This window comes from Podarcis melisellensis (assembly GCF_964234715.1).
Source record: "Podarcis melisellensis genome assembly, chromosome: 2".
Classification (NCBI taxonomy): Eukaryota; Metazoa; Chordata; class Lepidosauria; order Squamata; family Lacertidae; genus Podarcis; species Podarcis melisellensis.
In genome coordinates, this window is record NC_138529.1 from 111685565 (window position 1) to 111741904 (window position 56340).

The window sequence follows — 56340 nt, forward strand, 5'->3', positions numbered from 1 at the left end:
CATTTAAATGAATAAACCAATGTTAGTCGTGCTTATTGACTTCAATGAGTCTGTTCTGAGCAGGACTTGAAATACTGTACTACCCGCTTTTGCCAGAATAAATGTTAATGAAAATGGGATTGAAGAGAGAATTCTGGAGGCTTTTATTGAACTGCAGGGGCTTCTTGGAGAGGGGTGGCGGGAGATTTATTAAACTGTTTTCTGATGTTTGTCTCCACAACTTCTGCATGTATTCCAAGTCCTTTGGGCGAGTGAGACTCAGCCTTATCTGCCATGGCAGCCAGACAACTGAAGAACCGGGAACAGGGCCAAGGAGGGGGGTGCATAGCAGAAACATTTCTCCCACTCCTCAAATGGGGGGCGCATAGCAGAAACATTTCTGACAGAGTCCCACTCCTCAAATGGGAAGAGGAAGTGAAGGCAGATTGTTTTCTTAATCTCTTCCGAAACCCCCTAGCCTCCATCCCATGTTCTCAGGGGCTGTGGATGGGTGTCCAATGGTCCCGTGGGAATGTGCATCACAGGGGAGGGTTGGGCTCCGGCTGCGATGCTCCTTGGAGTCTGAACTTTTGTGTCCTACAGCGGGAAAGGGGCTCCGAAAGCAACAACTTCAGAGCTGAAACCTCTCCATGCAGCGGGGAGAGGGTGCACACTCCGCGTTTCCATACCCGGTCGCTAGGGGGCGGCGGTGCCTCGACGCCGCTTGGTATCCTCACCGAGGACTAGTGACTTGACCTGGAGGCAGGATCGGCCAGGGCGTGGGGCCGGGACTTTTGTGCCACGTCGCACCCTTCACTCGTGTTGACATTCGCTCCAGCCACATAAACCGTCGGCCCTGAATTCTCCCACGCCCAAAACTCCCGTGCGAAAGCGCCATTCATTCGGAAAGCAAAGGGAGCCGGGTGCCCGCGTGCAATAAATGTTGGGAAAGATGTCCAGTTTCCCTCTTGGCCTCCAGAGAACTCAGGAGTCCTGGATTCCACCCCACCCACCACGGGCACTTCCCTCCTGTCTGTTTAGAGATCAGTGTAAATTCTATTCACGCTGGACTTTCCTGCTTTTTACGCCTGGGTTGCTACTAAGGTTGGGAGGGGCTTCAGATTCAAATTCATTCACTGTCTTTCGAATGAGTGAGGCTGACATGAAGCTCATTAAAAAAACTCGCTTCCTCCACCTCTCCTTGGAAAACGGCTCCTTAAATCGGCAGCCAGGAATTATACCCTTCCATTTAAAAAATATAAATTCCCATGGCGGGAAGACTCTGTCTCCCATTTAACCCAACTCTTCGGGCAGCAGTGATCTCGAGCTATAGCACCTGAATTTCCTGGAAAGGCAACACGCCCATTTGCAGACGGAAAAGAGAGAAAAACGAAAGCATCTCTCTCTTCCTGTCGAGGCAGCAGCCATGGCTGCTTCTGGGGGTCCCGTGCAGGATCTCTGCGAGGAAGCCACTTGCCCCATCTGCCTGGAGTGTTTCAGGGATCCGGTGATCATCCCGGAGTGCGGGCACAACTTCTGCCGATCCTGCCTGATCCAGTGCTGGGGGGAATCCGAGGGAGAGGCTTCCTGCCCTCATTGCAGGGAAATCATTCAGCACAGGAACCTCATCCCCAATCGGCCGCTGGCAATGTTGTGGAAAAACTTGCACTCGGGAAACTCCGTCTTCAGGGGGAAAAGGGGACCGAAGGAAAGGGGAGGGTCTGCCAGAAGCACCGGGAGCCCCTGAAGCTCTTCTGCCAGGAGGATGAAGCCCCCATCTGTGTGGTGTGTATCGCATCGAAGGAGCACAAGAAACACGAGGCGATTCTTCTGCAAGAGGCTTTCGAGGAGTACAAGGTAAGAAATCTCTCTGGATTTCCTTTGGGTTTGATGAGGGCGAAACAGCTACAGAGAAGGGGGTTTTGCAGGACAATGTTTTAATATATTCTCCCCCTCCGGCAGACAAAGAGTCTCTTGTCAGTAAACTTCTGAAACTCTGTTCAATTTATTTTTACCGTTCTGGGGATTACAGTGCCCCCAATGTCCCCCTGCAGGAGAAACTCACCCGCAGTTCATCCTCTGGAAGCAGCTCCCTTAGGAAAGGGCTGGAGGGAGGAGCAATGGAGGAGGCAGGGAAAGAATCACAGAATGGTGGAGTTGGAAGGGACCCTGAGGGCCATCTAGTCCAGCCCCTTGCAATGCAGGAATTCTGCCCACAGCCATCCCTGGTTGGGCTCGAACCACCAACCTTCTGGTTAACAGCGAGACTCACTGACCCATTGCGCCACAGGCTCCCTGGATGACGAAGGCAAAGACCACAGTCTTTGGGGCAGGGAGCAAGCAGATGATTCAACTTTCCTGTTATTATGAATACTAAAACTCCAACAAAGAAAAACAACAACCAAAGTTCTTTTCTTTTCAGGGACAGATCAGCAGCTGCCTAGACAATGTGAAGAAGGAGAGAGAGAAAATTCTGGAATTTAAAGCGGGCACAGAAAAGGAAAGCCAAGACCTGCTTGTAAGCATTATTTTTATTTAAGGTGAAAAATGTTGTGCAGTAGTACCTCGCCTTACACAACCCTCTGGTTATATAAACTTCAGGATGCGAGCATGGCAAACACAGAGGTATTTTTCTGGGTTTCACTGTGCGCATGCGCAGAAGCGGTCTATCACGCACATGCGCAGAACAGGCACCTCCAGTTGCTGAAACTTCGAGATCCGACTGGAGCTCCGGAATGGATCCCATCCGCAACCCGGAGGTAATACTGTAGTATAATATCTGGGGGGAAATGAAGATGGAATACAGAAAGAGGTTTACAGTATTTTTGAACAGTCTGATCACACACAGGGCATGGAAGACCATTTGAAGGTGGGGGTGGGCTTGTAAATTTTTACGAAACTCTTTTCCTGCTGGAGTGATCTCTCTAAAATGGCAGACATGCCCTTCCAAGTGAATTCTAATAACTAGTCTCTTCATCCTGCAGCATTATGCCTAATATTGGCCTGGTTTTCTCCTCCTCTTTCTCTTTTTGCTGGTGCAGAAGCAAACAAAATCAAAATCTGGGAAAATAAATATGAAATACAGAAAGAGGTTTATTTTTGAATGGTCTGATCTCCCACAGAGCCTGAAAGACCATTTAAAGGAGGGTGTGGGGTTGTAAGTTTTTACGAAGCTCTTTCTCTGCTGAATATGTCAGAAGTGGCCTTCCAAGGGAATTTGGAAGACTTGACGCTTCATCCTGCAAGCGCAGACTAGATGCCTGATCTTGGCCCACTGTTTTCTTCTTTCAACCTCTTTGCTGCAGAAACAAACAGATGCAGAGAGGGAAAAGATGGTGGCTGAGTACAGGCGACTGCACCAGTTTTTGGAAGAACAAGAGAAACTTCTTCTGGCCCAGATGGCAGAAGTGGAGAAGGAGATTGCAGCCAAAAGGGAGGAGCAGCTGGCCAGACTCTCCAGGGAACTCTCCTCTCTTGACAGCCTCATCCGGGAGATGGAGGAGAAGCTTCAGGAACCAGAGAGTGAACTCCTGCAGGTGAGGCCTCATCCTGATGCGAGAGGGTGGAGTGCGCTGCTTCAGACTACAGGCATTTCTTAGTCCTTCCCCACATAAAAATACTGTTGTCAGAGGAACAAGCAGTACATGACATAGCAGCTAACTCCGAGGGGCCAAGGTCCCTTAGACTGCCCAATAAAATATTTGAGGGGGCCAGCCCCACCCCCGCCACCAATAATGGGCATTTGTTTTGAAATGGGGTGTGTGTACTGCATCTTGTGATTGATTATGTGGGGCGGAGCTTACCTGCCCACCCCCCAATATTTTTACTACATCAAACCACAGGCCCTTTCCGTCCTGCTTCCTGTTCTCGCATTGGCCAACCAGAGGTCTCTGGGAAGCCCACAAGCCAATAGAACTCTGTATTCAATTAACCTTTATTCAGAGTAGACTATTTTAGGTTCATTAATTTCAGTGTGTCTGAGTAAAAGCTAGTTGAAAACAACTGATACTGCCTCCAACACAGGCATTCCAAATTGGCACTGCAACATCTTTTCATTCAGATGCTGTCTTGGGTCCAGCCAGAGAGGGGGTGACCTATTATTATTATTATTATCATTATTATTAAAATAAGTTTGTGTACCACCCAATACCCACAAGTCTCAGGGTGGTTCATAGGATATGATTGAGTGTGAGATGTACATAACAGTGAACCAATTACTTGCATGTGAACACGGAACCAGCATGCGCTGCAGGGCAAAATGGCAGATCAGGGAGGTGGGATTGAATCTCTCAGGTGTTTGGGTGACTTGGTCAAAAGAGAAGAAAGGGACCTTTTATTAGTCATCACTGGAATGGCTGACTTTTGCCATCTGATAGTTATTCTAAAATTATGTGGCACTGTGTATTTTATTGGGGTTCTTTTGTTTTGTCCTCGGCTAACCTCTCTCTGCTTCAGCTGCTTAGTATTTATAACTGACCGCAGGGCTCTCTGCAGAAATGGCTCCACAGATATCTTTTTCTTTCTTTCCTTCCAGGATATCAGAAGCTTCTTGCAGAGGTAAGTGATGGAAATCTGCTGCTTTAAGATAATGTACAGTGGTACCTCGGGTTACATGCACTTCAGGTTACATACGCTTCAGGTTACAGACTCCGCTAACTCAGAAATAGTACCTCAGGTTAAGAACTTTGCTTCAGGATGAGAACAGAAATTTGGCTCTGGTGGCGCAGCAGCAGTGGGAGGCCCCATTAGCTAAAGTGGTGCTTCAGGTTAAGAACAGTTTCAGGTTAAGGATGGACCTCCAGAACGAATTAAGTACTTAACCCGAGGTACCACTGTATTGGGAGAGTTCCTGTTTAACAAGTGAGAAACTCACTCTCCAGTTCCTCCTTCCGGAGATAGCTTAGGACTCCACCGTCCATTTCACAAAATCACAGACAAAAGTAGAGACACATTTTTGTGGTAGTTTGTAGCTACAATCACAGACAGGAAGCCGTTCCCGTTGCATAACTCTGAAGGTCCATCTCTGTGATGGATTCATTTACCGTATTTTTCGCCCTATAGGACGCACTTTTTCCTATCCAAAAATGAAGGGGAAATGTGTGTGCGTCCTATGGGGCGAATGCAGGCTTTCAGGAAGCTATCCGCAAGTCTTGCAAGCCCAGCGGGAGGTCCCACGGGCTCACAAGGCTTGCGGGCTGCAGCCTGAAGCCCAAAAGCTCGGGGGACAGCGGGGAGGTGCAGCGCCGCCACCCCGCTATTCCCTGACCCGATCTGGAGGCTGGCGGGGGGGGGGGAGAAGCAAGCTTGCTTCTCTCTCCCCCCCCCCGCCAGCCCCACAAGCTCGGGGGATAGCGGGGAGGCGGAGCGCCACCACCCCATTATTCCCCGACCCGATCTGGAGGCTGGCGGGGGGGAGAAGCAAGCTTGCTTCTCTCCCCCGCCAGCCCCACAAACTCGGGGGATAGCGGGGCAAGCCGCTGTCCCACGGAGGCTAGAGAGGCTGTCCCTGAAGGCAGAAGAGGGAGACGGAGCGCTCCGTCTCCCTCTTCTAGCTTGGGGATGGCTGCGCAAACCTGGGGGGGGGGAATAAAATTTTCCCCCTTGTTTTTCCCCCCAAAAAAACTAGGTGCGTCCTATGGGCCGGTGCGTCCTATAGGGTGAAAAATACGGTGCTCTGCAACTGATACAAAAAAGGGGGACATCACAAAGGTGCTTGTAAATATCTTCACTATAACTTACCCTTAAATATTCAGTGTATTTCTGGCTTCTGCAGTTTCTTCCTCAGCCATAAGAAGGTGAGAAAGGGCCCTGCTGGATCCGGCCAGTGGTCCATCTAGTCCAGCACCCTGTTTTCACAGGGACTAACCAGAGGCCAGTGGAAAACCAGTGGGCAGGATCTGAGCCCCAGAGGACACTCTGCTCCGGTGGTTTCAGCAACTGGAGTTCAGAGGCACCACTGCCTTTGACTCAGCCATCGTGAAGAGTAGCCGCTGAGAGCCTTCTCCCCCAAACACCTGCAACATGTTCAAAAATTCAAGAATTTTGAAAATCTTGCATGTTTAGAAAATACTGCTTTAATTTCTAATATTTTCTCCATTTTTAAAATATAACCACTGTGCTAAAATACATTTATAATGTTAAAAGCCATTCTAAAGCATTCTGAACTTCCTTATATTTCAGAAATGAACATACCAAATCTATTTTGTTTTCCTCATTAATCACTTGAAATGCTTTACTAAAACTGGTGTAGTCCTAAAATCTCTGTGTAAGGACCCAGTATGGTTCACTTTTCTTAAAAAAATAATAATGGGTATATATCAGCTTCTTTATCTTCAATCTCCTATTCATATTTTTCATTCAAAATTCAAAAGCAGGTGCATTTTGGTTTTCCTTCAACTTCTTAGATGCTTTCTAGATCCACACATCATCTAGATGCTCCTTTTTGCCATAGGAAAATCCTGCTCCCAAGTCTTCCTGATATATCCATCATGCCTTTATCATCGGGATGAGACCCCTGCCTTGTCAGAGAGCTCCTTGGTGGCTTGACTTTGTTCTTCTCCTCCCAGGTCTCAGGAGAAGGAGAAATTAGAGGATCCTGCGGTGGCTTTTCCTCCTGCCCTGAAGTGGAGGATCTGGGACTTCTGTGATATAAATCCCTTCCTGGAGGGAGTCATGAAGAAATTCAGAGGTAGTAAAGATGGGTTGAAAATATTTTGTACTGGATATTTAAAATTGTTCATGAACGGTTCCAGCTCATTAGCAGTGCTAGGAAAATGGAATGTTTATTTATTTATTCTTTTCAATATCTAGAAGTCACACTTTCCTATGTAGATGACTCACAACTGATTTTCCTTAGGCAATTGAAAGGGGATGGTAAAGGGAGTCATGAAGAAATTCAGAGGTAGTAAAGAAGGGCTGAAGGGGACGCGGGTGGCGCTGTGGGTTAAACCACAGATCCTAGGGCTTGCTGATCAGAAGGTCGGCGGTTCGAATCCCCGTGACGGGGTGAGCTCCCGTTGCTCGGTTCCTGCTCCTGCCAACCTAGCAGTTTGAAAGCACCTCAAAGTGCAAGTAGATAAATAGGAACTGCTCCGGCGGGAAGGTAAACAGCGTTTCCGTGTGCTGCTCTGGTTCGCCAGAAGTGGCTTAGTCATTCTGGCCACATGACTGTTGGGATACTGCCAGGGAGATAAAGCCCATCATGACTCCACGTCGCCTCCGGACGATCCATCGATCTCCCGTAGATACAGTATCAGCAATTAGCGACACGAGCCCCAGAAATAGTTTCCCACATTCCAGAGCTCTTGCACGCTCTATCAGCAGAGTTCACACAGCGAAAGACACACTCAGGAGAGCATATTTACAAGTTTATTCAGCGTTGGTCAGAACAAAGAAAAAACATGACTGCCTGCTTCAGTGTCTCAGACACAGAGAGAGAAACGAAAGCAAGAGACAAAACATAAACTTCCTGTGAACAGGAAATACGCAGACTCTGTGACTCACAAAGCCTGCTCCCTTTTAAGGTGGAACGGAAATATCCTAAGCCCAAGCCAGGGAAAAGCATTACTTTACTGCTGTACGCCGGCTCCCTCAGCCAATAAAGCGAGATGAGAACTGCAACCCCAGAGTCTGCTACGACTGGACCTAATGGTCAGGGGTCCCTTTACCTTTACCTTAAAGATGGGCTGAAAGTACTTTGTACTGGATGTTTAGAAGTGTTCATGACAGGCTCCAGGTCATACGGAATATTAGCCATGCCTGGAAAATAGAAGGCTTTTTATTTATTCTCTTTCAATATATAGAAACCACACTTTGCTATGTAGATGACTCACAACTGATTTTACTTAGGCAATTGAAAGAGGAGGATAAACCTTTATTGCTGTGCTCCTGAATCTCTTGCGAGATCTTGGGGGAGCCTCCCAGATTCCAGTCAGCAAGGTAAAGGGCTTGAAACCTTTTGCCATGAAGGGTTTGGCCACCATGCAAATCGCTTTTAAGACCTTACTTGGTTCTGAGAGGCTCCTGCGAGATCTCAAGGGACCGTTTTGAGATCTCTGATGGCAGGGGTGATTCCGGGGGTCATTCTGACTTTGCACGATTTGCCTTTATGCACAATCTTCAGGAATGTAACCCTCCCTCAAGTGGTGAGTGTCTGTAAAAAGTTGTCCTTGACGTCTTCCCATCTCTCAGCCAGGCTTTGGGTGCTTTCACACACCTCACTTTTCGGGCATTTCTCCTGTTCCTTTGGCCCTGAGATTGATGTAAGGAGGGAAGGAGGGGGCATCAAAAAGCCAGCCAGGAGCAGAGGGGACTGGGATTGAGGCCTCCCGTCCTCGAACAGGGTGTCTGGATCTTGTTGATGGGGAGATCTTCTGGGGGTCCTGCTCCTCCTCCCAAGATTTGGGCAGGCCTGAACCTTGACATCACCCCTACCCTGGTTATGCAGGGATAGCTGGTATGGTGAATTTCAGATAGTTTTAACTGCCAACTCCCATAATCTCCAGATGGCATGGCCAGTGGTTAGGGATGATGGGACTTGGAGTCCACAACACCTGGCTACAATCTCATGAGCTCATATTGTTCATTCCAGGTTTGTTTTCTGAATGAAGGTGTGATGCTAAATCTCTGTTCCCTTTTCTCTCCCAGACACTGTGGAATATGGACTTCAGCTGCGAAAAGGTACATTTCCGGGTCAAGCAGAGACACTAATTCGGGAGAGATGGGAGCTGCTTCTCAAAAGACCAGGCCACTGCACCTCTTCCGTCCATGCCGTATTTTCCCTTATTTCCCAGAGGCATCTGTTCCGTGAGATCAGCATCCTGGGCTAGAGGGGCTCTTGGCCTGATCCTGCAGACTCTTAGGAAGCCCCCAGCCCAGGTTGACTGGCTTTTCTGTGCCCAATCTCCATAAGACACAGGGGTGGTGTGAAGCCAAAGGCTCCCGGCACATGAGGGGGAAATATCCCTTTGAACCATACCAGATCCACACCCCGTTTAGGAGAGTTTATGTAAGAGTAAGGTGTAAGAGTGGGAAATGCATGAGCACAAATAGCTCAGAAAATGGCTGCAACAACCTTTGGGGGCTAGAAGGTGAATGGGTTCTGGTGTCAGTGGAGGGAGCTGGGGGCTGCCTGAGTGTGAACTCCAGGGGTCCGGCTTCCCTGCAAGATTGGGGGTCTTCCCTCAGCTTTTGTATTGGAGGGGAGCCATGACTTCTCTGCTAAAACAAGAGAAACTTGAGTAAACCTAAAAGAGCAGGGCAGAATTACAGCACAGACTGGGGGAAAAGGCTCAATGGGGAGATAGAAGTCCAGTCTGGCCTGATTCTGGACATCACAGAAAGGGAATCATAAGAGCTGGAAAAGATGTAAAAATGGCAGCATAAAGGAAACTCTTATTTACCTTTAAAATCATATTCTGGGATATGTAAAATACATAAAAGCTAATCAATACAATAAACTAGAAAAACCCATTACGTTTAACAAAACAAAAAACTAATAGCAGCACCGGCAACATCCAATATCCCACATAACTTCCAAAGTGCAAAAGTGTGTTTTTAAAAAGAAATCACTTGATTACTTTCCGTAATGTGGCAGGAGGAGGGAGGACTGCAGAGCAGATCTTTTTCCTAATGTCCACCAGCCTGACCAATTTTTAAATTGGTTTCTCGTGATGCTTCCACTGCCCCCCTTTTCCATAAATGTGAGGAACAGTGAAGAAAAAGATGAATTATATAGCCAAATCAGGTCTGGGGAGCCAGGATGGGGTCTTTGCATTGAAGGTGACAAGTGTGTGTGTGTGTGTGTGTGTGTGTGAATGCATTAACGATTAACACAATTCATAGGAAAAGAAAGCCATTCATATCAACGATGTAATAGAACTATCAATTTTCTGCATTGCTCTAACCAAACTGCAAGATAAAATTAAGTTTGTTCTTAGCTAACTGCTCATAGTTTTCCTGTGGGTAACAAACCATAGGCCCAAACGCCAGCCTGGGACTCCTGCATCACGCTACAGAACATGGAAGGGAGTCCCTCAGAAGGTGGTAGACTCTTCATCCTTGGAACCTACAGGGAAGTTGTAGAGAATGTGTGTTAAGTACTTCAAACACTTGAAAGAACTGCAAATATTTCAAGAATCATTAAGAACCTGTCTTGAATGCAGAGCCATGGAGACCCTGTTCATTTCAGAGGGGATGCTGTTTCTGTCATGTACCTAAAACAGAGTCAGCTTCCCCATTGACGTCGTTTCTCTTCTCTTTCCTCATCTGCCCCCACAGAAAACGTAACTTTGGATCCAGACACAGCAAATCCTTACCTCATCCTGTCTGAGGATCGAAAGAGTGTGAAAGATGGAGAAGTGTGTAGACGCCTGCCGAACAACCCTGAGAGATTTGACACACATGGCGATGTGCTGGGATGTGAGGGTTTCACATCAGGCAGACATTTCTGGGAGGTCACTGTGGGAAGAGAGGAGGGGTGGGCAGTGGGGGTGGCCAGAAAGTCTGTGAAGAGGAAGGGTGAATTGTATTTTAATACTACGGAAGGGATCTGGGGTTTGGGGAAGTGGGACAGTGGGTACAAGGTGTCCTCCTCCCATGAGGCCCCTGTTCCAAGTGAGGAGCCCGAGAGGATCCGAGTGACCCTGAACTGTGAAGGGAGACGGGTGTCCTTTTACGATGCCGATACAGCAGTCCTCCTCCATGCAGATACAGCAGCCCCCTTCTCAGGAGAGACCCTCCAGCCCTACTTTTATGTGAGCAAGAAAGCGAACCTGAGACTCTATTGACTGAAGGTGCAGACAGACAAGTGTATATTCATTGTCATCATGGCACATTCAGTCTCCTCTTCAGGACTGAGCTGACAGGCACTTCAGGAGAAACCATATTTGCAGAACGGTGATTGGCCATCCCTTGTGTCAATCATGATACAACTCTCCCTTCCCAGGCCAGTTTTGTGAATGACACTGATGGATTGGGTCCCCTGTCAGTCCCCAAACTTGCCTGTTCTCTCTCCCTTGGGAATAGGCTACTTCTGTCAGTGCAGGAGGTGCAAAGGGGGAAAGAAGCAAGAAAATAATTTAGTAAACAACAGCAACACACACCCCCCTCCCCGCAATATTCCTGTTTTGATGTTCTCTCTCCAACCTCCAACTTGAGTTTTCTAGAGACAATACCATCATCTTTTATGAATAAAACCAGAATTATGCACGGGCATCACTTAAAACCTTCCTCAGCCTCAATCCCTTTCTCAGATTCCCTTTCCTCCCCCAAAACCTCCACTGACCATGAATGGAAGTTCCAAAATCCCCCCCCCCTTTTTTTGCTGATACTCAGTGAAGCTTATGTGGCAATATAGCAAAATCAGAGACCTGTTTGCTAGTCGGTCCAGAACGCACAACTTACTTGTGTGATCGCAGCCTGGAGCACTTTGTCTAAACAAATTAATAAATAAATAGAAAGAGGGTGAGAGATGGGAAAACCTCTTGGAAGGGACTGTGTGAGATCTCACATGAGTCTCCAGAGCCCAGAAAGCAATGGGGGGGGCCTTGGCAGTGGGAGAAACAGTTTCTAAGTCCACCTTGCTTACCGGCCTCTACAAAGGTTGCATAAAGATCTGAAGATCTCTGGCTTCAGACAGGTTGGGATGGTTCCTTGGGGGGCATTTTCGGGGTGTCTTCCTGACTTACGCAATATTGCCTTATTGCAATATTGTGGGAATCCCACAACCAGGAGAGAAGTGAGCCTCAGCCATACCTGCCATTTCAGTGAGAAAGGTAAAGGTAAAGGTACCCCTGCCCGTACGGGCCAGTCTTGCCAGACTCTAGGGTTGTGCGCCCATCTCACTCAAGAGGCCGGGAGCCAGCGCTGTCCGCAGACACTTCTGGGTCACGTGGCCAGCGTGACAAGCTGCATCTGGTGAGCCAGCGCAGCACACGGAACGCCGTTTACCTTCCCGCTGGTAAGCGGTCCCTATTTATCTACTTGCACCCGGGGGTGCTTTCGAACTGCTAGGTTGGAAGGCGCTGGGACCGAACAACGGGAGCACATCCCACCGCGGGGATTCGAACCGCCGACCATGCAATCGGCAAGTCCTAGGCGCTGAGGTTTTACCCACAGCGCCACCTGCGTCCTTCAGTAAGAAAGCAGGTATCCTATTGACACCCTATTTTTTAAAATACAGTCAATTGTGGGCAAATTGGGGGGGGGGGTGAAAAGAATGCCAATTATAATAATTCCTCACCCTGTTTTCAACGGAAGCATTGCAACTGTTAACGGAAAAAACCAAGGGCTCCCTTGGACAAAAACAAAGACACCAACCAGGATAACTTGGAGCCAAACAGCAGCCTGTAGGCTTGGCCTTTGTTGAACTGTTGCAACAGGGTGCTCCCCTCACTTGCAGGAGAGAGGAACGACACAGAAAAATGGTGTGCAAGACCTTATAAAAACTTTTGAAATTCCCACCCTCTAGGTCAAGCCCACCCCCAGAAACATCATGCATACATAACAGAAAGGAGGGGTTGAGGGAGGAGTTGTGGTGGTAACCTGAGTGTCCTGTCACCTGGCTGGTTCCCCCTTTCCCCCTCCCCATGAGTACTTTCCAGGTGACAAGAGGGGAGTTTGCAGTTTCCTGCCCCCAGAGGGAAGATCTGATCATTGTCCTTTGTTCCAGTCCATGCTGAATCCACTTCCATATGCAAGTTCTTTGTGATCTTGATGGTCTTCTGTCTAGGACCATCAGGGTTGGCATAGCAACTGGGCAGGGCTCCTGTGGATGTGCTGGTATGCTCAAGGATTATGGCTGCCCTGTATCAAACCTTCCCCATTTTGTAGTCCTTCCTTCATGGAGTAAAATAAAAGTGGAGCAGTGCAAATCCGATGTATGGTTGATTTTCTATGAATTTATAACAGAAGCGTAGCGTATGTAGTGTATGAGTGTGAGTGTGTGTGAAGGTTGTACAAACTGAATGAATGGGGGGGGCGGGTTTCCTGCTACACAACCAGTGCCAAACAGATGGGGCAACAAATAGGAATAGGTGTTTTCATTCAACATTTTTATCATGGTCTTCCAAATGGCAATTCTCCAGTCGGATGTGGAAGTGAAGGCAGCACATCTTTCTAACCTCTTCTGAGCTCTGTGGAGCAAAGAGGAAATTAAGCCTATAGCCCTGTGTCCTGGGATAAGTCCCTTTGAACTTACTCGTGAGTAGACATAGGAGTGCATTTTTATTTTATTTTTTTACAAAAAGGATTAGCTCACAGGTTTTGGTGATTGCCTAGATATTTAATAAAATATCAAAGTTGCTCTGTTTGGTGTTTAAAATATTTTTATTTCTTCTTTTTGGGCTCACAAAATAGGGGTCTTCTTATACATGGGGGCATCTTATACACAGAAAAATATGGTATGTATCAACCACCAAACAATAATACTTTAGCAGTATATAAAGATATAAAATATCACAAGTAAAAAGAGAGAACACTTCCCTCCCACACACAAAATGGTTTTTAAAAATTCCATGGTTAATGTTAATTTTTCTGAGAGGACGGACAGACCTGGAGATGGGATCAATGGGTGGGGGGTGGGTGGGAAGTAACTGGTCCTGAAGAGCAGCTTAAAAATTTCCCAGGTCTGTGGCTGCGGACGAGGGTCCAGTTGTCCCGTGGGAATGTGCATCGCAGTGGAGTTTGGGCTGAACATTGTGACCTGCAGCTGGAAGGAGTCGGCAGAGTCATTCATTCAGTGGCGTTCGAGGCTGGCGGTGAAGCTAAAATAACAATCAAAAGCACTTATCTCTGTCTCTCCTAGGTGCATGGCCCTTTAAATTAGAAGCAAGGAATTCTCATTACAAATAAATAAATTTCCATATCAAAGAGACCCTGATCCATTTAAAGACACATCTCTAAGGCAGCCGAGGTCCTGCTTAAATTTCCTGGGCGGGAGAAGAAATATCCCAGATCTCCTTGCTAACTCCACTTCTGCGGAGCGGAAGGGAAATCTTGAGTCGCCACCTTGGAATAATCTCCTCCCGGGAAACGGAAACATAGCAATTCGCACGCGGAAAGCGAAGAAAAGGCAACCAAGTTCTCTCTCTTCCTGGCGATGGCTGCTTCTGGGGGTGCCGTGCAGGATCTCTGCGAGGAAGCCACTTGCCCCATCTGCCTGGAGTGTTTCAGGGATCCGGTGATCATCCCGGAGTGTGGGCACAACTTCTGCCGATCCTGCCTGATCCAGTGCTGGGAGAAGTCCGAGAGAGAGGCTTCCTGCCCTTTGTGCAGAGAAATCATTCAGCACAGGACCCTCATCCCCAATCGGCCTCTGGCAAACGTTGTGGAAATACTGGGAGCCGAGAAAGTCTCTCTTCCAGGGGAAAAGGGGGCAGAAGGAAAGGGGAGGGTCTGCGAGAAGCACCAGGAGCCCCTGAAGCTCTTCTGCAAGGAGGAAGAAGCCCCCATCTGTGTCGTGTGTGACAGATCCAAGGAGCACAAAAGCCACGAGGTGGTTCCTCTGGAGGAGGCGTTGCAGGAGTACAAGGTAGGAAATCTCTCTGGGTTTCCTTTGGGGATGGTGAGGGTGAAAGAGATACAGAGAAGGGGGTCTTGCAAGAAAATGTTTTAATGTATTCTCCCCTCCTGCAGCCAAACAGTAACTAAACTTCCAAAACTCTTCAATAAACATTTCCTTTTTTTCTTTTTGGGGGAATACAGTGGCCCCATACCCCCCCCCCTGCATGCAGGAGTAACTCAACCACAGTCCTTCCTCTGGAAGCAGCTCCCTTAGGAAAGGGCTGGAGGGTGGGGCAGTGCAGGTGACAGGGACCCTAAGGGCCATCTAGTCCAACCCCCTGAAATGCTGGAATTCTGCCCACAGCCATCCCTGGTTGGGCTCGAACCACCAACCTTCTGGTTAACAGCCAGACACACTGACCCATTGAGCCACAGGCTCCCTGGATGATGAAGGCAAAGACCACAGTTTTGGGGGGCAGAGCAAGCAGATGATTCAACTTTCCTGTTATTATGAATACTAAAACTCCAACAAAGAAAAAAGCAACTGAAGTTTGATTTTCTTTTCTTTTCAGGATCAGATCAGCAGCTGCTTAGACAATGTGAGGAAGGAGAGAGAAAAAATTCTGGAATTTAAAGCAGATGCAGAAAAGGAAAGCCAAGACCTGCTTGTAAGCATCACTGTTACTTGGAAGTGAATAAGTGCTGTAGTCTTAAATCAAAATCTGGGGAAATGAATATGAAATAGAGAAAGAGGTTTCTTTTTGAACTGTCTGATCTCCCACAGAGCATGAAATACCGTTTAAAGGAGCGGGTGGGCTTGTAAGTTTTTACAAAGCTCTTTCTCTGTTGAATATGTCAGACATTGCCTTCTGAGGGAATTCTGATAACTTGCCTCTTCATCCTTCAATGGCAGACTAGATGCCTGATTTTGGCCCACTGTTCTCTTCTTTCAACCTTTTGCTGCAGAAACAAACAGTTGCAGAGAGGGAAAAGATGGTGGCTGAGTTCAGGCGACTGCACCAGTTTCTGGAAGAACAAGAGAAGCTTCTTTTGGCTCAGATGGCAGAAGTGGAGAAGGAGATTGCAGCCCAAAGGGAGGAGCAGCTGGCCAGACTCTCCGGGGAACTCTCCTCTCTTGACAGGCTCATCCGGGAGATGGAGGAGAAGCTTCAGGAACCAGAGAGTGAACTCCTGCAGGTCAGGCCTCATCCTGATGTGAGAGGGTGGAGTGGGCTGCTTCAGACTACAGTAGTACCTCGGGATGCGAACGGCATCCGTTCCGGAGCCCCGTTTGTATCCTGAATGGAACGCAAGCCGCAATAGCGCATCTGCACGTGCGTGGGTTGCGTTTTGCCGCTTACGCGCATGTGCAGATTGTCATTTTCTGCGTCTGCGCATGTGCAAGTGGCGAAACCCGAAAGTAATGCGCCCCGTTACTTCTGGGTTGCCGCGAAGCGCAACCCGAAAGCGCTCAACCTGAATCAAATTCAACCTGAGGTATGATTGTACAAGCATTCCTTAGTCCAGTGTTTCCCAACCTTGTGCCTCCAGATGTTTTTGGCCTACAACTCCCATCATCCCTGACTAGCAAGACCAGTGGCAAGGGATGATGGGAATTGTAGGCCAAAAACAGCTGGAGGCAGGCTTAGTCCTCCCCCACAGAAAAATATCGTTGTAAAAAAAAAACAGTCGGTAGAAGAAGGATGAAAGCTATTAACTCTGGAGTCACAAAAACGGGTCCTGGTGGATTAAACTGCAAGCGCCTTCAGTTTAGCATCCTGTCCTCTCTTTGGTCTGGGAAGCCCATAAGCCAATAGGGCTCTTCCCATCTGTGATTCCCAGAGGTAGAAGCTTGTAGTCAAGTAACCTTTACTCAGAGTAGACTAATGGGGGTGGCTATCCAAGGTTCATTCATTTCAGTGTATCTGAGTAAAACCAGTTGAATACAACTGATACTGCCCCTCCCACACTTGAAGTAGTACATAGGCTTTGTGGCTAGTTTGCAAAACCCAACCTTCCAAACCCTTCCAAGTTGGTGATCATTACTGCATCAAGCGCGTGTTCCTTCAGGTGCTGTCCTGGGATCCGTGACTGGAGTATTGGTCGCAGGTGAACATGGAGCCGGCATGCACTGCAGGGCAAAATGGTAAACCAGGGTGAGATTGAATCTCTCAGCTATTTGGACAACTTGGCCAAAAGGGAAGAAGGGGAGCGTTTATTAGTCATCACTGCAGTGCAGAAATGGCTCCACTGACATCTTTCTTTCTTTCCTTCCAGGATATCGGAAGCTCCTTGCAGAGGTAAGTGATAGAAAACCCCTGCCTTATTCTGATGCTATGAATGTTCCAGTTTAATAGGTGGGAAACTCGCTCTCCAGTTCCTCCTTCCAGAGATAGCTTAGGACTCCATCATGCATTTAACAAGATCACAGACAAAAACAGGGACACGTTTTCATAGTCATTGGTCCCATCTACAGTCACAGTCAGAAAGCCATTCCCATTGCATATTTCTGAAGGCTCTTCTCTGTGATGGATTTGTTTACTCTGCAATTGATACAAAAAGGGGAGGCATCCCAAAGGGGCTTGTAAATATCTTCACTATAACTTACCCCTAAATATCCAGCATATTTCTGGCTTCTGCAGGTTCTTCTTCAGACATAAGAATGTGAGAAAGGTCCCTGCTGGATCAGGCCATGGCCCATCAAGTCCAGCATCCTGTTTTCATAGTGACTAACCTGTGGGAAACTCGTGAGCAGGATCTGAGCCCCAGAGGACACTCCCCTCCTGTGGTTCAGAGGCACCACTGCCTTTGACCCAGCCATCATGAATAGTACCCGTTGAGAGCCTTGTCCCCCAAACAACTGCAACATATTTTAAAAGCTTCCACGTTTAAAAAATACAGTTTTAATTTCTAATATTTTTTCCTTTTTTAAATGTAACCACTGGGCTAAAAAATTATTATTATAGTCACTTGAAATGCTTCACTAAAATTGGTGTAGTCCAAATCTCTGCCTAAGATCCTTGTATTGTTAAGTTTTCTTCAAAATATATATATATTAATTTGCATATATCAGCTTCTTTACCTTCAATCTCATATTCCTATATTTCCTTCTGTATATTTTGGAAGCAGGTGTGTTTCGGTTTTCCTTCATCTTGTTAGGTGCTCTCTAGATGCTCCCTTTTGCCATTGGAAAAACCCTGCTCCCAAGTCTTCAGGATATATACCCATCATGCCTTTATCATCAGGATGAGACACCTGCCTTGTCAGAGAGCTCCTTGGTGGCTTGACTTTGTTCTTCTCCTCCCAGGTCTCAGGAGAAGGAGAACTTAGAGGATCCTCCCGTGGCTTTTCCTCCTGCCCTGAAGTGGAGGATCTGGGACGTCCGTGATATGAATCTCTTCCTGGAGGGAGTCATGAAGCAGTTCAAAGGTAATGAGGAAAGGCAACAGGGATTTTATACTGGATGTTTAAAAGTGTTTATGAAAGGCTCCAGGTCATACGTAATATTAGTAATACCAGGAAAGGTTTATTTATTTTTGTTTTATTTCAATGTCCAGAGGCCACACTTTAATATACAGATGACTCACAACATGCTGGTTTTACTTATACAATCAAACCTTTTATGTGGATTGCAGATAAATAAACAGAAAGCAAGCAGGAAGCCCTCATTGGCTGGGCTCTGGAGGCTCTCATGAGAAAAAGCGCTTTTAATCCCTACACGGAATCTGCTTTTAAGCCATCCTCCTTGCTTACTGGGCTTTGAGATGCTCCTGCGAGGTCTCGCAGGGCTGTCCGAGATCTCAGATGGCAGGGGCAATTCCAGGGGTCATTCTGACATTACACAACTTTATCCACAATCCCCAGGAAAGTAACCCTCGCGTACGTTTTCTGTAGAAAGTTGTATTTTACTGCTTCAGATCTCTCCACCAGGCCTTAGATGCTTTCACACTCCTCACCCATTTCCCAGGTAGCCTCACCTACAGCCTCTCAGGCGTCTCCTTGGTTCCTTTGGCCATGAGATTGATGTGAAGGAGGCGGGAGGCTGTCAAAAAGCCATCTGGGATCAGAGGGAAGCGGGAATGAGATCTTCAGTCCTGGAAGAGATCTTACATCTCAAGGTTGATACTGACGGGGAGGTCTTTTGGAGGTCCTGCTCTTCTTCTTAGGTCTGAGCAGGCCTAGAACTTGGACATTGCCCTTGCCCTGGCTTATGCAGGGATGGCCATTGTGGTGGCTTTCAGACATTTTCAGCTGCAACGCTCATAAGCTCCAACTGGTGTGGCTGGTGGTTTGGAATGATGGGATGACACCACATCTACAATCTCAGGAGCTCATATTGTTGTTACCAGATTTGTTCTCTGGATGGTGGTGTGATGCTAAATCTCTCTTCCCTTTTCTTCTCCAGACACTCTGGACTCTGGACTTCAGCTGCATCAAGGTAAATTTCAGGATCTAAAGGAGGCACAGTTTCAGGAGAGAGATGTGTGAAGTGCTTTGAAAGAACTGCAGATGTTTATTTTTATTTTTTCAAATTCTTTTTATTGAATTCTTGAAAAATTACATCGAAAAGCAAAAAAACTCACAAACAGTTACAAAATAGAAATAGAAAAACAAGAAAGAAAAAAAAGAAAGAAAAAAGAAGGGAAACAAAAAAAGAAAATCGGAATAACACATATCAACATAAAACAGACAAACTTACAAACATTTGACCTCCTTCCATCTCGGTTTAGGTTAGGTAATCTTGTAATCTTTCTGCAGTTGTGTTGTATTAACTCTATACATCGCAGGTATTAAATTCCGTCCACTGTGATTTTAGTAGAAAGAACTGCAGATGTTTAAAGAATCATTATTAAGAACTTAAGGAGCACCCCAGTTCTGAACGCAGTGCATGAAAACCCTTTTCATATTTCTCTCATGTGTCTAAAGAAGTGTCCGTCTCCCAGCTGACGTCATTTCTCTTCTCTTTCCTCATCTGCCCCCACAGAAAACGTCACATTGGATCCAGACACAGCAAATCCCTGGCTCTCCCTGTCTGAGGATCGAAAGAGTGTGCGAAGGGGGAAAGTGTTTAGATACCTGCCAAACAACCCTGAGAGATTTGACACATATGGCTATGTCCTGGGATGTGAGGGTTTCACAGCAGGCAGACATTTCTGGGAGGTCATTGTGGGAGGTGAGGAGGAGTGGGCGGTGGGCGTGGCCAGAAAGTCTGTGAAGAGGAAGGGCAAGTTCTGTTTTGATACTAGGGAAGGGATCTGGGGTTTGGGTAAGTGGGGCGGTGGGTACGAGTTATCCTCCCCCCATGAGTTCCCTCTTTCAAGTGAGGAGCCCAAGAGGATCCGAGTGACCCTGAACTTTGAAGGGAGACGGGTGTCCTTTTACGATGCAGATACAGCAGTCCTCCTCTACACATTCTCAGCAGCCTCCTTCTCAAGAGAGACCCTCCAACCCTTTTTTTACGTGTCTGCCAAAGGCCACCTGTCAATCTCTTGAGTGTAGAGACAGACAAGTCTTCTCCAGACTTTTCTCAGAGGCACTAAAGGGGAAGCCGTATTGGAAGAACAGTGATTGGCTGACCCGAGTCTCTGTCATGGTGTAATTCTTTTCTGAGACCACTTTTGTTAACCACACCAATTGCTTGACTCTCCTGCCAGTCCTGAAACCTGCCTTTCACATATTACATTACAATACAAATGTCCCAAAGCCAACACCATTTCCTCGCCATCCCCCCCATAGATTTACGTTTCTATTTCCTCAATCCATCATATTATTTTCTCCCTCCTCCCACTTCCCTCCGCCCCCCCCACTCGATTTGCGTGGCGAGTTCCCGCCCCCCGCCAGGATAAATAAAGACACGAGACACCAAATTTAAGGTTAATTGGGCGAATTAGGCCACAACTTTATTGAATTCAGGAATGAGAGGCATTGGCATAGGCATTGGTCCTAACGACTATCCGGCTCCAGCCCATTTGCTGGAGACACGGGGAAGGGTTAACCTTATATCGGGGGAGACTCCCGTGAGGCACGTCGACTAGGAGCTCCCCCGGGTCACCGCTCTGGGGCGTGCCTTTGGCCCACACCTCCATAGGCTTCGGACAGGGCCACGCCCCCCGGGGTCCTTTAACGGACCACCCTTCGCTCGCTGGGGGGAGGTGATGGCGTTCCTCCCCCCCCCACATCCTCTTAACCCCTTCTTACCAATGCCTACCGCCAAATGCCGAGAAGTTGTGACGAGTTGCTACGAGGTAGGCGAAAAACCAAAAGGCCAGAAATTGCCAATTGGGAAAAATTCCTACCATGCCCCTTGCGGCGACAGACCGAAGTCCATAGCAAAGTCAAAGACCTACCTAAGCCTACTTAAAGGGAGGGAGGGTGGGAAAACGTGAGGGCGAGCCGGCGAAAAGAGGGCGAGCCCCCTCCGTGCCGGCTCTAAATAGGGCAAACCACGCCCCCCCAAACAGCCAGTGAATGGCTGGCTGGGGGGGGGGGGGCTGGCCCGGCCGGGATTCCCCTGCTCTTGCGGGGGCTGGGACCAGCCCCCGCTCATGTGGGGTGGGCGTGAAGCCCGCAACCCCACCTCCTGGGCAGGCCGGAAGTGGCTTTCCTCCACATTATACAATTTACAATAATCTTTGCATTCTACAGTCTTCTCAAGTCATCTCTATATTCGTAATATCTTTCCTTACTAATTTTTCTTCCATCCAGTACTTCACATTTTAATCTAGGCATATTAGCATATTTTTTGAACAATATTTTGCCATATATTCATCAAAACATTTCCACTCCTTTTTAATTTTTGATTCAACCGATTTCTTATTATAGCAGTTAATTTTGCCAAAATTAAATATTCATTTAGTTTACAAATCCATTCCTCTTTTGTGGGTATAGTTTGTGACTTCCACCTAGCAGCAATCACTATTCTAGCAGCTGAAACCTGCCTTTCATCTCTCATGCTCTCCCTTGGGAATTAGCTCCTTCAATAGGTGCAGTGGGAACAAAGGTGAAAGGAAGCGACCTAGTAATTGGAATAAAAAAACAATTCTACACTCACTCTTGTCCTGATTTAGTTCTTCAAACTCCTGAAAGACAGTGACACAGCTTCCTATAGACAATACCATCAACTATTCTGAATAAAATTTGAATTTTGAATGGGCACCACTTGAAACTTCCCTCAGCCTCAATCCTGCTCTCAGTTTCCCTTTTTCTTCAGCAAGGAACTGGTCATAGAGTTGGGAGCTCCAGAATCCCTTTCCTTCCTTATCTGATAAATATTAAAAGCATTCGCCTCTTGCAGAGCCATAGCTAGGTGATTTTGTGCCCCTGGCAGAACTGTCCAGATTGCACCCCCAACCATGGACAAATTAGCTTTTCTTTCCACCTCCTCCAACCCCTCCACCCATTCAATTCACCCTCTATTAAAAACTGCTGTGAACAAAAATTGCCCTTTTCTCTTATGGGGTATCCAAGAGCCCATATAGAGTCCTTACATAGGTTCCCTCTTGGTAGGAGAAGATAACAGAGGCCAACCAGAGAATATTGAGAAGCAAAGCAGCTAGTAAGCTTGATCTCTATTGATCTGTTGCAACAGGGTGCTCCCCTCACCTGCAGGAGAGGAGGAACCCAGAACAATGGCACCCAGAACAATATAAAGACTTTTGAAATTGCCACCCTGTAGATCATGACCAACCCTAGAAACATCATACATACATCACAGAAAAGGCGGTGTAAAACAGAAATTTGAATGTTGTTTTTCTCCTGTCGTTTATCTCTTATCTGGCAGGTTAGTTGATTGGATTTCCTGGGGAGCCTTGCCCATCTTTTGTAATGATAAATACTTAGTCCCTGGGCCAGGTCACAGGCTCACGCCCTATTCATATCTTAAATGTGCCCTTAAGACAGGATTTGTGAGGAAAGAGACAATGGGGAGGTTTCCCACTTTGACCTTGCAGAGAAAACATTTGCTCAGTTTAGGAATCAAAATGGTTCCAGGTTGGCCTTCCTGTGCTGATCTATGTACGTGCTTGGTTGGTACACTTATGAACATTACCATATATCTAAGACCTCAAAATTCCTATCACAAAACCTTTTCTTATGAGGCAATAATCGATATTTTTATTTGTACACATATTTATGGACATATTTTTAGCCGATCTTGCGCCTCCCCTCACCTGTTTCCCTGGCAGGGGCCCACCTCACCACCCCTGGCCTCTCTTTCTCTCCCTTCCCACTCATTCATCAGTTAAAGGTGGGCGTGAGACAGTGGCGTTAGATCAAGGACCGCATGTTTAGCATGCAAACTATTACCTTTGAGTGGGGCACACTTCTTAAATAATAAAATAAGAATAATAATACCCCACCCATCTGTTGCGTTTCCTCAGCCACTCTGGATGGCTTACAGCATATTTAAAAAACATAATAAAAACATCAAGCAGGAGGTTTTTCCTATGGAAAGGCCCCAAAATTAGGAGCATTGTAGCATTTGGCACATACAAGAACTTGAGCTCACAGCCTATGAGGAGAAAATCATATTCCTGTCCACTTTTGCCACATTTTCTATAACTCTTACCATGCTTCCCCATCGCTCACCTTTTTCCAAAAAGAGTCTGAGTTTGTTTTTCCACTTGTCAGCCTCGGTTGTCATAAGAGAATCAGGGTCAGAGAGGGGAATAAAGGGAAAATGATCATAATGATATCATTTTACCCAAAAGCCCCACAACAATAATAAACTGTGCCTTGAAGAACGCATCGTTGGGAATATGTCATCTTACTGTGACTTTTTACGCATCGTTGAATGTGATATAGTGTGTGCCTTTTCCATTTTTTTGCATCATCTTAATGTAACGTGCCTGTTGCTATTCATGTCTCACTGAAATGAGTCTACTGTAAATGTATTCTCTCTGAGGTGCCCTTACTGAAATGAATCTTTTCTCTACGAAGTGTACCTCTTTGAAGTGTACTGTACCTCTTTTCTCCATGAAGCTATCCTTTTAAAATGTGTTTCCCTTACAAAATGTATTTGTGAATATATCGTTAACGAAATGCCGTAGTATGCTGTACTTTTCTGAATGTATCCAAAATGTAGTTTTAAAGAACGTAATAATCTAAGTATTTCAAAATGTATGTACTTGACTCAATATTGTATCCAAAAGGCTGCCAAAACTCTCTCCACCACACTGCCTCCTAGTGGGTCTGCAAACCATACCATGAATGCACTCAGACATGAGCTCAAAATAAAGCAGTTTTATTTTCCAAAAAGTATGCAAACATCAGGCTATCATACCTGAATTGATAGCAATGCAGAATAGGATTTCACATTAATATTTTAGCCATTTCCTGTACATCTTCTCAAACATCCAGCCTCACATCTACATGCTGATTATCAGCAGTTGCGGAGGCTTTCCTGTAGATAAAGGAAAAGCCATTTAAGCAGATCCAAAATTAAATAACACATATCACCTGAGCCCTTCAGCAAATTGACACCTCCCAAAAGTCTTTCAACATCCTACTTGCCTTATGTTAATCCACTCTTCGCACCACTCCTGTCACTTCCCCGCCACCTCCGCTGCTATTGCTCTGGATGAAAATCAAAAGGTATAAGAATCAAGGCAGTCCTTTTGTTCCGGGTCTCTGACTCCGTGTCATTGCGTGAGCGGGGATCCTGTTGCAACAGTTTTTTGTGGTGGTGTTTTTTTCCCCCTCCTGTTCTTTAAACAAAGATCAGGCTTTGCTTTTTCCAAATCCTGGTGTGGTCTCTGTCTTTTCCCGACCGGTACGGAGCCTTCAATCCTGCTCCTTCGGAGGTCCTGGTCCTCCTCCTGAGGCAGGGACCCCTTGGGGAGGCAATTAAATATTTATTTCACGATCTCTGGGATCCCCTCCCTCATGTCACCCTCAAGCCCTTCTGCATGTTGCAAAATTAATCGGAATCGCACAAAATCCGGTGTGAAGAGAAGTCCTTCCTTCTGTGTGCCCTGACTCTCCCTCCTTTCAGCTTCACTGGGTCTTCAAAGCAGATTAAAAATGACCCAGTCATTTTTTTATTATGAAAGACCGAGTTTCTCCTATTGCTAAAAATGCTGTGTGATCCCAGTCTTCACCTAGGGGGCGGACCCAGTGTTTTTTCACGTTATCAGAGAGGCTGGTGATTTTGTCCACACTAGATAGATAGATAGATAGATAGATAGATAGATAGATAGATAGATAGATAGATGATAGATAGATAGATAGATAGATGATAGATAGATATAGATAGATAGATGATAGATAGATAGATAGATAGATAGATAGATAGATAGATAGATAGATAGATAGATAGATAGATGATAGATAGATAGATATATCTTTACTGTCATTGTCCCATGCAGGACAATGAAATTGCAAAACTACATAAAACTACATAAAAATTACATAAAACATTCAAAAACCCCTAAAAACTCTAAAACCCTATTTTAAAATACACTATACTGTAGAAACACCTTATGCTGCGTTTAGAACCAGAATTGCATTTGCATAGAAACTGTTTCTCAGGCGGCTAGTCCTGGCCTTTATAACCCTGTACCTTCTTCCAGAAGGCAGAAGCTGAAAGAGATCATTTCCGGGGTGCGTACTATCATGTGCTATCTCTGCTGCTTTCTTATGGCACCTGGCAGATCTAAGGTGGGAAGAGTGCACCCTGCAGTCTTTACAACCCTGGACAACATTGTTTTTTCCCTGGCCGTGCAGCTCCCAAACCACACACACAGAATAGAAGCTAATACGCTCTCCACAGTGCAATGGTAAAATGCCATCAACAGGTCCTTTGAGAGATTGTTTTTCCGGAGGATTCTCAGAAAATATAACCTCTGCTGTGCTCTCTTCGCCAGGTCTTTGCTGTTCTCTCCCCAGGTTAGGTCGTCTCTCAACTCCATTCCGAGAAATCTGAGACTGGTTCCATGCACTTCCCCTCAATAATAAGTGGCTGAATATTCAATTTACATTTCCTAAAGTCCACAATGATCTCTTTTGTTTTCTTTAAGTTAAGGAGTAAGTTGTTTTTCCTGCACCACTCCCCCAACTGCTCAACTTCCTTCCTATAAAAATAGGCACCATGATGGAGAGTTGGGCTGCTTCTACTCTTTACATTGAGGCGAATAGCTAGAAATGGAGCAATTTGTGGGGGAAATGGAGTTAGGATTCAGTCATTGGTTTTAAAATTAGTCTGCGGCTCATGTGAAGTTAGGGAAAATACAACCACACTTCTCTCCTGCTCTCACTGGAAATGGTTCCTCAAACGAGCAGCCGCCAAGAGCGTTCCTTTTAGAATAAAGAAATTAATTTCCTCTACATGGAAGAGGCTCTCTGCTCCAGCTAACTCCACAGCTCCATATCAGCAGACATCTGGACGCATCGAGTCTGAATTTCCCAGAAAGGAAACACACCCATTTGCAGACGGAAAGGAGAGAAAACGAAATCAACACTCTCTCCCTGGGGCAGTGGCCATGGCTGCTTCTGGGGGTCCCGTCGTGGATCTCTGCGAGGAAGCCACTTGCTCCATCTGCCTGGAGTATTTCCAAGATCCAGTGATCATCCCAGAGTGTGGGCACAACTTCTGCCGATCCTGCCTGATCCAGTGCTGGGAGAAATCCGAGGGAGAGGCTTCCTGCCCTCAGTGCAGGAAAAGAGTGGAGCAAGGCAGCATCAGGCGAAACCTGCAGCTGGCAAATGTTGTGGAAATAACTAAGAAATTCAGCCTTCTGGGCAGAAAAGAGGAGGCAGAAGGAAAGGGGAGAGTTTGTGAGAAGCACCACGAGCCCCTGAAGCTGTTCTGCAAGGAGGATGAAGCCCCCATCTGTCTGGTTTGTGACAGAGCCAAGGAGCACAAAAGCCACAAGGCAGTTCCTATAGAGGAGGCGTCCCAGGAGTACAAGGTAGGAAAACACTCTGGATCAGTGGCGGAGAGTTCCTTGCTGGTGCCCGGGGCATGCCACACTCCATGGGGACTAGTTGTGCCAGTGGAGCGACCCCCAGTAACTGGGGCTAAGAGGGGGGGGCATTGCGCCGCCTGCTCGGCCATGTAGTGGGGAACCTTGCTTTGTGGCTGATGCTGCCTTGCTTTGAGGGGTGCAAGTCTCACAGTGCACTGCGAGCCCAGCACCGCTTTGTGAGACTTGCAAAAGCTGTGTGTGTGTGGCTGGCAGGGTGCGAGCCTGCTGAGTCCTTCAGATGGAAGACGTTGCGCAAAGGACGCAACAGCTCACAGCAGGTGCCCCCCAGGCTGGCCCATGCTACGCCTCTGCTCTGGATTTGCTCGGGGGATGGAATAGCTGTAGGCAAGCCAGGCCTGCAAGATCTTAGAGTTGGAAGGGATCCAAGGGTCATCTAGTCCAACCCCCTGCAAGGCAGGAATGATGCCAAGATACTCTTGAAATAATGTCTTCTCCCCACCCCCTCTGGCAGGAGTGTTTGGGCAGCCCTGTGAAACTTCTGAAAACACTAATTAATAAACGTTTCATCATCTTTCGAGGGATGAATTTCCCTCTGTGTCCCCCTGCAGCATATTGGAGTCACTCCCCACAGTTCTTCCTCTGGAAGCAGCTCCCAGTGAAGGATCCTAGAACTGGAAGGTGGGGGCAAGGCAGGGGGCAGGAATGAAGGGGAACCTCCAGAAGGACCTAGGAATGTGGGGCAGGGAGCAAGCATATGATTCAGTTGACTGTTATTACTTGAAAAAGGGAAAGAAACAGCAACCCAGCTGGAATTCTCAGACTAGCTGCCTGAGAAACAGTTTCTATGCAAATGCAATTCTGGTTCTAAAGGCAGCATAAGGGGTTTCTACAGTATAGTGTATTTTAAAATAGGGTTTTAGAGTTTTGGGGTTTTTTTGAATGTTTTATGTAGTTTTTACGTAGTTTTATGTAGTTTTTACGTAGTTTTATGTAGTTTTTACATAGTTTTATGTAGTTTTGCAATTTCATTGTCCTGCATGGGACAATGACAATAAAGATATACCGTATTTTTCGCTCTATAAGACGCACCAGACCACAAGACCATAGGCGCCGACTCCATGGGGCCTGAGGGGGCCCGAGCCCCCTCAAAAATTCGTTTGGGGGGCTCTGCCCCCCCAATAATTTAAGAAAATTATTAGTTATATTATGCTTTGTAAAATCACAAAATTATGTTGGTATTTTTTATTTTCCTTGTTTGATGATAGTTACCTTTTAAAATACATTCAGTAATGAGTTAAAACAAAGCCACTCACGATCTAGAGAGGGGGTGGGGTTGCGGGCTCTCGACCCATCAACAATCTCGTGGGGCTGGCGTCAGCCCCGCGAGAAGCGGGGATTCCCCCTAGCTCATTAATATTCACCGCCCACGGCGGCAGCCAATCGGCTGCCGCAAAGGGCGGGCCCTCACAGGTTCACTTAAGGTCGGGGCAGCCCGGGGCTCGCCCCTTTCGTTCCCCCAGCAGCAGCGGTTTGGAGGTCTTGGGCCCCCCCAATATTTTTTATAAATCGGTATGGGCCCCCGCCCCCCCCCAATATTTTTTATAAGTCGGCGCCCCTGCACAAGACGCACCTAGTTTTTGGAGGAGGAAAACAAGAAAAAAAATATTCTGAATCTCAGAAGCCAGAACAGCAAGACGGATCGCTGAGCAGTGAAAGCAGCAATCCCTCTTGCTGTTCTGGCTTCTGGGATAGCTGCGCAGCCTGCATTCACTCCGTAAGACCCACACACATTTCCCCTTACTTTTTAGGAGGGAAAAAGTGAGTCTTATAGAGCAAAAAATACGGTATATCTATCTATCTATCTATCTATCTATCTATCTATCTATCTATCTATCTATATCTATCTATCTATCTATCATCTATCTATCTATCATCTAATCTATCAAATTTTGTTTTCTTTTCAGGATCAGATCAGCAGCTGCCTAGACAACATGAGAAAGGAGAGATAGAAAATTCTGGTGTTTAAAGCAGATGCAGAAAAGGAAAGGCAAGACCTGCTTGTAAGCATCACTGTTACCGTACTTGGAAGTGAAAAAGTGCTATAGTCAGAAAACCTTTTCAGCAGGGGGCCGGTTCACTGTGCCTCAGATCTTGTGATCTTGTGGCAGGCCAAACTACACACACACACACACACACACACACAAACACACACACACATATCTGGAGAGTGAAAGGAGATGCAATCGGGGGTCGACCCCAGGCCTGGGCGACGGGGATCCCGGTGAAGGGGGGCTTCACTTCCCCCCCTCCCTCAGCCCCTCTCCCTGCTTTCCTCCCTCCTCCGCCACTGTTCTCAGCTCTAGGCAGGGCGGCGAGAAGCCAGGAGGAGGCGCCACCGTGGTGTGTGTGAGGGAGGGGGAAATGGTGCAGCCCAAATGATCAGAATCAGAACCACGCAGCGATTCCCAGACCATCCAGATCCAGAAGGCAGTTGGGCCGGATCCGGCCCCTGGGCCTTAGTTTGCCTACCCATGGTCTAGAATCAGTATGTGAGGAAACTGAAATACAGGGCATGAAAGACCATTTGAAGGAGGGGGTGGGTCTTGTAGATTTTTATGAAACTCTCTTCCTACTGCCGTGATCTCCCTAAAATGACAGACATGCCCTTCCAACTGAATTCTGGTCTTTTTATCATGCAACAGCAGACTAGATATCTGGTGTATTCTCTTCCTTTTCCTGTTTTTGCTGGTGCAGAAGCAAATGCAAGCAGAGAGGGAAAAGATGGTGGCTGAGTTCAGGCGACTGCACCAGTTTCTGGAAGAACAGGAGAAACGTATTCTGGCCCAGATGGCAGAAGTGGAGAAGGAGATTGCAAAGAAAAGGGAGGCGCACCTGGCCAGACTCTCCAGGGAAGTCTCCTCTCTTGACAGCCTCATCCGGGAGATGGAGGAGAAGCTTCAGGAACCAGCCAGTGAACTCCTGCAGGTGAGGCCTCATCGTGATGCGAGAAGGTGGAGTGTGCTGCTTCAGACTACAGGCATTTCTTAGTCCTTCCCCACATAAAAATACTGTTGTAAGAGAAACAAACAGTACATGAATGGTAAAAGGTGTCAGCATAGTGGTGGGATTGAATCTCTCAGGTGTTTGGGAGACTTGGTCAAAAGAGAAGAAAGGGACCTTTTCTTCGTCATCACTGGAGTGGCTGACTTTTGCCATCTCGTGGTTATTCCAAAATTATGTGGCACTGTGTATTTTATTGGGGTTCTTTTGTTTTGTCCTCGGCTAACCTCTCTCTGCTTCAGCTGCTTAGTATTTATAACTGACCGCAGGGCTCTCTGCAGAAATGGCTCCACAGATATCTTTTTCTTTCTTTCCTTCTAGGATATCAGACGCTTCTTGCAGAGGTAAGTGATGGAAATCTACTGCTTTAAGATACTGTATTGGGAAAGTTCCTGTTTAACGGGTGAAAAATGTCCAGAGTTCCAGTTCCTCCATCCAGAAATAGCTTAGGACTCCATCGTCCATTTCACAAAATCACAAACAAAAACAGGGACACGTTTTCACAGTCATTTGTAGCAATTGGTCTCATCTATAAACACGGGAACAAAGCTGTTCCCATTACACATCTCTGAAAGCCCTTCTCCGTGATAGATTCATTTATTCTGCAATTGATACAAAAAGCGGGGACATCCCAAAGGGGCTTGTAAATATATTCACTATAATTTACCCATAAATATTTGACGTATTTCAGGCTTCTGCAGGTTCTTCCTCAGACATAAAAATGTGAGAAAGGGCCCTGCTGGATCCGGCCAGCGGCCCATCTGGTGCAACATCCTGTTTTCACAGTGACTAAGCAGATGCCAGTGCAAAACCCGCAGCAGAGGACATTTCCGTCCTGTGGTTTCAGAGGCACTGAGGCCTTTGACCAGCCATCGCGAATAGCAGCCGCTGAGAGGCTTGTCCTCCAGACAACTACAAACCCTCCCATGTTTAGAACATACTGCTTTACTTTTTATTTTTTTCTCCATTTGTAAAATATAACCACTGTGCTAAAACACATTTATAATGTTAATTGCAAAAGCCATTCTAAAGCATTCTGAACTTCCTTATATTTCAGAAATGTACATACCAAACCTATTTTGTTTTGTTCATTAATCACTTGAAATGCCTCACTAAATCTGGTGTAGTCTTAAAATCTCTGCGTAAGGATCCAGTATGGTTCATTTTTCTTCCAAAAAAATTTGTGCATATATCAGCTTCTTTATCTTCAGTTTCCTCTTCATATATTTCATTCAAAATGCTTTGAACGCAGGTGTGTGTCGGTTTTCCTTCAACTTCTTAGATACTTTCTAGATTCAGACATCACCTTGATGACGTCTTGCCATAGGAAGAACTCTGCTCCCAAGTCTTCATGATATATCCATCATGCATTTATCATCAGGATGAGACACCTGCCTTCTTAGAAAGCTCCTTGCGTTGGAAAGATGTTGGCTTGACTTTGTTCTTCTCCTCCCAGGTCTCAAGCGAAGGAGAACTTAGAGGATCCTCCGGTGGCTTTTCCTCCTGTCCTGAAGTGGAGGATCTGGGACTTTTGTGATATAAATCCCTTCCTGGAGGGTGTCATGAAGAAATTCAGAGGTAGCAAAGATGGGTTGAAAATATTTTGTACTGGATATTTAAAATTGTTCATGAAAGGCTCCAGCTCCAGGAAAATAGAAGGCTTGTTTATTTTCTTTCAATATCTAAAAGCCACACTTTCCTATGTAGATGATGCACAACTGATTTTTCTTATGCAATTGAAAGAGGAGGATAAACCGTTCTTGCTGGTCTCTGGAAGCTCCTGCGAGATCTTGGGGGAGTCTCCCAGATTCCAGTCAGCAAGGTAAAAGGCTTGAAAGCTCTTGCCATGAAGGGTTTGGCCACCGTGCAAATCGCTTTTAAGACCTCTGCCATGTTTACGGGACTCTGAGAGACTCCTGTGAAATCTCATGGGACCGTCTTGGGATCTCAGATGGCAGGGGTGATTCCGGGGTCATTCTGACTTTGCACGATTACAAGTTGTCTATGAAAAGTTGTCCTTGACCTCTTCCCATCTCTCAGCCACACTTTGGGTGCTTTCACGCATCTCACCCATTTCCCAGGTAGCCTCACCTACAGCTTTTCAGGCATCTCCTCTGTTCCTTTGGCCCTGAGATTGATGTAAGGGGGGCAGAAGGAGGGAAGGAGGGGGCTGTCCAGGAGCAGAGGGGACTGGGGTTGAGGCCTCCCGTCCTGCAACAGGGGTGTCTGGACCTTGTTGCTGATGGGGAGATCTTCTGGGGGTCCTGCTCCTCCTCCCAAGATTTGGGCAGGCCTGAACCTTGACATCACCCCTGCCCTGGTTATGCAGGGATAGCCAGTATGGAGAGCTTCAGATAGCTTTAACTACAACTCCCATAATCTCCAGCCGGCGTGGCCAGTGGTTAGGGAGGATGGGACTTGTAGTCCACAACACCTGGCTACTCATTAGCTCATATTGTTCTTTCCAGATTTGTTATCTGAATGATGGTGTGATGGTAAATCTCTGTTCCCTTTTCTCTTCCAGACACTGTGAAATATGGACTTCAGCTGCAAAAAGGTACATTTAATAATAATAATAATAATAATAATAATAATTATTCATACCCCGCTCATCTGGCTGAGTTTATTCAGCCATTTCTGAATCAAACAGAAGAACTAATTCAGGAGAGATGGTATCCGCTTCTCAAAAGACCAGGCCACTGCCGCTCTTCCATCCATGCCTTATTTCCCCATATTTCCCAGAGGCCTCTGTTCCGTGAGAACAGCTTGCTGGGCTAGAGGGGCTCTTGGCCTGATCCTGCAGACTCTTAGGAAGCCCCCAGCCCAGGATGGCTGGCTTTTCTGTGCCCAATCTCCATAAGACACAGGGGTGGTGTGAAACCAAAGGCTGCCGGCACATGAGGGGGAAATATCCCTTTGAGCCATACAAGATCCCCACCCTTTATATGTAAGAGTAAGGTGTAAGAGTAGGAAATGCATGAACACAAATAGCTCAGAAAATGGCTGCAACAACGCTTTGGGGGCTGGAAGGTAAAAGGGTTCTGGTGTCAGTGGAGGGAGCTGGGGGCTGCCTGGGTGTGAACTCCAGGGGTCCGGCTTCCCTGCAAGATGGGGGGTCTTGTATTGGAGCGGAGACATGGCTTCCTTGCTAAAACAAGAGAAACCTGAGTAAACTTAAAAGAGCAGGGCAGAATTACAGCACAGACCAGGGGAGAAAGGGCTCAATGGGAAGACAGAAGGCCAGTCTGGCCTGATCCTGAACACCACAAAAAGGGATCCATAAGAGCTGGAAAAGGTACAGCTGGTATGGCTGGGAGGTTGCCTGCTCTTGATGGGGTTACACTTCCTCTGAAGGAGCAGGTTTGTAGCTTAAGGGTCCTCCTGGATCCTTTGCTGTCACTCGAGGCTCAGGTGGCCTCAGTGGCCCCGAGTGCTACGCCCCTATCTGGACAGGGCTAGCCTAACTACTGTGGTCTATGCTCTGGTAACCTCAAGGTTAGATTACTGCAAAGCGTTATATGTAGGGCTGCCCCTGAAGACGGTTCAGAAACGTAAGTTGGTGCAGAATTCAGCGGCCAGGTTGCTCACTAAAGCAAGATGGTTTGAGCATATTACTCTGGTCTGACTGCACTGGCTACCAATTAGTTTCTGGGCCCAATTCAAAGTGCTGGTTTTGACCTATAAAGCCTTAAATGGTTCAGGACCACAATGTCTCAAGGACCGCCCCTTCCCCCATAAACCTTCCCGGACCCTGAGATCATCTTCCGAAGCCCTTCTTCGTGTGCCTCCTCCTCGAGGAACAGAGGGTGGCAACACAAGAGCAAGGCCTTCTCTGCAGTGGCTTCCCATCTGTGGAATACTCTCCCCAGGGAAGTTTGCCTAGCAGATGTTAGGATATTTCCGTTCCACCTTAAAAGGGAGCAGGCTTTGTGAGTCACGGAGTCTGCGTACTTCCTGTTCACAGGAAGTTTATGTTTTCTTTGCTTTCGTTTCACTCTCTGTGCCTGAGCAGACCGAAGCAGGCAGTCATGTTTTTTCTTTGTTCTGACCAACGCTGAATAAACTTGTAAATATGCTCTCCTGCATGCATCTTTCGCTGTGCGAATTCTGCTGATAGAGCGTGCATCAGCTCTGGAATGTGGCAAGCTATTTTCTGGAGCTCGTGTCGCTAATTGCTGATACTGTATCTATGGGAGATCGATGGACACCCGGAGGCGACGTGGGGGCCATGATGGGCTTTATCTCCCTGGCAGTATCCCAACAGCATCTACATTACACAGCTTTAGGCGCCAGACAACCATGTTCCTTTTTAACCAGGCCTTTGGTTGATCTTATTGATATCCAACACCCTTTTAGAATGTGGGTTTTTTTGGGGGGGCGCGTTATTGGGTTATTGCTTTTGGTTTGATTTTATATACAGTGGTACCTTGGTTTTGGAACACTTAGTTTATAAACAACTTGGAAAAAGAACACTGCAAACCCGGAAGTAGGTGTTCCAGTTTGTGAATTTTGCACAACGTGGAACGTTCTCCCTCGGAAGGGGGTGGGCTCTCCTTCCTTGGAGGTTTTTAAGCAGAGGTTGGACGGCCATTTGTCATGGATGTTTTCACCGAGGTTCCTGTATTGCAGGGGGTTGGGCTAGATGACCCCGGGGGTCTCTTCCAACTCTACGATTCTATGATGTGCTGTCATGAGTCCCAAGTAGGACATTTCACACAGGGGGCGGGGTAACCTAACCACTTTCTTGCTTTTTATGCACTACCTGCAAGGATGGAGTATAACATACTTTAAATATACAACTGAAACCTGAATGGTGGTTACAAGGATGGTGAGAGCACCTGCTGCCAGATTTACCTGGCATGTCAAACGTGGTCTGTAATGTGATGTGAGGTAAAAGATCAAGATGTGAATTAGGGAGTCCCTATTTTGACTCCCTTCTGCTATGAACTGTGGGGGGTGGGTGTATCTATCAGCCTCATCCTCCCAGCTGAAAAATGGGCATAGTAAGATTCACTTAACTTACAGGGTCGTTGCAAGGGTTATATGTAGATAATGTGCGCTAAGTACTTCAAACACTTGAAAGAACTACAAATGTTTCAAGAAACCTTACTAAGAACTTGATGAACATTCCTCTCTCGAATGCAGATCCATGGAGTCCCTGTTCATTTCAGAGGGGATGCTATTTCTGTCATGTGCCTAAGGAAAAGTCAGGTTCCAGTTGAGGTTGTTTTTCTTCTCTTTCCTCCTCTGCCCCCACAGAAAACGTAACTTTGGATCCAGACACAGCAAATCCCCGGCTCATCCTGTCTGAGGATCGCAAGAGTGTGAGATGGGGGGAAGTCTATCAAGACCTGCCAGACAACCCTGAGAGATTTGACATGCATGGCTATGTGCTGGGATGTGAGGGTTTCATATCAGGCAGACATTTCTGGGAGGTCACTGTGGGAAGAGAGGAGAGGAGGAAGTGGATGGTTGCCCTAAAGCCTATGAAAAGGAAGGGCCTTTTCTCTTTTGGTCCTAGCTCGGTAAAAGTGTGTCAAGAGCTGACAGACATCCCTGAGAGATTTGACAGTCATTTCTATGTGCTGGGAAGTGAAGCGTTCGGGGAAGACAGGTGTTTCTGGGAGGTTACTGTGGGGAGCGAGGGGGAATGGGCCGTTGGGGTGGCCAGAGAGTCTGTGAAGAGGAAAGGCAAGTTCATTGCTGGTCCTAAGGAAGGGATCTGGCGCATAGGGAAGTGGGGTGATCAGTACAGGGTCTCCACCTGCGATGGGCCCCCTGTTTCGATGCTGGGTGGGGAGCCTAAGAGGATCCGAGTGGCCCTGAACTGTGAAGGGGGACGGGTGTCCTTTTACGATGCTGATACAGCAGTCCTCCTCTACTCATTCTCAGAAGCCTCCTTCTCAGGAGAGACCCTCCAGCCCTTCTTTTACATGTTCACCAAAGACCACCTGACAGTCTCTTGAGTGTAGAGACAGACAAGCTTCCCAGTTCACTGCTAAGTATGCTTCTCAGTGCCAGCAGTCCTAAATCAGCAGAGAGATGTGCAACATCAAACCATTTCAGGAGCTCTGACCCAGACAACGAAGGCAGTAACTCACAGAGGCAATTAAGCACAGACAGAAATATTTTACTACCGGGTCAAAAGCATAATGGTTCCCTTTTACAGTTTGTCTGCTGAAGCGTTTCTTAGTTAGAATTTTCCGGGCTTTGCTTTTTGCGACCCACATCCCTTTCTTGCATTCTGTCAGCTTGCCAGATAAATGCGGACTAAACACAGTTTTTATACAGCTTCTGTTAGAACAGAAACTGCTCCTCTCACAGATGTGGCCTTGACGCAAGGTCCAGCTTTCTGACAGCTTCTAGCAATTTCCAGAATCCTCTGGAATCTTCAGTTAGTTCTGGAAAGAATGAACTCTCACCTTCACCCCAACAACTCATCACCACGATGACATTTCAGTCATCTCAACCAAAATCCCTTTCCTTCTGCTCATGTGGCAATTCAGCAGAATCTCTGTCCAAAGAGATCCAAAATTTGTGTGTGACTCACTTAGGCATTCGCAGCCTTGTGCATTTTTTAAAAAGAAAAATAAATAAATAGAGTTTGGGAGACTGGGGGCAGTGACTGTCAGAAGGGGCCGTGTGAGATCTCACACGAACCTCCAGAGCCCAGAAAGCAAGATGGAGACTCACAGTTTTGGTGCCCAAATCCTGCTCTGTAAATAGTTTCTAAGCCCTCCGCCTTGCTTACTGACCTCCAGGAAAGGTTCCTCAAAGCATTTGCAGGGGTCTCCCTGACTTGTCTTGCTAATCCCCAGAACGAAAGAGCCTCTGGCAGTTCCAAGGACTGAACAGAGTCAATTTGGGGGATTTCAGGGAGTGGTAGTAAATTCCCATTTATACAATTATTTTCTCTAAGGTGACTTCTTGCAAACAATCAGAAACATCTACAGTGGTGCCTCAGGTTGTGGACGTAATCTGTTCGGGAGTGTGCTGGGCCCGGGGGTTAACCTGAGCAATGTGGTCCAGGTCCAGTCCAGAATCCAAGGATTCCACAAGGAGACAGTCTGACAGGGCCGAGGCAGGAAACCAGGCTAGGTCGGGCACAGTGTCTCAGGCAGGTTCTAGGAAACAAGAATGTTGCTCCCGCAAGCTGGGGCAGGGTCCAACAACCTTTTATCTTTGTCAGGATAACGGCCGGTCCTGATCCCCCGGTGACTCACCTCCCTGTCTCTCCCGAAGGCGAGCACTCCTCCTGCCAGTACTCAGGTCTCTCCTTCTCTCAGACCTTAGTCTCTGCAGCTCGGGAGATGTCGTGGGTTACTAGACCCAGAGGCCACCTCAGCCTCTCCTGACCCAACCGGTAGTGAAGCAGCTGTAAGTGATGGCCCAGCTGAAGGCCACGAGGTAATCCCCGCATCTGGAGCCAGGGCAGGCTCAGGCCCCTGTCTCGGCCCAGCTGGTGCTTGTTGCAGGGGAACCTGTGCAGACTGGGGCTCTTCAGAATCAGGCCCCAGACTTGGTTTAATGCCGCCTGAGGCAAAGGATCTGGTGCGGACTGAGATTCCTCTGGTTCTGAGTCTGAGCCCAAGTCCCAGGCCATCACAGGGAGGCACATCCACAACCCAAAGCGTCCATAAGATGAAGTGCCGTGTCTGCACATGCACGTGGTGCAATTTCGAGCTTCTGCACATGCGCAAATGGCGAAACCCGGAAGTAACCAGTTCTGGGACTTCCGGGTTTGCCGCTGTCCATAACTAGAAATTATGTTACCTGAAGGCAACATATCTATAGGTATGACTCTATATGTTTTTGGAGATCACCTCTTATCCCTTTTTGTAACATGCCTGAACAAATGTGGAAATATGCTTCATCTGTTAACTTGCTTGATTTTATTAAAGATTCTACTTATTGTTGCTCCTGTGTTATTTCAGACCCGATGGTATAATGGCCCCATCCACCCCACATGACACTTTCCCCCAGGGATATAAACAAGGTGATATCCCATCTGATTCCCACAGCAATAGTTTGCCGGGGCCCCCACTTTGCTACTTAACCATTTCAACTTCATTTCCTCATTTCTGCCACCCAAAAGCTGATTCTCAAATCAGAAGTGAGGGCAGCATGACTTTCTAATCTTCTCTGAGCTCTATGGAGCGAAGAGGAAATTTAATCTACAGCCCTGGGCCCACTTCCCCGGGAGCAAGTTCCTTTGAACTTAATGGGATTTACTTCTGAGTAGACATAGGAGTGCCTATGTTTTTATAGATTGATGAAAAGGGTTAGCTCACAGGTTTTGGTGATTCTCTTCTTCACACAGCACATTGTGTGGTGTCGGCCACTGACTTCCACACCCTCTTAAAGGCAAAATAAAAAAACCAAAAAAATTCTTGAAAAAGATCATTTAAAAAACTCCAGGAAAAAAATCTTCCAAAAGAACCAAGTCTTTTAAAAAAATAAATCCATTTAAAAGTCCTTAAAAGAATCCTTCCAAAAATTGTTCAGTAGCATCTTTGAGACCACTTAAGTTTGTTGTGGGTATGCGCTTTCATCTGCTTGCACACTTCCTCAGATACACTGAAGCTTTTTCCTGTAAGACCAATTGCAGTCTTTAACAGTCATCAATAGGGTTACCACACCTATTAGCCAATCACCCATTCCCACCACCCTTCTGAGTAATACCCCACCCCGCCCTCTCACTGTTGTGCCCTCTCACTGTTGTTCGCCTCCACAGCTTCAGCTTATTCAGAGGTAGACTGCCTCTGCACCAGGAGGTTCCTCATAGCATGATGTTGGGTTCTGGCAGCCCCAGAAACAGTTCCCTTCTGACCTGACCTGCTGCTGCCACAGGGCCTGTGCAGATAACACATATCTTCATGATTAACATAAGCAAAACATTAATGTCTACGTAGAGATAAACTGCTCCCCCGCTACTTTTTGTGTGTCTTCCCAGACGTTTTGTGCTGGCTACAGGATATCCACCTCCAAAAGCTTTCAGAAGTCTCCCCTGGGACACCTCAGCCCTTTCTTAAGCGCTGGACCCTTCTGCAAAAGGAACCAGAATCTATGAGGATCCAGAATCTGAATCTGAATAAGGTTTCTGGTGGATTTATAATTGTCTTAATTGTTTTCTCTTCATTTCTACACTTAAAAATATACCCAAATTAAGGGAAAATAAAATCCTCACTTCATCTTGGATCAAATGAAGCAGAGTAAAATTTGTAAAAGGATCAACATTGAACATCATAATTTATTTGTAATATTTTTTTATTAGGAATATTGATCAACCACCAACAATAATAACTTTAGCAGTACAGTGGTACCTTGGTTTGTGAACAGTCTGGTTTGCATACGTTTTGGATTACAAACTCATCAAACCCAGAAGTGCGTGTCCTGGTTTGCACTCTCTTTTTGGATTATAACACATTTTTTTCTGGATTACTAACAAAAAAATTTTGGAGGCCCCATTGGCGAAAGCGCGCCTTGGGTTACAACCTGTTTTGGTTTATGAATGGACCTCTGGAACGGATTACTGTTGTAAACCAAGGTACCACTGTATCTAAAAAAACACCAGATTTTCTCAGCCCAAAGCCTCCTGCAGCAGCGCCTCCAGCTCTCCTTCTGTTCATTGGATCACTCCAGGAGCTAAGATCACGAAAGATCTCCCTATCCATTTTCTTAGCATCTGCACCATGTTGCCAAGCCCTCTTCAGAGATGTGCTCCCAAGCCCTCATTGTGAAGTTCTTTCATGTTGCAGCTGATGTTCAGGTATTCCTGTATCAACAGTGAAGCTCTGAAAGGGGATTTAAATCCAGTTTGGGTTCTGCCATAACCCTTGCTTTCTTGCCTTTCTCCCGCAATGGTGTCTGCCATGGGTGTAGACAGAGGGGGGCAGGGAGGTCAGCTGCCACCCTAAATCAAGTGAATAAATGTTGTTGTTTAGTCGTTTAGACGTGTCCAACTCTTTGTGACCTCATGGACCAGAGCACGCCAGGCACTCCTATCTTCCACTGCCTCCTGCAGTTTGGCCAAACTCAAGCTGGTATCTTCGAGAACACTGTCCAACCATCTCGTCCTCTGTCGTCCCCTTCTCCTAGTGCCCTCCATCTTTCCCAACATCAGGGTCATTTCCTGGGAGTCTTCTCTTCTCATGAGGTGGCCAAAGTATTGGAGCCTCAGCCTCACGATCTGTCCTTCCAGTGAGCGCTCAGGGCTGATTTCCTTAAGAATGGATGCATTTGATCTTCTTGCAGTCCATGGGACTCTCAAGAGTCTCCTCCAGCACCAGAATTCAAAAGCATCAATTCTTTGGTGATCAGCCTTCTTTATGGTCCAGCTCTCACTTCCATACATAGTGAATAAATAAAAACACTTAACTACCCGACGAACCGTGTCATAGATTGCTCAGTTCTGCCCTCCCTCCCCCAATCCCTAGCTGTGTTTTAGTTTGTGGAAAACTTTTTTCTTCTTTCTTCTTCTTTGGCAATCACTCATAGCCAAGTAATATTGTCTTCCATAAACACGGTTTTAACAGTGAGTCCGTAAGTGACTGTGGAGGCCAATTCTGGACCCACACTTCCTTCCACAGTGGGGACATTGGTTTCCAGGGGGAGTTGATCACGGTGCGGATTTGCCAAGCGTGCCTTCCTCCTAGCACGTGCCATGGATGCTGGGAATGCTGTCCCCCCAAAATTATTTTGTCCCCCTAAATTTTCCAGAGGCAAGTAATTAAATAAACAGGAAAGCCTTACTTTCTCCTTGTTTTATCAGGCTTCTTTCTCTCAGAGGCCAAGCAAACCCCAAAATATGAAAAAATAAGATGGGGTAGCTGAGCCAAGCGGAAACCCTGTATTTGCAATGTGTGGGCTTGCTCTCTCTTTTCTGCATATGCAGTTTGGGGGGGGGGGATTTCTTTGAGGAAGACTCAGCTGGGTTGTGAGGAAAAGGGCCTCTGGAGAACCAAGTTCTCCCATTCAGAAGGTTTGGTGGAGCAGAACCTGCCAGGTGGAGAAGAGAGAATTCTGGTGGATTCTGCTGAAATACATGGGAGAAACTGTCAGTGTTTGTAAAAAGCAAAAAAAAAAAGGAGGAAAAGGTTCTGACCTCCCTCTGCCTCTTCAGCCTGGTCCTCAGACCCTTGTCGGCACAAAAAGAGTCCACAAGAATATCCTTGCAGAGTTTTATTCTTAAAAGTCTTTGTGCAAAACACGACTGAATAACTCCACACACCAGCACCAACCAACCCAAACACCAGCCTCAGCAACAAACTAACATTTCCCACTTATATATACAACTTGGTGCAGACCGCTGAGTCATGCTGACCCAGCTTTATTCGCATTAAAGAAACAGCGGCCATTTTAGCCGTGACACCCCTTCTGTTTCTTTAAATGCGAAAAACCCCAACAGAAACAATACATACATACATTATATACATAAACCCAGTTTTGTCATCAGTTCATTATGGCATGTTGCTGGCAAAGGCTTGGTGAACAAATCAGCAATATTATCTTGTGATTGACAATACTCCAGTTTGATTACCCCATTCTGTACACAATCTCTAACATTCGCATGACGGATAGCAATATGTTTTGATGCGGATTTCATTATTTCCGAGCCCGCTAATGCAATGCACGATTGGCTATCTTCATACACTTGGATAGGCAAATCAACTTTACAATCTAGATCTTTTAGTATCTGTATAAACCACATGATTTCATTGCATGCTAGCGACAGGCTCCCATATTCTGCCTCATAGGATGAGGTTGCAACAAATCCTTGTTTCTTTGACCTCCACCCAATTATGGAATTGGCAAACATCATAACCATTCCACTTGTAGATTTTCTGGTAGCTACACAGCTTCCCCAGTCCGCATCAACAAATACTTCTAGTTTTTCGTCTTGTGTACTAGATATCTTCAAACATACATTTAATGTCCCCTTTAGATATCTGATAAGCCTTTTCAAAGCACACCAATCAGCAGTACTGGGTTTAGATACACGTTGACTCAGAACATTTGTAGCACATGCAATGTCTGGCCTTGACCACTGGCTTAAATATAACAGCGATCCTATTTTTGAGTGATACAACTCAGGCTGATCAAATTTATCATCACACACTGTCTTTGGGAAATCTGGTGTCATGGGAGTCTGAACTGGCTTGCAGTTTTCCATGCCAAACTGCTCTATCAAGCGAAGAATTTTCTCTTTCTGACTCAATAGGAAGCTTCCATCAGCTTCCTGCCTTACTTCTACTCCCAAGTAATTGCTTACAGGCCCCAAGGCTTTAAGCTTAAACCTCTTTTCCAGTTGACTTGTGAGCTTCTGGATCTCATCTGTGGAACTCCCTGCCACAAGCAAATCATCAACAAAGACTAAGAGCATTAGATATTTGTTGCCTGATCCCTTGGTGTACAGGCATGGATCAGCCACACTCCTTTTAAAACCAAGTTTTACAAGGGCTTCATTTAAACACTGGTTCCAACACCTTCCACTTTGTTTGAGACCATAAACAGCCTTTCTCAAACGCCAGACTGCACCATTCTCCTCTTCAAACCCAGGGGGTTGTCTCATTAATACTTCATGGTCTAAATTTGCATGCAGATATGCAGCATCAACATCAAAATGGTGCACTGCTAGTTGTCTTGCAGCAGCAATGGAAAGCATTAAGCGAAAAGTTTCACTCTTTACAGTGGGAGAAAACACTTCATCATAACTCTCCCCTTTAATCTGAGTGAACCCTCTGGCTACTAATCTGGCTCGAAAACGTGGTTCCCCAGATGCAAGGGTTTTCCTTTTGTAAACCCACTTGCATGACACCACTCTGCCACCAGGTGGCGGCATTATGACCTCAAACACTTTGTTACGTTTAAAAGAGTCCATTTCTTCTTTCATAGCTTGTTCCCACAAAGCACGTTCCCCAGGGGGTAAGTCTAAGACTTCATTATAACTTTGTGGTTCCACACAACTCACATTGCATACTCTCACTCCTCCTAGGGTCAAACGCTGAGGAGGTACACCCTTGTTTGAACGCTGGGAGCGCCTAGGCACTATTACTTCTTCTTCCCCCCTTATCTCTGGCTCTTCTTCCTCTTCCTCTAGAGAAGTATTATCTTTTGCCACATCTTTTGGGGAAATCTGTGCCTCCTCCTCCTCCTGCTCCTGCGTTGCCAATGGCTGAGAAGAAGCCTCTTCTCTTACTTGCAGGGGCAGTAGGCAATCTGGGTTGGCATGGATCACAGTCCATCTGTCCTGGTCAGCGAAGTCTGCACTTCGTGACAGAACCACTCGTCCTGGGCGTAAATTGAAACGCCACCCTTTGCCATAGGACTGATATCCCACAAACCGCAGTCTCTGCGCTCTAGCACCCCCTTTCTGGCGCTGAGCTTTGGGGATGTTTACATGTGCCCAAGCACCCCAGTTATGGAGCATTGTCCACTCTGGTTCTTTCCCAAACAACACACGATAAGGAATATCTTTTATAGAGCTAGACCAGGTTCTATTAATCAAAAAGTTCGCTGTCAGAAAAGCCTCGCCCCACAGCCTATGGTTGTGACCCAATCCTGCATCCACTAGCAGGCAGTCCTTTACTGACTGTATTACAGCCCCACGTCTTTCACACAGACCATTTTCAGCAGGGCTATAAGGGTTAGTCAAACGACGAGTGATCCCCTTACGTCGCAACCATGTCCCAAATTGTTTGTTCAGAAATTCTCCACCCCTATCTGTTTGCAACTGCACAACAGGGCGAGCGAAGAGCTTTTCAGCTTGGGCAACCCATTCTCTGAATGTGGGGAAACACTCAGATTTCTGCTTTAACAAAAACAACCAACTAAAACGTGATTTATCATCAATTACCAGAAAAGCATATCTGGCGCCTTCTTCAGTCTTCTGTGGAAAAGGACCTATCAGGTCACAATGGACAAGTTCTAAAACCTCTTTAGATACTCTGTCACTTTTAGAAGCCACAGGCTTCCTCTTAGATTTGGCCATTTTACATACATTGCAATCTAGGAAACAGTTACAGCTGTTTACTTTTAGGTTCTTGCACACCTTTTGCATCTCTGAAAGCACACGGAAATTGGCGTGACCCAGTTTTCTGTGCAGTTCATGTACACACCCCTTATGAACTGGCAAATTATCCTGAACCACCTGGGCTGCTTTAACAGGCTTGTCGTGCATTATATATAACCCATTTTCCAACTTTGCATGGCCACATACCTGAGTTCCATTCTTTATCAGACAGCCATCCCGTGTGAAGTTAACACTATACCCTGCATTAATTAAACAGCTTACAGACAGCAAACAATAGTCCAAACTGCTGACAAACAGAGTCTCTGGTAGAGTAGTGTTCAAGCACTGCAGGAAACATGTTCCCTGGCCATCAATCTTGCTTCTACGACCATCAGCAAGATAAATTGAGTCTTTTCCATCAGCTGGCTTCCCCAGGGTCTTAAAGTCCTCCCGACTGTTGCAGATAATCCTGCTGCTCCCAGAGTCCAGCAACCATGTTCCTCGAGGTATCTTCCTCTCCTCTCGAGAAAATGCAGAAACAAACTGAGCAGAACGCGTGTTCTTCTTCTCTGAAGAGAACCCCTTCTGCTTACGTTTCTGCGTTGATTGCTGTCTCTGCTCCACATCGTCTCCTGGAAGTCTTGCCCTGCATTGACGTTGGAGATGCCCGGGTTGGTTGCATCTATAGCATCTCCTCACTGCCATGGCCAAGTCCAAACCTTGGCGTTGCTCCATTGGCAGATTCTGCTGCTGGCCCCCTCGACTGTAACTCCTCCGCTCTTGGAGTTCAGCTTGTTTATCTGACCTTCTTTCTGCTTCTTCGGTCAATCTTCCAACCACATACTCAAGGGTCAGATCTCGGGGACGCATACTCTCCATGCTGTTAATCACGGGCAACCAGCTTTCAGGCAAACTTGAAAGAATAATGTAGGTTTGGTCAGTCTCATCATAACGCTTACCTCTCTGCTGTAGTTGGAGAAACAGAGATTTCAGCGTTTGAAGATGAGTTGCCAAACTCTCACCTTCTTTCATAACAGTCCTGAACAGCCTTCTAGTCAGAGAAATTATAGTTCCAGCAGTTTCTCTGACATGCATTGCCCTTAATAAATTCCAGCACTCAAACGCTGTGCTGGCATTTGCTACATGCAATAACTGAGAGTTGCTCAAACACAGCATAATTTGGGCACGAGCCCTTTCATCTAGCCGTTTTTTCTCAGCAGAGTCAGTCCTCAAAACCTCAGTTTCAACACAGTCCCATAGTCCATCTCTCCTTAACAACTGCTGCATTTTAATTGACCAACTCAGCCAGTTGCTTTCTGAGAGAGGTTCAAAAGGGATGCCTCCCCCAATATTTACAACTTGGGAAGACTGGAAATCTGCCATCTCTGCTGGTGCTTGCTGAGACTCTCCAGACTCTCTCTTTAGAGTCCCACTAGATGGTCCTGGCTGGCACTCACCGGCTTCTAGCTGCTGCCTCTGTTGACCCTCAGGTCCCGCCTGGCTCTGCAACTGGTGTAGCCGCTCTGTGAGTCGCCTACTGTGGTCCTCTAGCAGTTCAAACTGTTCCAGTAGCCGACGCTGAGTGCTTTTCTGGTCCTCAGATCCTAGCTGCTCCAGCGTCGCTGCAGACAGTTACAGCTTGCCACCAACTGCTCCAACGCACAGCCACCGGCTCCATACACCACCAGGACTCACCAGCTCCCTGCTGAGATGCTGTCAGTCGTTTTGCACTCTGCACATGCTCAGAAACACTGGGCCCATAACCTGTCAGTGTTTGTAAAAAGCAAAAAAAAAAGGAGGAAAAGGTTCTGACCTCCCTCTGCCTCTTCAGCCTGGTCCTCAGACCCTTGTCGGCACAAAAAGAGTCCACGAGAATATCCTTGCAGAGTTTTATTCTTAAAAGTCTTTGTGCAAAACACGACTGAATAACTCCACACACCAGCACCAACCAACCCAAACACCAGCCTCAGCAACAAACTAACATTTCCCACTTATATATACAACTTGGTGCAGACCGCTGAGTCATGCTGACCCAGCTTTATTCGCATTAAAGAAACAGCGGCCATTTTAGCCGTGACAGAAACCTCTGGGCTAGGATGGCTAGCAATCCTATACATTCTGGGTTGGTTCCAGGTATGTCCTACTCAGAGTAAGCCCATTGAAATGAATGAGCCTAAGTCATGCCTATTGACTTCAATGGGTCTGTTCTGAGCAGGACTTAAAATACTACCCACTTTTGCCAGAATAAATAATGACAATGGGGCTGTGGAGGGGATTGAAGAGAGAATTCTGGAGGATTTTATTGAACTTGCAAGGGCTGCTTGGAGAGGGGTGGTGGGGAGAGTTATTAAACCGTTTTCTGATGTTGTCTCTGCAACTTCAGCATGTATTCACAGTGGCGTAGCGTGGGGGGTGCAGGGGGGCCGGCCGCACCGGGCGCAACATATGGGGGTTAGGGGTAGGGGGCGCAAATCCACGGGTTAGGGGGTCAAATTACTTGCCTTGCCCCGGGTGCTGACAACCCACGCTACGCCACTTTGTATTCCAAGTCCTTTGGGCGAGTGAGACTCAGCCTTATCTGCCATGGCAGTGAGAAAACTGAAGAACCAGGGTCAATGGCCAAGGAGAGGGAACATTACAGGAACATTTCTGACATAGTCGCACTGCTCAAATGGGAAGAGGAAATGAAGGCAGGTCGTCTTTTTAATCTCTTCTGTGGAGCAAAGAGGAAATAAATGCCACATCCTTGTGCCCACTTTCTCCCACCATCCCAATAAATATATCCTTGTGGGAAAGCCTTTTAAGAAATGATATCCCCCCCCCAAGACCATTGGAGGGGCTGGAGATGGGACCAGTGGGTGGACAGGACTGGGAAGACGCTGGAGCTGGAGAGCAGCTTAGAAATCCCCCAGCCTCCATCCCATGTTCTCAGGGGCTGCAGATTCGTGTCCAATGGTCCCGTGGGAATGTGCATCACAGGAGAGGGTTGGGCTCCGGCTGCGATGCTCCTCGGAGTCTGAACTTTTGTGTCTTGCAGCTGGAAAGGGGCGCGTGAGTTTGAGCGATGGGGTGGGAGGGGCTTGCAAGAGTCAGATTCATTCACTGGCTTTCAAATAAGTCTGAGGCTGACGTGAAGCTCATAAAAAAACTCGCTTCCCTCCACCTCTCCTTGGAAAATGGCTCCTTAAATCGGCAGCCAGGATTTATCCCCTTTCTTTTTAATATATAAATTCCCATGCCCCAAAGACTCTGTGTCCCGGCTAACTCCCCCTCTCTTCAGGCAGCTGTGATCGCGAGCTATAGCACCTGAATTTCCTGGAAAGGCAACACGCCCATTTGCAGGCGCAAAAGAGAGAAAACGAAACCAACTCTTTCTTCCTGTCGAGGCAGCAGCCATGGCTGCTTCTGAGGGTCCCGTCCGGGATCTCTGCGAGGAAGCCACTTGCTCCATCTGCCTGGAGTATTTCAGGGATCCAGTGATCATCCCGGAGTGCGGGCACAACTTCTGCCGAGCCTGCCTGATCCGGTGCTGGGGGGAATCCGAGGAAGAGGCTTCCTGCCCTCAGTGCAGGGAAATCATTCAGCACAGGAACCTCATCCCCAATCGGCCGCTGAAAAATGTTTTGGAAAAACTTACAGTCGGGAAACTCCGTCTTCAGGGGGAAAAGGGGGCAGAAGGAAAGGGGAGGGTCTGCGAGAAGCACCAGGAGCCCCTGAAGCTCTTCTGCAAGGAGGACGAAAGCCCCATCTGTGTGGTGTGCGACAGATCCAAGGAGCACAAAAGCCACGAGGTGATTCCTCTAGAGGAGGCGTCCCAGGAGTACAAGGTAGGAAATCTCTCTGGGTTTCCTTTGAGGATGATGAGGGTGAAAGAGTTACAGAGAAGGGGGTCTTGCAAGAAAACTCTTTAGTGTATTCTCCCCTCCGGCAGCCAAAGAGTCACTTTCCAGCAAGAGCTTATGTGCAGCCTTCTAAAATTAACCTCTGAAACTCTGTTCAATAAACATTTCTTTTTTCCTTTTGGGGGATTACAGTGCCCCCAATGTCCCCCTGCAGGAGAAACTCACCCCCCAGTTCATCATCTGGTAGCAGCTCCCTTAGGGAAGGGCTGGAGGGAGGAGCAATGGAGGGGGCAGGGAAAGAATCACAGAATGGTGGAGTTGGAAGGGACCCTGAGGGCCATCTAGTCCAACCCCCCTGCAATGCAGGAATTCTGCCCACAGCCATCCCTGGCTGGGCTCGAACCACCAACCTTCTGGTTAACAGCCAGACACACTGACCCATTGTGCCACAGGCTCCCAGGATGACGAAGGCAAAGACCACAGTCTTTGGGGCAGGGAGCAAGCAGATGATTCAACTTTCCTGTTATTATGAATTCCAACAAGGAAAAAAGCAAGCAAACTTTGATTTCCTTTTTTTTTTCAGGATCAGATCAGCAGCTGCCTAGACAACATGAAGAAGGAGAGAGAAAAATTTCTGGTGTTTAAAGCAGACGCAGAAAAGGAAAGTCAAGACCTGCTTGTAAGCATCACTGTTTCTTTTAAGGTCTTCGGGGCAATGAATATGGAATACGGAAAGTGGTTTCTTTTTGAACAGCCCTATCTCTCACAGAGCATGAAAGGCCACTTAAAGGAGGGAGTGGGCTTGTAAGTTTTTACGAAGCTCTTTCTCTGCTGAATATGTCAGAAGTGGCCTTACAAGGAATTCTGATAACTGGCCTCTTCATCCTTCAAGAGCAGACTAGATGCCTGATTTTGGCCCACTGTTCTCTTCTTTCAATCTCTTTGCTGCAGAAGCAAACAGTTGCAGAGAGGGAAAAGATGGTGGCTGAGTTCAGGCGACTGCGCCAGTTTCTGGAAGAACAAGAGAAACGTATTCTGGCCCAGATGGCAGAAGTGGAGAAGGAGATTGCAGCCCAAAGGGAGGAGCACCTGACCAGACTCTCCGGGGAACTCTCCTCTCTTGACAGCCTCATCCGGGAGATGGAGGAGAAGCTTCAGGAACCAGCGAGTGAACTCCTGCAGGTGAGGCCTCATCCTGATGCGAGAGGGTGGAGTGTGCTGCTTCAAACAAGCGTTTCTTAGTCGTTGTCGTCGTTCCCCTCCCCCCCCAAAAAATGCTGCTGGAAAGAAAACAGTACATGAAGGATGAAAGGCGTCAATCCTCGGGACGCAGAAGGGGCCCTTCTAGATCAAACCAGAGGCCCCTTCATTCTACCATCATGTTCTCTCATTGGCCAACCAGAGGTCTCTGAGAAGCCTAAAAACAGTAGTGCTCTCCAAACCTGTGATTCCCAGCAGTTGCCACTCAGCTGCTTAGTATTTATAACTGACTGCAGAAATGGCTCTCCTGACATCTTTCTTTCTTTCTTCCCTTCCAGGATATTGGAAGCTTCTTGCAGAGGTAAGTGATGGAAAACCCCTGCCTTATTATGTTGCTAGAAAAGTTCTTTTGAGAGGAACTCACTCCCCAGTTCCTCCTTCCAGAGATAGCTTAGGACTCCATCGTCCATTTCACAAGATCACAGCCAAAATAGGGACACATTTTCATAGTCATTTGTAGCTATTGGTCTCATCTACAATCATGGGAAGGAAGCCATTCCTCATTCCCCTCCATTACATATTTCTCCCTTTTCCCTGATCGATTCATTTACTGTGTAATAATTACAGAAAAGGGAGGACATCCCAAAGGTGCTTCTAAATATCTTCACTATAACTTACCCTTAAATATCCAGTGTATTTCTGGCTTCTGCAGGTTCTTCCTCAGACATAAGAAGGTGAGAAAGGGCCCTACTGGATCCAGCCATTGGCCCATCAAGTCCAGCATCCTCTTTTCACAGTGACTAACCAGATGCCAGTGCGAAACCCGTGAGCAGGATCCGGGCCCCAGAGGACACTCCCCTCCTGTGGTTCAGAGGCACCACAGCCTTTGACCCAGCTATCGTGGCCAATAAGTGTTGAGAGCTTTGTTCTCTAAATGGCTTCAATATATTTTTTAAATCTTCCATGTTTAGAAAATACAGCTTTAATTTCTAATATTTCTCCCTACTTTAAATCTAACTACTGGGCTAAAAAGTATTAATAACTTTAATCATTTGAAATGCTTCGCTAAAACTGATGCAGTTCTAGATCTCTTTCTAAGGACCTTGTATTGTTATTTTTTCTTCTAAAGAATTCATCTGCATACATTCAGTCTTATCTCCATATATTCGCTTCCATGTACTATGGAAGCAGGTGTGTGTCGGTTTTCCTTCAACTTCTTAGGTGCTTTCTAGATTCAGATGTCATCTTGAGGCTCCCTTTTGCCATAGGAAGAACTCTGCTCCCAAGTCTTCAGGATATAGCCATGGTGACTTTATAATCAGAATGAGACCCCTGCCTTGTCAGAAAGCTCCTTGCATTGGAAGAATGGTGGCTTGACTTTGTTCTTCTCCTCCCAGGTCTCAGGAGAAGGAGAACTTAGAGGATCCTCCTGTGGCTTTTCCTCCTGCCCTGAAGTGGAAGATTTGGGACTTCTGTGATATTAATCCCTTCCTGGAGGGAGTCATGAAGCAGTTCAGAGGTAATGAAGAAGGGCTGTAAGGATTCTATATTAGATGTTTCAAAGTGTTCATGAAAGTGTCCAGGTCATATGTTATATTAGCAATGCCAGGAAAATGAAAGGTTTATGTATTTATCCTCTTTCAGTATCCAGATGCCAGCCTTTCATATACACATGACTCACAACTTACGCTAATTTTACTCACACAGTCACAGCTTGATGGGGATCACGAATAAATAAATAGGAAGTGGGGAGGAAACAATTACTTAGAATCATAGAATAGAATCATAGAGTTGGAAGAGACCACAAGGGCCATCGAGTCCAACCCCCTGCCAAGCAGGAAACACCATCAGAGCACTCCTGACATATGGTTGTCAAGCCTCTGCTTAAAGACCTCCAAAGAAGGAGACTCCACCACACTCCTTGTTGGTGGGATGTGGGATGTGGAGGCTCTCGTGAGAAATGGTGCTCTTAACGTTTGATTTTTTACTATGTTTCAATACAGTGGTACCTCGGGTTAAGTACTTAATTCGTTCCGGAGGTCCGTACTTAACCTGAAACTGTTCTTAACCTGAAGCACCACTTTAGCTAATGGGGTCTCCTGCTGCTGCCGTGCCGCCAGAGCACGATTTCTGTTCTCATCCTGAAGCAAAGTTCTTAACCTGAAGTAGTATTTCTGGGTTAGCAGAGTCTGTAACTTGAAGCGTATGTAACCCTGCTTGGCAGGGGGTTGGACTCAATGGCCCTTGTGGTCTCTTCCAACTCTTTGATTCTATGATGCATTTGTAACCTGAGGTACCACTGTATATGCTGTGAGCTGCTCAGAGTGACAGGGCAGGGAATAATAATAATAATAATAATAATAATAATAATAATAATAATAATAATAATTACATCTACTCAAGATTGTTGTTGATGGGGAGATCTTCTGGGGGTTCCTGCTCCTCCTCTAAGGTCTGAGCAGGCCTGAATCTTGACCTTGCCCCTGCCCTGGCTTATGCAGGGATAGGCAGCATGGTGGGTCTTAGACATTTTAAATGGCAACTCCCATGAGCTCCAGCTGGCATGGCCGATGCTTAGGGTTGATGGGAACTGTAGTCCACAATGCCTAAAGTTAATCACTCTGGCTTCCCCAGCTATAATTGCATGAGCTCATATTGTCATTACCAGATTAGTTACCAGGGTGATGGTGTGATGCTAAATCTCTGTTCCCTTTTCTTCACCAGACACTGTAGAATCTGGACTTGAGCTGCGAAAAGGTAAATTTCAGGGTCGAATAGTGGCACAATTTTACCCCCCCCCCCAGTTAGCAGTTTCCACATCTGCCGTACATGTATTCTGTCACTTTCAGGAAGTGATAAATTAGGTTGGTAAAGGTAAAGGACCCTTGACAGTTAAGTCCAGTCGCAAATGACTTTGGGGTTGCGTCACTCATCTCGCTTTACGCGCCAAGGGAGCCGGTGTTTGTCTGCAGACAGTTTTTTCAGGTCATGTGGCCAGCATGACTAACCCACTTCTGGTGCAATGGAACACCGAAACCAGAGCAGCACATGGAAACGCCGTTTACCTTCCCGCAGGAGCGGTACCTATTTATCTACTTGCACTTTTTGGCGTGCTTTCAAACTGCTAGGTTGGCAGGAACTGGGACCGAGCAACGGGAGCTCACCCCGTCGCGGGGATTCGAACCACCAACCTTCTGATCGGCAAGCCCAAGAGGTTCAGTGGTTTAGACCACAGCACCCCCCATGTCCCTTACTTAGGTTGTTACACTCTCCCAATTCACATTTTAAAAGGGCATCAGATGTCAATCAGCCAAAGGCCTGGTTAAAGAGGAATGTTTTTCCCTGGCACCTAAATGTGTACAACAAAGGCACCAGGCCTTCATTAAAATGATCTTTTGAAGGATATCAAGGATATCATTGGAGGAGAATGCATTTTTGCCCTATTTGATTTTCATTACCAATATCAATGAGAAGAGCAGACCTTCAACATTCCCAACAGGCAAGTCAACTGTCTGGCATCTGCAGAGAGACGCAGCCTGTCTGACAACGTCTGCTCATCAAAACAGAGCCCCCCTGATTCGCTCTCAGAGCCCCAAGAAGGTCATTTCACTCAGAGAGGGTCAAGGGAGACTAGTCGCTTTCATAAGCAGCAGAGCATAGAGACAGTTTTATGGGTGTCAGTGTTTTTCCTTTTTATAAACTGCCTGGAAAGGCGGGGTAAAACATCCTTTAAATACATAACTGAACTTGGGTGCTTGCCATGAGAAGGGTGTGTTCTCTGCTGTGGCCTGCTGCCAGATTTACCTGCCATTTCAAGCACAGTGTGTCGTGTGGTGTGAGGGAAAAGATTGAGCTGTGAATCAGGGAGTCTCTGCTTTGATGAGTAAAGAGGCCACTCTCAGCCTCAGTCCTCCCGATTGAAAAATGGGCATAATAAAGTTGACCTTACTTACAGGGCTGGTGTAAGGTTTCTGTGCACAGTGATTTCATTACCAGAAAATAGGAGGGTTCCTTTTGATGGCACGACTCCCCCAAAACTATACAGATGTTTCAGTAATTATTATTAAGAACTTGTGGAGCATCCTAGTCCTGAACACCATTAACTGAGTCCCTGTTCATTTCAGAGGGAATTACTTTACTGTCTAAAGCAAAGTCAGCTCCCCAGTTGATGTGATTCCTCTTTTCTTTCCTCCTCTGCCACCACAGAAAACATAATTTTGGATCCAGACACAGCAAATCCCTGGCTCATCCTGTCTGAGGATCGAAAGAGTGTGAGAGAGGGAGAAGTGCGTCAAGGCCTGCCAGACAACCCTGAGAGATTTGACATACATAGCTATGTACTGGGATGTGAGGGTTTCACATCAGGCCGACATTTCTGGGAAGTCGTTGTGGGGAGTGAGGGGGAGTGGGCCGTGGGGGTGGCCAGAAAGTCTGTGAAGAGGAAGGGCAAGTTCTCTTTTGGTCCTAGTGAAGGGATCTGGGGTATGGGAAAGTGGCGCGGTAGGTACAAGTTCTGCTCCCCCCGTAAGGAGCCCGAGAGGATCCGAGTGGCCCTGAACTGTGAAGGAGGGTGGGTATCCTTTTACGATGCTGATACAGCAGCCCTTCTCCAGTCATACTCAGCAGCCTCCTTCTCAGGAGAAACCTTCCAGCCCTTGTTTTCTGTGTCTGCCAAAGGCCACTTAGCACTCTCTGAGGGTACAGACAGACAAGCAGATACATATCGCCACATCTTCAATCTAAGTTCTCTCTTATCTCAGAGGCACTAAAGGGGCAGCTGTATTGGCAAAAGAATGATAGACTGACCTGAGTGTCCATCATGGTGCAACTCTTTTTTTCTCAGGCCACTTCTGTAAATGGTACCAATTGGTTGAGTCAGTCCTTAAACCTGCCTGTTGTTTTTCCCTCATGGTCTCCCTTGGGAATCAGCTGCTTCACTTGGTGCAGGAGGGGCAAAGAAGCAGACTAATAATAAACACAAAAGCACCCCTACCCTCATGCCTGTTCTGATGTAGTACTTTTCCCAGCCTCCCAAAAGTCAGTGAAGTCTGACTTACAGCTTTCTATGGAGAATACCCTTACCACTTCTGAATAAAATCAGAATTCTGAATAGGCATCGCTTAAAACCTCCCTCAGCCTCTGTCCTGTTTTCCGTTTCCCTTTCCCTCCCCCAAGACCGTCACTGGCTGTGGAGATGCAAGAACCAAAATACCACCTTCTTTGCTGTTGCTCAGGGAAGCTTATGTGGCATTTCAGTAAAATCTCTATATCCAAAGTGGCCCAAAATCTGCACGCAGCTTAGTTACACGATCCCTGCCTTGCATGCTTCGTCAAAACAAAAATATCAAGATGGGGCAAGGCTTGGAAGTAACACTCAGAAGGGGCCGTGCGATATCTCACAAGAGCCTCCAGAGCGCAGAAAGCAAGGCAGAGGGATTAAACTCTTTTGGCCCTGGGTTTTCCTCCGCCTTCCTTACTGCCCTCTAGGAAGGTTGCAGAAGGCATTTCTGGGGGTCTTCCTGCCTTTATGTGATTTTGCCTTTGAATGCAGACCCCAAGAACATAACCACTGACAAGCTCTGAGGAGAGAACAGAGACAATCCAGGGAATTTCAGGGTGGGTGGGTGGTAGATTCCCATGTATACAATTATTTTCTCTTAGGGGCTTTGTAGTTAATAGACAGGTCCATGCAGATCTGTCTGCAGTGAGCAGAAACCAAGCAGTTACGGATCCATAAGGGTCTTTATGGGAGAAGGATCGTGAGAGAACTGCTTCCCAGGGGACCAGGCAGGTTCCAACTCAAGGAGCTGGTTTACCTACCTCACATTATCTATTAAAACTTCCAGTCCTGACTCGCATTATTCCAGTCTCAGAATAATAATTTTATTTTATTATTTATACCCCACCCATCTGTCTTGGTTTCCCCAGCCACTCTGGGCAGCTTATAGCACATATAAAAACATAGTAAAACATCAAACATTAAGAACTTCTCGATACAGGGCTGTCTTCAGATGTCTTCAGAACGCTGTGTAGCTGTTTATCTGTTTGACATCTGATGGGAGGGCGTTCCACAGGAACCTACAGTGAATTCATTCTCATCTCATGCATGCACAGTAGACATTGTAGTTCCCACATCTAGTGACCCAACGGCACATCAAGGCAGCTCTCTCTCACAAACACAGAGCACTTTGCCAGCTTTGGTTAAAAGCTCACCTGCCCAACTCACAATTAATTCTCGAGTTACGTACTGTCCTCCTTGCAAATGCTTCAGGTAACGAGCTCCGCTAACCTGGAAGTAGTTGCTCCTGGTAAGAAACTTTGCCCCGGGGTGCAAGGAGGCCCCATTAGCGAAAGCACAGCCTCAGGTTAAGAACGGTTTCAGGTTAAGAATGGATCTCCAGAACGAATTAAGTTCATTACCAGAGGTACCACTGTATTATATCTACCCAGGTTTTGAACCTTCTTTCATATGGTGGTTCATGTGGTCAATTAAATCTGTTCTGACTAGACAACCAGGGGCGTCTTACCCATACACACTAGTGGCGCAGGGCACCAAGGCGCCAAGTTCTGGAGGGCACCAGGCGAGAGTCTGGGGAACACCGAATGAGTGTGCTGAGTGAGCGAGGGTGAGGGTGCTGTTCCTGCTGAGCATCGGCTCCCTTTTGGCCTGCAGGCACCAAATTCTGCAGGGCGCCAGAAGGCTAAAATGGGAAAAACTGAGCCGGTGCTCAGCGGGAGAGGTACACACGCCTTCGCTCGGTGCAGGCCTGCTCGCTTGGTGTGCTCGCTCGCCCAATGGGTTGAGGTGGATCACCTTGCCGCCCTTGCCCGCCTCTGCCATGCTGCGCCGAAGCAGCACCCACCCAGAGCCTCCGCCTGCCGTGGGGCACGAAGCAGGCAGCTGAATCCGGAGGCGCCTCCACCTCTTCCCTGCCGGAGGAGCCACCCTCCAGCTGCTGAGGCTTCCTCCGCTTCTGCTGGTGTTCCCTCCCTAAATAAAGGGTTGACAAGTCTGGGAAATGGGGTGGGGCGGGGGCGCCGGAGGGATCTTTGCACTGTGCGCCAGATATGCTTAAAACGGCCCTGTAGACAACCCACATGCTTTGTCCCCACACTCACTTATTTCGCCCCCTTCCATAGACTAGAACCTCCAGCTAATCATAACCTATTATTTCTCAGACCTTTCAAAATGATCCAGGCTCTGTCCATGAATATTAAAAGCATTTGCCTCTCTTTCTCTTGCCACTCATTCATCAGTTAAAGCCAGGTGGGGGACATTATGTCATTCGCGTTAGATCAAGGACTGCATGTTTAGCATGCAAACTATTGACCTTTGAGTAGGGCACACTTTGGGACGCGGGTGGCGCTGTAGGTTAAACCACAGAGCCTAGGACTTGCTGATCAGAAGGTCGGCGGTTTGGGGTTGGCGCCATCGTCGAATGGCGGAGTTCCTCCGACTGGAGGAACGGGCTCCGTGAAAATTGGGTCTTCCCACCACGGCGAAGGTGGGGACCCGCTAGAAACCCCAGGCGGAGGAGCCTGGAGACGTGGGGTTCGGTGGAGCACCGAGAGCGCCTCCCCTACTCGCCGGGAAACCCTTTTTTAGGGCTCCGGAGTGAAGTGGGGTGAGCAGCGTGGTGCAATCGAACCGACTGCTACTTTCATGGAGGGAAGCCGCATAGCCATCGACAGAGAGTGCCGGCTTTTTCCTGATGACATTTGGACTCTAAACAAGTACCCGTGAGTAAAAACGGAGGATTGGATTAAGAAAAAAAATCTTTTGAATTAGATACGAAGCGGGAAGGTATAAAAAGGAAGTCTG

The 56340-nt window shown here is 47.0% G+C and overlaps 2 protein-coding genes and 1 long non-coding RNA gene across 3 annotated transcripts; all 3 read left to right on the top strand.

Moving 5' to 3' along the window:
• Positions 1-1243: 1243 nt before the first annotated feature.
• LOC309361139 (uncharacterized protein) lies at positions 1244-37381 on the top strand. Its single transcript, XM_081896096.1, is given in 26 exon segments — positions 1244-1622; positions 1625-1836; positions 2402-2497; positions 3285-3515; positions 4514-4536; positions 6546-6667; positions 8626-8658; positions 10258-10763; positions 13997-14509; positions 15054-15149; positions 15448-15678; positions 16759-16781; positions 17789-17910; positions 18887-18919; positions 19466-19971; positions 19973-20077; positions 24198-24250; positions 25577-26387; positions 28370-28411; positions 28415-28465; positions 29160-29390; positions 29787-29809; positions 30922-31043; positions 31990-32022; positions 34725-35428; positions 35430-37381. Coding segments are annotated over 26 exon segments (5205 nt in total). The 5' UTR covers positions 1244-1405; the 3' UTR covers positions 35496-37381.
• Positions 21088-23736, top strand: LOC309365396. Its single transcript, XR_014166104.1, has 2 exons — positions 21088-23323; positions 23384-23736. It is a non-coding gene; the product is annotated as an uncharacterized lncRNA (long non-coding RNA).
• A 9275-nt stretch (positions 37382-46656) lies between the features above and the next one.
• On the top strand, positions 46657-53648 carry LOC309364795 (zinc finger protein RFP-like). The gene is made up of 7 exons (XM_081902706.1): positions 46657-47303; positions 47902-47997; positions 48270-48500; positions 48857-48879; positions 49916-50037; positions 51243-51275; positions 52725-53648. Exons 1-7 carry the CDS (start codon positions 46872-46874, stop codon positions 53285-53287), a joined length of 1500 nt encoding a protein of 499 aa, XP_081758832.1. The 5' UTR covers positions 46657-46871; the 3' UTR covers positions 53288-53648.
• The last annotated feature ends 2692 nt before the right edge of the window (positions 53649-56340 follow it).

What these genes read in the sequence shown, in the direction of transcription:
- LOC309364795 (XM_081902706.1), top strand. Translation starts at nt 46,872, where the DNA reads ATGGCTGCTTCTGAGGGTCCCGTCCGGGATCTCTGCGAGGAAGCCACT. An exon ending in AGGCGTCCCAGGAGTACAAG is followed by an intron (nt 47,304 to 47,901) that starts GTAGGAAATCTC and finishes TTTTTTTTTCAG; the next exon opens with GATCAGATCAGCAGCTGCCT. An exon ending in CAGCGAGTGAACTCCTGCAG is followed by an intron (nt 48,501 to 48,856) that starts GTGAGGCCTCAT and finishes CTTCCCTTCCAG; the next exon opens with GATATTGGAAGCTTCTTGCA.